Source organism: Amphibalanus amphitrite, unplaced genomic scaffold (genome assembly GCF_019059575.1).
Source record: "Amphibalanus amphitrite isolate SeventyFive unplaced genomic scaffold, NRLGWU_Aamphi_draft 000698F_arrow, whole genome shotgun sequence".
In the NCBI taxonomy this organism is placed as follows: domain Eukaryota; kingdom Metazoa; phylum Arthropoda; class Thecostraca; order Balanomorpha; family Balanidae; genus Amphibalanus; species Amphibalanus amphitrite.
In genome coordinates this window covers 149523-221611 of record NW_024882192.1, presented here as the reverse complement: position 1 = coordinate 221611, position 72089 = coordinate 149523, and the positions used below count along the sequence as shown (strand labels likewise).

The following is a 72089-nucleotide window of genomic DNA, read 5'->3' as shown; positions in this document are numbered from 1 at the left end:
GAATCCAGATCTTGAGAACGGCTGAACCGATTGCGCTGAAATTTGGTACTCGGTTAGGGACCGGTTAGTAGGGTGCCGTGCAAAAGTCAGTTGGGACCCATTTTGCACGTGCGCACGTGCAGAGTGGCGCTTCTAGATCTCGAGAACGGCTAGGCTGATTGCGCTCAAATTTGGCATATCGCTAGGGACCGGTTAGTAGGGTGCAGTGCACAAGCTAGTTGGCGGTACCCTCTCGCAATTTCGCACGCGCAAGGCCCACCCTCCCGCTCGCTCCGTTGGTCGCCCAAAAGGCGTTATAGGGGAGATAAGTCATATTGCGCCGTGTTCTTAAATGCGCCACATGCCTTCCTCCTGCCAAAAATACTATTCGGACGAATACTCGAATGTGTGCATTTACTTCACCACCAATAACTCGCTCTGCTTACGGTCCATGGGGGAAGGTGAGGTGTCTCAGCTTTCTCGCAGACCATTTTTTGTGATTTTCTCTATTTTCTTACGCGAAACAGTCTATTTCGACCTTTGCTAGTGTCATGGTATATCTTAGCGATAGTGATTCAACTAACAATCATTGTTAATTGTTCGTTTTATGGCAGTTTTGAAAGCTTATCACCACTGTGGCTTCGCTGTCGCCGCCATATTTCAAGCTCATGAAAAATGTGTTCCATTCGTAATTGCGCCCACCCTATTTGCGCCCTATTCTTCAACCCAGAAAAACAGCATCTGGTGGTTGGGAGACATTTCATTGAACAATTTGATCATTAGAGCGCTCACCTTACCATTACCTTAGCCTTCACAGCATAAATGGTTAATGGGCTGACACGTTCAAATAGGCTTGGTGGCAAACCGTTGTTTTTAACTCGCGCCCTGATGGGCGGGCCATTTTGGCCCCCCTGTGATTTTTTTTTAAATAGCGAAAAAACAGCGCCGCCAAATTCCCAGTACCTTCCTGGGCATCAATTTGACACCTTCACACAAAATTTCAAGTCACAGGTCACCTTGGGTCAGGAGTTATTAAGGTCAAACTGAGGTCATGTTCGAGTAAAAATGAGCAAAAAACATGACATCTTGAAACGCTCACCAAATCTACAGTTTACAAGCAATTTTAAAGTTTTTTTGTGTGGTTGTGTAGAGAAAAGACGGCGCTACAAAACTGGTATCTCAGATTTTCAGCCCCAAAAATTCAAAAAATATTTTTTTTTTCGAAAAAAAAACTAAAACAATTCCAAAAAAATAAAAAAATCATTTTTTTCAAATTTCGAAAAAACCGGCATATACATATGTGATATTCCCTGCGCTCTTCGATATACATACCCAATTTTAGATCAATGCCTCCTTTTTTGGCCAAGTTATAGCGAAAAAAATCTGTTCAAAATTAATGATGTCAAATTTTTGAACTCAATTTTAGCAATTCTAGACCACGCCGCGCAAAACAAAGACCACCATTGAACTCCCCGTGACGAGCTGCATCGAATCGATACCAATTTTATGCAAAAATATCAACTTTGAAATTTGACCTTTGTGACAGGTAACCTTGACCTGACCTTGACCTGACCTTCACCAAAACATAATCTCATCTGACCCCAAGGGCTGCCTGTCCCACATAATCGCATTTGGCATGTAAAATGGACCATAAAACATGCATCACATGATATTTTTATATTGTGACCCTCAGTGACCTGACCTCTGTGACCTGACCTGGTATCAGTGACCTAAAATAGCAAAATGTGTTTAACGAACATTTCCCCCATCGATGATTTTCAACGAAATGCATTTTACTCGATTTTTCAACGCATTTCTTGAAATGCCTGTAAACGGTAAAAACTCGACCTTTGACCTGACCTGTGACGTCATCGGTTGGACCGAGGTTAGTGAAATTGGGTCACAAGGTAGTTTTTCGTTGGGGCTATCCAACACCGTTTGCCGCTTGTCGCTATGGTGCGTGGTTCTCGAGATCTTAGGGGGGGGGGCAAAATGGCCCCCATCAGACTGCATTGCTCGGCAGACCCCATCAGGCGCGGGTTAAAGGAAATAGTCCACTTTTAACATGGGGTTTTGAACTGAAATAGCAGTATTGTAGCTTGCGATGAGACTAGCACAAATCATAAGCTTTTACGGCCCAACGATCACCCTAAGCAAAAATATTCAATTTCCCGTTCCAAAAAGTGTCTTACGCAGGAATGTGGTGTCTTAGAAAGGAATGCAGTCACATCATCGTCAGCCAATCAGCATGCTGCTTACAGCCAATGCAGCATGCTTAGGTTTGAACTACGCAATGTGATTGGTCAACGCGTAATAAGCTTCCGCGTCAAAACATCATTCTACATAGAATATAGTTCTTCCTATATTAACCCGCGCCGTGCTGGGGGGGGGGGCGTTTTTACGCCCCCCCTCAGGTTTTTCGCGAATATCTCAAAAACGGCGGCGCGCAGCGCCGCCGTTTTTGGTACACGTGTTCCTACATCATTTCCGCACATGTTGTGAAAATTTCAGACCTAGGCCGTTCAAGGTCAGGTCACCAGGTCACGTCAAGTGACCTTACCTCAGAAAAAGTTCAAAGGCTCGCTATAGCTACACCGACTGAACGATCACTTTGAAACTTTCAGCGATTGATATGAGTAACAGTATGTATAAAATGTATATCTCGGATTTTTGATATCTGTGACCTAAGGTCAGGTCAATTTTGCGACCTCTCCATTATAAGTCAATGGGAGAAAATTGAAATGCGCCTCTTTTGGACGAATATCGTTCAAAACGCTCTCAAACATCGGTTCTTAGGTAAACATGACACACTGAATAGGAAAAATGCACCTGTGACCCCTCTGTGTGCCCCTGAGGTCATCTCAGGTCATGAACGGTCGCCAGCAGTTTTTTGGCTATAACTTTTGATAGAGACGTGCTAGAGCGGTGAAAACACGTCAGATGTGTTCAGCTCGACGATACGGATCGACTGATATGCAACATGACCCTTTTCGGTCAGGTCATGACCTTGACCTGAGGTCAAATTTTCAAAATGACCTTTCAAGGTCAACAAATAGTTCATTCGACGCGTCTCGACGAGAGGAACACGATGCTGGCAAAAGTAATGTCATGGCGCTTATGAGTCAAAAGTTATTGACGAAAAAACGTTTTTCGTAAAAACGGCTATTTTTGGAGTTTTTGCCCTCTAGAGGCTAAACCGTTGACCTGAGGTCAAATCTGAGAACATTACTCAGAAAGGTCTGTAAAAGGGCTATCGAATGCGCTTTTCCGCGGCGCTGTAGCTCTATCGGTTCCCGAGATAGCCGTTGGCAGTTTCCAAAATGTTGAAATAGTCAACATTTTACCTTTGGTGACCTCTGGTGACCTGACCTTTGACCTGACCCAAAAAATGACCGAAGTGTTTTCGTCCTTATTTTTGACGCTCTTTCGATTGCCGCTTACCGCGTGTCGCTACGTGGCCCAGGAGCCGAGTTAGACGGGGGGGCGTGAAAACGCCCCCCCCCCCCCCAGCACTCGGCGGAAAGTTCAGGCCACCAGCACGGCGCGGGTTAAAATATAGAAAATAATTGTTCTTATAGAAAGGTTTTATTTTATTTTCTGATCATTTTGAGGATAAAAAATCATAAATCCATAGCAAAATACTAATTTCAGAAAAGTGAACTATTTCCTTTAATGGCGCTTTTACATAAGAGGCATGGGCGCCTTTTGATGGGGGAGTCCCTTTTTGAGTGGGGAGCGCCCTTTGCATGTGTGTCGGAAAACTTTTCTCTTGTTGATTTTTCTGGGTGTGATACAAATTGGGAGTTGTTATTTGATGCCAAAATAACTGAGGTATACAATTTGATATCATCAAGCATGACAGCTGGTCAACTTTAGCCGCAATAGGCCGATATCATTAACCCTCGCCGGCCGAGGGGGGGTGGCGGGTGCCACCCCCCATAGGTTTTTTTCGCGATAGCTCCGAACACGCTGGTGATAGAGAGCTGAAACTTGGCTATACCTGACCTTTGATTCAAGCCGGATCTTTTGACACCAACCGCATTTTTTGTCAGGTCAGGTCACTGACCTATGACGTTAACGTATGACCTGGCGTGGGTTTATTGAAGGTGTCCCGCCGCTACTGGTGCATCTGCCTGCATTAGAGGGGCGCATTGAATGCGAAAGAGGGGCTCCTGTGAGGCCTATATTAGGGGCGCCTCCTCTGATGGCTTTAGGGGCGCCTACACATGCAAAAGAGAGTTCCATGTGAGGCCTGTAGATAGGGTTGCCTCCGAGGCCTATAGTAGTATAGTACATTAACAAAGGGGCACCAATGAACAAAAGAGGGGCGCCAATGAATGCCATTATAGTGACGCCTCCATACGAAAGAGGGGCGCCGACATGCAGCCTCTGAGGTCCATAGAAAGAAAAGCGCCTGTGGAGCCCATAGGGCGCCTCATTTGGAAAGAGGGGCGCCTTTGATGTCCAAAGGGGCGTCTCTATGCAAAAAATGGATGCCTGCATGCGTAAGAGGGGCGCAGTGCATTCGAAAGAGAGGCACCTGTGAGGCCAGTAGGGGCGCCGCTGATGCCCATTAGGGCGTCTGCATGCAAGAGGGACGCCTATGAAGCTAATAGGGGCGCCTCCATGCGAAAAGGGGCGCCTTGGCAGCGAGAGAGTCGTTTGTTATAGTTGATGTTGTTGAGAGTCGTGAGAGAGTCGTTTGTGAAACGTTTCTCACATGGGAGGTGTGCCGTCTGCGGGAAATATATAAAGGTACTGAAAAGAGGACGGAGAGGAAAAAATTCGATGCCCGTAAAAAATGGTGCGGACCTTCCGCAGTGTTCGCTTAGGTGCAGGGGCGTAGCCAGAGCCTTTCGATGGGAGGGGCACAGTGGGTCCGATGGGCCCCCCTCGCAGATGGCCCCCCCTTGCAAACGGGCCCCTTCGCAGGTGGGCTTCTCTTTAATGGTCTTAGAACTTGAGGAAAAGTGGAAAATTGGTAAGTACAAATTTGATGTTTTTGCCTGAGGAGTGTGCATAACCGGCCGTTTATTTATTGGTCTTTTATTATATGTATACCTACCCGAGTGTGTCGTCTTTGTACCTATGCATGTAACTTATTCGTTTTAAAAGTGCGACTTCGTCTTTTAATGGGTCCTCCCGTCGGCGATATGAATAAATAAATAAATAAATAAATAAAACGCACAGTACTTTACAAGTGAGCGAAGCGAGCGAGCGAGGTAAGTAGAGCACTTCATGGGCCGGATAAATCCGTTATCCACGGATAAATCCGCGGACCGGATAGGATTGGATTCTAAATTTGTTAAAAAAGAACGGATATGGGCGGGCCGGATTTGGGAATTGAAGGTTGTACCCGGATCAAAACGGATCAAAATTTTAACATTCAACATTGAAGTTAAAAATTAACCTAATGTGTTAACCCTCGCCCGTATAGGGGTTCGGCTGGAATCGGCTGGAATCGCGATTCGGCGTATGTCGGCTCGCTTTAGCCGCGCGTTTGCAGTCTTTTCGTGGTTTCAAGCGTTCAAACATGTGATGTGATGTTGCTCCCATGCATTAGGGTGGGTGTCAAGGTCACCTGAAGGTCAGGTCAGGTCATTGACCTTTGATGACCTCGGTTCACTTTTTCGAGTTTTACATGTTTCTAGGCCAGTTTTTGGAGCTGAATTCGAATTTAACAACCATATGAACATTTACGAAGTAGTTTTGGTGCCTTCGTAACATGTTACGAAGCTGTCAGAGGCGGTTGCCACCTACTACGAATACCCTTACTGGTTGACCTGACCTGACCTGACCCGACCTGGCCTAAATACATGAATACATCATCTGTGATCAAAACTAACATGATATTCGTGATCAGCACCCCGAAAAACCCCATAGCAGCCACACTTTACGACGTTCTAACAGGTCCCGATTTTCCCGCCTTTGGGGTCATTGACCTGACCTGCAAGGTCAACCAATGACCTAGGACCTTAAAATGGGGTGTCATCGGCTTCCTCTCGTCACGGGCATCACGCTCGTTTTTTCCGCGAAGCTCTAGCTCGATCAGGGGCGAAACGGCAAGGGGGGGGGGTCCAACGGACCCCCCCCCCCTTATACGTTCGCGGCTGGAAAAACACCAATACGGGCGAGGGTTAAGCGGCAGCAGAGGTTTGATTAAAGTAATAGGCATCATTTTATGACACTCACTTGTCACAAGACTTGTATGGCTGTCTGGTCCCTTAGATTGAATTTGTTAGTCCAGTTTTGGGTGAAACCAGTTATTGGTGAAACGGATTATTACGGATACTTTTTGGAAGTTTGGCTGCAATACGGGCCATGGGTGGGCCGGATTCTGATATTCAAAGAAAGGCGGATAATGGGCGGATCTGGATATGACTTGCCGGATATGGGCCGGGCCGGATCCTAAAAAGCCTATCCGTGAAGTGCTCTAGAGGTAAGGTCCCTTAGAGGCCAGCAAAGGCCCTCAGAAGTCAGCGTAGGGGCTTTATGGAGATCTCAGTGTGGCTACTTAGGGGCTCATAAGATGCCCTTACGAGTCTTCAGTGTTCGGCCCTTCTGAGTCGAAATATAGCCAGAAATATGACCAGTAAACCCTCAACGGCCATTCGGCGCCACAAGGCCCCTCGGGCCCGTGTGTGGGCCCTTCTAGGCCGGTTTGGGCCCTCAGAGGCACCGGTGAGGGCCCTCACAGTCGCCCTTATGGGGCCCTCAGAGATATTGGTGTGGGACCATCTGAGACAGGTCAGGTGTGGGGCCTCTAGAGCTGGTCCCTAATAGGCCAGTAAGGGACTTCAGGCCCGCAATGGCCCTGAGGCCGGTAGAGACCGCCGAGGGCCCCTCAGAGGCCGCGAAGGTGCCCTCAGAAGCCGGCGTGGGCTCCCGGGAGATATTAGTGTCAAGTGTGGCTACTTAGGAGCCCGTGAGGTGCTCTTACGAGCCATGGGGGGCCCGTCTGAGTCGAAATATGGTCAGTGTGGAGTCTAGCGGCCAACTGGCGCCACAGGGTCCCTCGGGCCCGTGTGGGGGACCTTCGAGACCGTTGTGGGCCCTTAGAGGCGCTGGTGAGGGCCGGCCTCACAGTCGCTGTTATGGGGCACTCAGAGACATTGGTGTGGGGCTATTGAAGGTGGGTGTGGGGCCCATAGAGCTGACCCCTCATGGACCGGTAAGGACGGCCGGCAAGGGGCCCTCATGCCGGTAGGGGGTCCTCATAGGCCGGTAAGGGCCCTCAGAAGCCGCCAAGGGGCCCTCAGAGGCCGCTAAGGGGCCCCAGAGGCCGCCAAGGTGCCCTCAGAGGCCGCCAAGGTGCCCTCAGAGGCCGCCAAGGGGCCCTTAAAGGCCGGCAAGGGGCCCGATGGGGATCCTCGTTTGGCTACTAGCCTACTAAGGGGCCTATGAGGTGCTCTTATGAGCTCTGTGGGGCCCTTCTGGGTCTAAATTTGGCCGGTATGGACACTCAACGGCCAATTGGCGCCGCAGGCGCCCTTGACCCGATGGGGAGGGGGCACGTGCCCCCTGTGCCCCCTGGCTACGCCACGGCTTATGTGGTTACGCCCCTGCATCGGATCCACCCTATCCAAGCCGGGAAACGTTCCCATCAACCCCAAGATTACTTTAACCCATCCCCTGCGAACGTTCCCGGCGTCTACCAGGGAACTTGAAGGGTTACCTTCACTCACCCAAAAATATCGCATCTTTATTAATTTGGCGCACATGTGCGTCATAACAAGCTACAAATATGGAAAATGTCTTCACCAGCCATTTGAAGATCAAAGTGAGTAAAGTGACGTACGGAAATAATTTAAAAAATTTTATTCCCTCAAAGTTTTCCAATAAGTTTAATGCGGAAGTACACGTAATATCCAAATTAATGCCTGAACTGAATGCTGAAAACGATTTCTTTGCGACCCTAATGGAAAACGTCCTCAAAATTTGAAACTTTGAGTTGCCTTCAAAGTATGTCAGGGAACGGATTCGTTTTTGATTGGCTGTATGTGGTTACGTCACAGATAGTAAAATGTGTCGAAAGGAGAATTTGATAACAAATAAAGCAGATTGGTCAGTGGTGGGCGTATATTCGAATGCAGTATGAGTAGAGCATGGGTCCCGAAAAATTCTTCAGAAACTAGAGAAATTCTCGCGGGGCAGGACGTCTGTCAAACTAGCAGCGAGCTGCGAGCAGCGAGTCCAGCAGCGAGAAACGGGCCATCCCGATTTAGCTGAAAATTTGCTCACAGAGCTTTCTCAGCACGCTGATTCCGAAAATCATGGTCTCTAGGGTGGGAATCTTTACCGTTCTCGAGATAGAACCCTCTAAAGTTTTCGACACCCATGACCGGGCCATCCCGATTTGGCTGAAAATTGGCTCACAGAGCCTTCTCAGCACGCTGACTCCGAAAATCATGGTCTCTAGAGTGGGAATCTTTACCGTTCTCGAGATAGAACCCTCTATAGTTCTTACCACCCATGACCGGGCCATCCCGATTCGGCTGAAAATTTGCTCACAGTGCCTTCTTAGCACGCTGATTCCGAAAATCATGGTCTCTAGGGTGGGAATCTTTACCGTTCTCGAGATAGAACCCTCTAAAGCTCTTACCACCCATGACCGGGCCATCCCGATTTGGCTAAAAATTGGCTCACAGAGCCTTCTCAGCACGCTGATTCCGAAAATCATGGTCTGTAAGGTGGGAATCTTTACCGTTCTCGAGATAGAACCCTCTAAAGTTTTCGGCACCAAAGACCGGGCCATCCCGATGTGACTGAAAATTGGCTCACAGAGCCTTCTCAGCACGCTGATTCCGAAAATCATGGTCTGTAAGGTGGGAATCTTTACCGTTCTCGAGATAGAACCCTCTAAAGTTTTCGGCACCAAAGACCGGGCCATCCCGATGTGACTGAAAATTGGCTCACAGAGCCTTCTCAGCAAGCTGATTCCGAAAATCATGGTCCCTAGGGTGAGAATCTTTACCGTTCTCGAGATAGAACCTCTAAATTTCTTACCACCCATGACCGGGTCATCCCGATTTGACTGAAAATTTGCTCACAGATCCTTCTCAGTTCTCAGCACGCTGATTCCGAAAATCATGGTCTCTAGGGTAGGAATCTTAACCGTTCTCAAAATAGAAACCTCTAAAATTTTCGACACCCATGACCGGGCCATCCCGATTTGGCTGAAAATTGGCTCACAGAGCCTTCTCAGCATGCTGATTCCGAAAATCATGGTCTTTAGGGTGGGAATTTTTACTGTTCTCGAGATAGAACCCTCTAAAATTCTTACTTCCCATGACCGGGCCATCCCGATTTGGCTGACAATTTGCTCACAGAGCCTTCTCAGCACGCTGATTCCGAAAATCATGGTCTCTAGGGTGGGAATCTTTACCGTTCTCGAGATAGAACCCTCTAAAGCTCTTACCACCCATGACTGGGCCATCCTTATTTGGCTAAAAATTGGCTCACAGAGCCTTCTCAGCACGCTGATTCCGAAAATCATGGTCTCTAAGGTTGGAATCTTAACCGTTCTCGACATAGAACCCTCTAAAGTTCTTACCACCCATGACCGGGCCATCCCGATTTGGTTGAAAATTTGCTCACAGAGCCTTCTCAGCACGCTGATTCCGAAAATCATGGTCTCTAGGGTGGGAATCTTTACCGTTCTCGAGATAGAACCCTATAAAGCTCTTACCACCCATGACCGGGCCATCCCGATTTGACTGGGATGGCCCGGTCGATTTGACAGACCATGATTTTCGGAATCAGCCGCAGCGTGCTGAGAAGGCTCTGTGAGAAAATTTTCAACCAAATCAGGATGGCCTGGTCAATGGTCATGGGTGTCGAAAACTTTAGAGGGTTCTATCTCGAGAAGGGTAAAGATTCCCACCCTAGAGACTATTATTTTCTAATCAGCGTGCTTAGAAGGCTCTGTGAGCAAATTTTCAGCCAAATCAGGATGGCCCGGTCTTTGGTGTCGAAACTTTAGAGCGTTCTATCTCGAGAACGGTGAAGATTCCCACCCTAGAGACCATGATTTTCGGAATCAGCGTGCTGAGAAGGCTCTGTGAGCAAATTTTCAGCCACATCGGGATGGCCCGGTCATGGGTGGTAAGAATTTTAGAGGGTTCTATCTCGAGAACGGTAAAGATTCCCACCCTAGAGACCATGATTTTCGGAATCAGCGTGCTGAGAACTGAGAAGGATCTGTGAGCAAATTTTCAGCCAAATCGGGATGGCCCGGTCATGGGTGGTAAGAAATTTAGAGGGTTCTATCTCGAGAACGGTAAAGTTCTCACCCTAGAGACCATGATTTTCGGAATCAGCTTGCTGAGAAGGCTTTGTGAGCCAATGTTCAGTCAAATCGGGATGGCCCGGTCTTTGGTGCCGAAAACTTTAGAGGGTTCTAACTCGAGAACGGTAAAGATTCCCACCCTAGAGACCATGATTTTCGGAATCAGCGTGCTGAGAAGGCTCTGTGAGCCAATTTTTAGCCAAATCGGGATGGCCCGGTCATGGGTGGTTAGAGCTTTAGAGGGTTCTATCTCGAGAACGGTAAAGATTTTCACTCTAGAGACCATGATTTTCGGAATCAGCGTGCTGAGAAGGCTCTGCGAGCCAATTTTCAGCCAAATCGGGATGGCCCGGTAATGGGTGTCGAAAACTTTAGAGGGTTCTATCTCGAGAACGGTAAAAATTCCTACCCTAGAGACCATGATTTTCGGAATCAGCGTGCTGAGAAGGCTCTGTGAGCAAATTTTAAGCTAAATCGGGATGGCCCGTTTCTCGCTGCTGGACTCGCTGCTCGCTGCTCGCTGCTAGTTTGACAGTCGTCTTGCCCCGCGATAATTTCTCTAGTTTCTGAAGAATTTTTCGGGACCCATGCTCTACTCATACCAGGGGGGTTCGCTCCCGTGCCTTCAGCATTACGAAAAACGGCAACAGCCCGTGAGCAGCATCAGCGCTCACGCACATGTTCAAGGAAAACAACGTGTGATTAGCTGCTGACGACGGCCCTCTCCACCAATCAGCGCTCGGTAACTCGAGCGCTGATTGGCTGGTAGCAAACGCGTCATATGTGGGTCTCTTTTTTTGCTATCAGTGAACGCGTTATTTAATACACAGTGGCCTATGGAGAATGGCACGCGGAATTGAAGGTCAATGTTTTATTGCTTCGTACATGCGAATGGGGGTATTTGAGTGGCATTTGACACCATTTTCGAAATCTACAGTGAATTTCTGATCGACTCATGTATATATTTTTATGAATTTGACAGTATTAGTGCTACATAGTCGGTGTTTTATGTTGGTGTTGTTTCTCTCGACCTTTGTCTTGGACTTTAAATATCTTTTCTAGAAAGTGCTTGCCATAACCAGGTCTAAACTGTATCTGTATAAAGGGAATATGTGTTGAATATGAGGGGAAAGTAGTAATGACCATTCTGCCTATCAAACTGCCAGAAGGTGTGCTTGTAAGGTGATTGAAACTGCAGTACGGGTTGCAGATGTGGGTTTGACATTAGCATTGTTGTTGTAACCCCACTTGCTCTAATAAAATGGCAACATGGGGTTATGTACACACTATTGCACAGCCTGGTATTAAGCTGGTTGATATGTGGAGGATAATGAAAGCATAAAAGAATAGGAGCGTTGCGTCTTGTGACTTATGTCAAGTCATTTTAAATCAAATGATTGTGATTGTAACTTTTACTTCAATTATTATTGCAAGTTTTTGACCTTTTTAATCATCAATTTTTATGTGTACCAATTTCATATGCCTGTGTAATGTCTGTGCAGCTTTGTGCAGTGTGCATGTCTTGAAACAAACCAATTTATTTTGTACCTTTTTGTACTTCAACAAATGTATGTCAAAGGACAAAAGTGTCATGTCTATTATCATTGACACTACTACAGCTAACTTTGCCTGTATTCCTATCTTTCAGAGGCATTCAATTCAATCTGCTTTCCAGTGCAGTACCAAGGAGGCTGCAACTGAAACTCGCACAAAGGCAATCAAGTGTCACTTCATCAGCCTACAGTAACAGCCCATCTGTAATCAAGATATGGATGAAGGAGCATAGAAGAACAACCAGTTCAAACATGAAAAGATTGTATTTTGTTTTGGACTATTTCTTAGCATAAAAGAACAGTACACTTGCTGCTTTTTATGTTTGCCCTGTGTGCAGTTTTGAATAATTTTAACCATGAGATGCTTTTGTCAACTATTCTCTTTACATAAGCTTCCTTTGTCATGCATGTGTAATTTTGAGTTTACATGCATAATGTAGGCACATTTCCATTGGCTTCATAGAAGTTAAAACTACTGCAAGCTTTGGTTATGGACATTGGTGCTATATATGATGCTTCAAATGTGTCCAGTAGTTGATGAAGGGAGAAGAGGAGTAGGACAGCTGATAGCTATTACCAAAAGTATGTGCTTGTCTGCACTTCGGGCTGTTTTACTTCCTTGAGTTAAAAAACCCTCATCTTTTGTTTCTTTCCTGTGTGCCCATTGTTTCCATGGTGCTATACATAAACGTCAAGTTTGAAGCTGGTATCCAAGTGAGCAAAATGTGTATTATTTCAGTCCGTCTTGAATCATTCGTCTTGAATTATATCCCTAACTGACATCCTGTTATTGGTCCTGCAATGTCTGTGCCTGTGTCCGCCCTTACCTCCGGCTCCAGCCTCCAACCAGCCCTGCTGAGCTCTGTCGCCGGCGCGGTGTTTCGCAACGTGCTGTTTCTCCACTCCAGCCGACAGCTGCTAGGAATCGTCCTGTGCCATGCGCCATGCGACACAGCAATTGTAAGCTGTAGGTCACATTCGGACTGATTGGCTCCGCGTATGTGCATCCGGCCGGGAGCTAGTCGATATCAGGGACGTGGGTCGGACTGTTGTGGCGGCGTGCACTGTGCTGGTTGAAGTTGTATTTCTGTTAGTGAAAAGCATTAATACATAACCGTGGCCGCAGCCCAATGTTATTGTGGATTTCAGAGGGAGTGGCCAGTCAGGAGGGCCCCATGTGGGTATGGATCCAGTGTCCAGTGGGATTGGCTAAGATTTCCGGCGATTGATAAACGCTTCTATGATAGTAAACCTATTGAGTTATGAGGGGAGGTCACGTGACGGACCTGACCTTACTAAACTCTTGTGAAAACACGACACATACGAACGGTAAGAAACCGACAACTCTTCTTTCTGCCAAGTGTCATCTTTCTGTGAAGGATTTCTTGGCACTGAGTGTTCAGAAATTGCGTTGTTTTTGGACTGTGCAGAGGCTCACGAGCGACAACATAGGCCAACAACCTGACCTTCCTTAAATATGCGACTTGTACCACAAGATCCAGCTTGATCAAAAGATAGGACATGTCAAATTTCATCTCTTTATCTCAAAAGAAATTTGAGCTATCGTAAAAACCGCCAGTGTGGCACCATATCGCCTCCGCGCGCGGTCGGAAGGTAAAAGTTCGCCGGCTCTAACTAAACAAATAGTCGTCGTATCGCAAATTCATTGACGGCGTTCGAAGCGTCGTTCAATTTACTTTCGAAACATATCCTAACATTACCATTTAACTGCCTAGCGCAATCACCAACAAGCAAAAGTTCCGCGCATCCCTCCTCATACAGTGTTAGCGGCGGCCGGCCGCCGGCCGCTGACCCACATTCGCGTCATCAGGGAATGCCGCAACTAATTTATTGTTTCCAACTTTTTTCCCGGAGCGTTCTACCTGGTTTATATAGCCTTGACTCATACTGCATTCGAATATACGCCAGTGGTGGCGTGTTGTTATATTTGGTTATAGGATTTTAGAGGCGGGGAAGAGCAGAGGGATATTGATATAAATCCAAATCTTCATAAATCCTATAAATAATTGGAGGGAGCAAGGCCGTATATAAGGAGGGAGTGGAAGTGAGTTCAGAGTTGTGTGTATGCTGTGCAGTGATGTATGTGGAGTGGTTTTGTAGAAATTCATGTATGGCCCCGGTTTAAACCTTGGAAGGTTAGTGTGAGTATTGTCATTCATTGATGGTGTGGTGAATAAAAGTTAAAGTGAAATGGCATTTTGATTTTGAATGAATGCTCATTTCCATTTTCATTAAGCGCATCCAAGCCATTAATTGTTATTGGTGTCGTACCTAGTTCAATAAAATATCATTGAACTAAGCTTTTTAACATTGATCTAAGCTTTTTATGCTTGAAATATGGTGGTAACGAGCTTTTACCTTACCTTACCTTACACTATGGGGAATGTTGAAAGGCAACTCGCCTGTAGGTCCCGCTCTCAACTTGCCTTGTCTGGTTCCATCCACTACCACCAGTCGGCAAGGAAAAGGCTCGATGGAAGGACGGGAGGAACCCTGCTTCATATGGCGCACCAGTTGTCATTATCAGAATACATCGTGATAACATACACACACACAACTGGATTGTTGCACCACCATTTAGACAATTGAGACATTTAGACAATTTTCCATTGAGCTCGTGACTGGTGGTCGTCTCTGGTCTTGAGAAGGAATCTTTTGAAAATTATTTTTGAAATGTCAATTATGACTACCAATACCTAAAAGGATAATATTTCTTATGAATTATCATAGTTCATAAGAAGTTAATTCATAATTTAATTATGATAAGTTTTTGGACCAACTTTTGAAAGATTGCACTGCAAAAGTAATGTGTCCTCATTCATCTCAATGGAATTGAGCATCAAGTTTCCAGATCAATCATTACAAAGTGACTATATGTTAAGCTCTTACCAGGAGCAATAAGTAGGTATAAGGACCACCAATCACACAACTAACAATGCTTTGTTTTTCAGGAAGAAGACTCAATGCACAATTGAGAAGAGGAGCCATCTAAGGCTGTGGCCAATAACTACCTGAACGGGATGTGGGGGTATCTACACAGGCTGGTCCCATCAGCAGCTGCTACATAGATCATCAGTGACAAGGTTTCATTCAAAGTGGTGCAGTTGGCTGTCTGTTATCTGTGTGGAGTAGAGAGAGACACTTCACAGTGCAGTGAGACACCCCTGGTCTCGTCCGGCTCGGTGGGCAGTGCTTGTGGCACTGGGTGCGCCTGTGTGGCACTGGCGGTGTGCCTGTGAGAGGGTGGCAGTGGTATCTCAATGTGAGGTGGGCAGTGCCAGCAGCTGACATGGTGATGAGCGGCTTCAGCCAGCTGGAGCTGGAGAAACGGCTGGCTCAGCTGAAGGACACAGCCGACAGCATCCAGACACTCTCCGCGTGGTGTCTGAAGCACAAGCACCAACACCGGCGCATCGTCAACAGCTGGCTCAAGATCCTCAAGCGAGGTGAGTCTGTTACTGGTGACAGGCTGTCAGTCCAAGGTGCAGCCAGCGAGCTCATGGTGCGGCCCGCGGCCTGCATGCGTCATCATGGGCATATCGATGAATACCAGCTTGGTTTGACATTTATAATCTGACTTATTATATGCATGTCCATTGTCGAAGCATACCTGAAGTTACAAGTTTGATGAATAGATCAACAATGTTGGTGCCACGATCCAGAGATGATGCTGTGGCTCTAATAAGACTCCACTGGTCTGATTGGAAATTGCTTGGGTCAATCGGGAAATGCTTTGATTTGTTAACCCGCGCCGTGCTGGTGGCCTGTGTTTTCCATGTCGTGCTGGGGAAGGGGAGGCCCCCCCCCCGTCTTACTCGGCTCCTGGGCCATGTAGTGACGCGTGATAAGCGGCATGTTAACCCGCGCGGGGCTGGGGTCTCCAGCCGAACGCGCGGGCTGGGGGGGGGGGGGGGGGGGGGGGTAAATTTTACCCCCCCCCCTGTTATCTCCCGAACTAATGGTCCGATTTGGAAAATTCAAACGCCAATCGAAAGCTCTCATCACGAACTACCAAAAAACGTGTACTTAATTTAAAGTTTGAGGTCAAGGTCAAGGTCAGGTCAAGGGTACAAATTGCAAGTTTCTACAGTATCGGCCTTGCACCGTAGTTGCCGAAGAATGGAGTCATGGACTGAGACTGATCGCCCAAAACGTGTTCTTAGGCTACCAAGACAATATTTGTTGCATACAATATCATTCAGAGGTCAAGGTCAAGGTCAGGTCAGGTCAGGTCACCAAAAACAAAATATAGAAAAGGGCATGTGCGACACATGTTTTATGGGTCATTTTACTCATAGAATTCAATAGGCACACTCAATAAGTGATATGGACCACCTCTGGATAAATTTCAGGTCGAGGTCAGGTCAAGGTCAGGTCAAGTGAGGTCAAATTTTGAAGTTGGTTGTTAAGGCCTAAAAAGGTGTCTATCTGATGCAGTTTTTCACGGCGAATCGAATGGTGCTATTTTTGTTTCCGTACGAGGTCTAGAACTTCCAAAAAAGTCATTTTCAAAAAAATTGTGTGTCGTGACGTCATAAAATTTTGAATAACTCCCACATTTTTGAACCGATTCTTCTAAAATTTGGTATGTAGGTGCACATAGACCACTTCTCTGACATATATTCCGGTTTTTTTCGATAGACTCAAAATTTTGGATTTTATAATGATTTTCCCAAAAAAGTCAGTTTTTTGAAAAAAAATTTAGGCCAAAATCCAAAATTTTCAAAAAACCGAGATAGCCATTTGATAGACAAAGTAAAATTACGTATAATCTTTTTTGTTACGTCTTGATTCCTTTAAAAATGAAGATGTTAGCGGCGTTTGAACTTTTGCCGTTTTTGAGGCGAAAATGGCGAACATGACGTCACTAAAACGTCAATTTCTCAAAAATTTTCCGACGGATTTCGCTCAAATTTTCAGGGAACGTGTCAAATTGATGTAAGAAAAGGTACTGAAAGTTTGGCGGCGCTGCGCGCCGCCGTTTTTGAGATATCGCAAAAATTCGCGAGGGGGGGGGGGGGTAAAATTTACCCCCCCCAGCCCCGCGCGGGTTAAAGGGCATCAATAATAACGAAGACAGTTCTTCGGTCATTTTTTGTCAGGTCAAAGGCCAGCAGATCACCAGAAGTCATCAAAGATCAAATTTTCAGCCACACTTCGCGAAAGTCTTTTTTTGGTCGAAAATGACGGTACCTGACGTCGTTCTGACGTGATTTGTGGCCAACCTATCATAGCCTTTGGAATTTTTTTTTTTTGGTCACAATGTGTAAAATTGATGCCCGGAGGGGTCCTGAAAGTTTGGTGGCGATATCTCCAGCCGCTTAGGAGATATCGACGGAAAAGGACAAGGGGGCGTTTCGGCCCCCCTACGGGGCGCGGGTCAGCCCTCGCCGGCCGAGGGGGGGGGGCGGGTGCTTATATGTTTTTTTCGCGATAGCTCCGAACACGCTAGCGATAGAGAGCTGAAACTTGGCATACCTGACCTTTGATTCAAGCCGGATCTTTTGGCACCAACCGCATTTTTGGGTCAGGTCAGGTCACTGACCTATGACGTCATAAGTGAACCTCTGCACGGTCATCAGATGTGGCAACTTCGCAACGCCCTCACTGCGAGAGGAGATGTCACAGGGAAATGAAACTTGCAGGATCTAGTATCCATTATGAGTCTCACAACTTGAATATCTCGGATTTTCCCTAAAGGTCATATGAGGTCAGGTCATTTTCGTGACCTCGCCATTATAAGTCAATGGGGAAAAATGAAAACTGCTATTCTGGCGCCGGGAACGATCTCCAACTATCTCAAGCACACAGAATCGTGATTTGATGCACTCCTTGCAAAGTTAGATGCGTCACTTTTGCAATGTTGACCTTGCGTGACACTGACGTCATTTATGACGTCATCAAGGTCATATTAGTTTTTCGTCAATAACTCTTGATCAAATTGAGCTAGCGAGTCGGGAAAGCCACCAAGGGACTCAGGAAGACCTGCCGAATCGAATGATATGCGACATGACCTCTTTCAACCAACTTCGTGACCTGGGGGTGCTGACCTGACCTTGACCTGAGGTCAACACCCTAAGTTGACCTGACCCGAACAAAAAGTATATCATTCGATGCGCCTGAGCGAGGCGAACACGATGCTGCCAAAATCGTGGCTCTGCGGCCGTTTTTTGCGAAGTTATTCACCAAAAACTGAACCGTACCTTGGGGCACTTGACCTGACCTCAGAGGTTATCGGTTGACCTAGGACCGTAAAATCGGGTACCAATCTCTGCGTCTCGTAACGGCGCACACGCTCGTTTTTTCCCGCGACGCGCTAGCTCCACCAGGGGCGAAACAGCGAGGGGGGAGTCGTACCCGCTCCCCCCCTCGGCCGGCGCGTATGTAGAAAACCAATAGGTCCGGCGAGGGTTGATTAAGCAAGTCCTTTAGTCTAGGAAGGGGCGATAAACAAAAAAGATGGTGTCCTTATTTGTAACAAAAGTGCCATACCATGCAATTTTTTAATAGAGAGGGACAATGTACTTTCCATAGGTGCTGCAGAACTGCTTCTCTCTTGCTAAAAATTGCGTTTTTACGTACGGAAATGTGTTTAAAAAATGTCGTACCTGTTTTATAGAAGCTACAGTAAAAATAGCATGACGCCTCAATTTTTCCTTGAGAAATAAGAAAGGTAATGTTCTCCCTTAAACTTGTTCAGTTGTGATGTTCCTTTCGTTTCAGGCATAATAAACAGCGTCACAAAAAAGCTTATCATTGTGTATTGCGTTTTAAATGTTCTTTTCGCAGTATGACGTCCGTTTTGTCGTGAGCAGAACAATTGTTTGACCTCAACAGGGATCAGAACTCAGAACCGTCTAGATCTCAGCATAGTGCCCACTGTCCATACATCCGCGCAGACGCGATCGGGAGTGGGGGGGGGGGGGGGGGATATTCGCCTCCGGGACATTTTCTTAAATAGCGGAAAACCGCATTTCCCCATCAATTTCACGCATTGTGTACAAATAATGACTATCACTTCTTAGGTCACTTTGAATGGCCCAACCTCAAATAACTTTTTGCAACTTTGTCAGCCGTGTCAGAGACGCAGTAGCTGACCGAACCCTTTTGTACAAAGTGTAGACTGTAATTGGATTGGACTCAAAATATCCGCCCTCCCCTTGCAAGTGATGTTATGGAAATATTTCAGTAAGGCCCAGGTTATCTGACATGGAGCATCCATTGCTCCAGGTGTTGATCGTTAAACGACGTGTAAACATTGTTCCTGATTTTCCTAGATTCAAGCATGCGGTTTTAACGGCTTCAAATTTCAGTGTTAACATCGGCAGTGCTTTCGGACGTAATGTAGCGCTAATGTGCTGGTACGTGTTTCGAGACGGCACTCTTTCAACACAGCGTCGGAGCGACTCCCTTTATTCAAGGTTAGGGTTAGCGATTAAAGAGATCTCACGATAGGCGAGCTGCATGTTCGCGAAGCTAGCAAAGATTCAATATAGTTCACACCACAGTTGAGGATTGGTTGGGATTTGGGGATAGAGGCAAAAACTCTCAGATAAGGAGGACATAGCGAAAATGCGCCGTTCATCACCATAAAACACCGTCTATTTGCTCGAACAGTGAACGAAGAAAAGTCTCCCACGCCACCTGGTGTTAGCCGCCGCCCGCAATTGCGCTCAGCCATTGGAGACTGCAATGCCTCAGCCTGATACCTTCGATACGGACAAACTTCCAAGTGTCTGCGCGACATGAAGATGTCATGCAACTAGGCTAAAACATTTTCTGATAGTGTTTTCTCACCAATACGCTCGATGAGAAAACATTACCAGGAAAATTTTAGCTCCGTTTTATGAAAATGTAATCCGCGGGGTTCTGCATTATAATAGGAAAACTCTTTATGTTTTTGACTCACCCTATTGAATAATGAACATGCTATTGGTTATGTTATGTGAGATGCATCGCCAAGCCCGAGTCCTCGCATGTTTTTCGATCTGCTCATCTCACATTTCCGTCCTCAAATTGGTCAAGAATGACCTAACATACAGGGTGTCCCAAAAAATAATTTCACACCTTTCCAGCTGCAATTGCATGAAAATAACAAACACGAGAGGTGCGCTTTTCTTACATATGTAGCCCACCTTCTCCCTAATGCGGGCAAGCTACGGTTCGGGACATCAGACATCAACATGTCCAGCTTCTGTGGACTGATCTTGGACCAAACAGATCGAACGTTCCTGGTCAGCGTGCCTTCAGATTATCCTGGTGCCATTTTATTCACCTCTTACCGGACGATCGCCTAAGATTTTCTATCGGCGACAGGTCGGGACTATTTCCCGGTCATTTGTCCTTCTCCCAGAATGCTGGGAAGTTAGATCTGCACCAGTCCTGCGTCGTTCTAGCTCGATGAGCCGGGGCGCCGACCTGCTGAAAGATGGCCCTGGACATGTTCAGCAGAAGCTATCAGCTGGAGACGTGGCTTGGTGGGCTTCAGCTTTAGAGACAACCTCCGGTACCGATCGGTTATCGACTTGGAGATTGGATGACTGTTGGCAATCAGTCTCCTTGCCAGTTTCCTTGTGGATAAGTCTTTAGCTCCGCACTTCGCGATGACGATCTGGGCTACCCGGCTGGCGGAAGTCTTCCTGCCGCGACCTAGCTTGTTCTCAGACGTCTATCCGCCTCTGTCGTGTGACAACCAGCGCCAAATCGTACAGCAACTCATGCCCAGTGCCTCGGCGACCTGGCCGTGGGTCATGCCGCCGGCAACCATGCTGACTGTCCTGCTGCGGGACGATTTGCTCTGCAGGTTTGCCATCCTGGACACCTGGTCCGTGCGCGCTGGGTACTGCCCCGGAAATGACCTCCGTAAACCCCTTGACCGGTCAGGGTCACAAAAATTCGAAGGTCACGTGACTAGAATTTAGCTACTATGGTCTGGGAGCCAGTACCGGCGAAATTATTTTGATAATGCGCCGTAGAAGGCAAAATAAAGGTTGTGGGAGGGTATGACATTAATTTTGGGAGACCCTGTACATAAGACATCATTCGTCTGTGTAAATATGGAACATGATCGCTCTCCAGACTAGTCGCTGCCAAATCCCCCCCCCCCCATTGAGATTCGATTTTGTATTACCCAGCCATTCACCTCCCCTAATCACTGCATTTTTACAGAACATGCCGCTACTAAGTCCTCTTAACACTTCCAATACGTGTAAGTCAAGCGGGCTCGTATGGAGCAGGTGGCGGTGCTCTCAACGACGAGCGACCAAGCTCAGGTGCAAGCTGCTTGACCTCCGGCCGATTACTGGGACTGGCTTGATAAGGCTTTGTTGTGCACCATACAGGGTGCGCAAGAAGTTGCCACTCTCACAGCAAGCGCTCCTACGCGTGCTGCGGCTGCTTTCCGGGCAGCCAATAGCCCCACGCATTATCTTCAATGATCCTGCTACGCAACCAGATGTCAAACGAAGCAGACCATTAGCGGCCAGTCATGGGTAGGCAGGCTAAACGTAACCTTGTCATTGGATGCTCGCGCGTGGCGGCCGAATCGGGCATGACTGTTGAGCAGGTTGCGGTGAACTTTGGAGCCCCCTGCGAAGAATAACGCAGTATCAAAGCCAGCTACGAATAGGGGAGGTCCTGGAGGATACCCCCAGGTCAGGCAAGTCACGTCCTGTCAGAACTCTGAAAACGTGACTGCCGTGTCTCAGGTCATCCAGGACAACCAACGGATCGGGCGAGAAAAAGTGTTCAATCGTCTTCATTAACGCCGGTGAGAAGATGAATAGGACGATGTATGAGCGTCTTCTTGCCAGTGACGTCATCCCATGGATCCTGAAGACGTATCCGGAAGTCAAATTCGTTATCCAGCAGGACATAGCACCCGCAAACAGCACAATTTCCATCCAGCACAAGCAAACGGAGTAGCTCGGGGGAGAAACCATTGCTGTTTTATGGAGATATTTTCCCCTCTAGTCACCCGACCTGAAATCCCTCAACTAAAGCATCTAGAGCGTATTGCAGGAGAAGGTCTAGGGAGTGGTCCCATCCCAATCTGGAGGCCCTGAAGACGCATATCGTGAAGACGTGGGAGACGAAGGACCCCGCCAACGTCATCAAGAGATGCAAGTCTTTCTGCCTCCGTGTGGAGAAGGTCATCGCCTCGATCGCCTCTGAGGGAGTGATCGAAAATATCCGGTTTGATGCTGCAAAACAGTATTTGGTGTTAGTGTTGAAAATATTCACTTCGATTGCATTCGTTTGTCGAAACACAGAAATGTGCCAGAACTTTTTGCACACCTTGTATAGGACCATAAACCAACGTCTGGCGACGTTAACGACTTCCACGAAGTTATCCACGTACTTACCTAGGACGGGAGTCTACTTACGAGAGCCGAGAGGCTATTGAGAAGTTCTGGGTTTGACACAGATCCATTGAGTGTTGGCCAATTAGTGTTCCGGAGGCTCAAATATGCGGTTGTTTATAGTTTGTGTCTTTGGTGGCTTATGAGTTTCATTATTTGTAGTGCTCAGAGATACAATATGAGGGTTCTGAGAGAGAGAGAGAGAGAGAGAGAGAGAGAGAGAGAGAGAGAGAGAGAGAGAGAGAGAGAGAGAGAGAGAGAGAGAGAGAGAGAGAGAGAGAGAGAGAGAGAGAGAGAGAGAGAGAGAGAGAGAGAGAGAGAGAGAGAGAGAGAGAGAGAGAGAGAGAGAGAGAGAGAGAGAGAGAGAGAGAGAGAGAGAGAGAGAGAGAGAGAGAGAGAGAGAGAGAGAGAGAGAGGAGAGAGAGAGAGAGAGAGAGAGAGAGAGAGAGAGAGAGAGAGAGAGAGAGAGAGAGAGAGAGAGAGAGAGAGAGAGAGAGAGAGAGAGAGAGAGAGAGAGAGAGAGAGAGAGAGAGAGAGAGAGAGAGAGAGAGAGAGAGAGAGAGAGAGAGAGAGAGAGAGAGAGAGAGAGAGAGAGAGAGAGAGAGAGAGAGAGAGAGAGAGAGAGAGAGAGAGAGAGAGAGAGAGAGAGAGAGAGAGAGAGAGAGAGAGAGAGAGAGAGAGAGAGAGAGAGAGAGAGAGAGAGAGAGAGAGAGAGAGAGAGAGAGAGAGAGAGAGAGAGAGAGAGAGAGAGAGAGAGAGAGAGAGAGAGGAGAGAGAGAGAGAGAGAGAGAGAGAGAGAGAGAGAGAGAGAGAGAGAGAGAGAGAGAGAGAGAGAGAGAGAGGAGAGAGAGAGAGAGAGAGAGAGAGAGAGAGAGAGAGAGAGAGAGAGAGAGAGAGAGAGAGAGAGAGAGAGAGAGAGAGAGAGAGAGAGAGAGAGAGAGAGAGGAGAGAGAGAGAGAGAGAGAGAGAGAGAGAGAGAGAGAGAGAGAGAGAGAGAGAGAGAGAGAGAGAGAGAGAGAGAGAGAGAGAGAGAGAGAGAGAGAGAGAGAGAGAGAGAGAGAGAGAGAACTGTATTTGACAGACTCGAGGTCCAGTACCAGTCACATCACATCAAAATTGTACCACTGCACTATGGTTGGAAACGGCCTCACGGATGGCCGGGGGTCAACGCGAAAAAATGTTTTGCCCATAACTTGTTAATGCGTAGACCGACTGCGATGAAACTTTGCATAGGTATACCAGTGTCTTTCGTGCATCATACAGTAACTCAGAAATGACGAGGTCACGTCACGTCACGCGTGTGTGACGTCATCATTGCAAGTATGTTATAAGTCGCCTATGTCTTTCGTTATGTTATCGATATCGCGAGGCATTTTGAACATGTTTTGAATACTGCTATTACTGAATGGATATTGTTGTTATGCTTTATGGCAAGACATATCAACGTAGTGACGCACAGTGTCTTACTATTGGTCATAAACGGTCAAAAATTTGGAGAAAGAGTATTTATGATTTTTTTTTAGATTGGGCAAAAAAGTAAGAAATAAAATGACGATCAAATGACAAAACATGCGTCAGATTAACCCGGCAGTTGCTGGGGTATTTCCCCATCCGCCGTTTGCCCGGGGGGGGGGGGGCGTTCAACGCCCCCAGCCGATAACTCGCGAACAAATGGGCGCAGCGAAGCGCACGAGGCGCGGCAAACGAAAGAAGAACGCGACGAGACGATTCACATGAATACTTTAAAGTTGAATTTCGAGGTCACAGGTCGGGTCAAGGTCAGGTCAAACACTTGAAATCGGGTTTTCAGTAGCATGGACTTTAGAACCTCGCAATCGGTGCCTCGCGTTTCGCGTTTCGATTATATCGTCATCAGTTGGTCCTAAATAAATTCAGTCATCAGTTGGTCCTAAACAATCTGTCACAACTGTCACAACCCTTCATATAAGTGCTAAAAGAGTGTCAGATCAATGTAGGGGTCAGTCAAACATAGGCCACTGGCCAGGGTCAAAGTCAGGTCAATCAGGTAAGCACATAACCCCGAAAATTAAAACTGGTACCTATTCGCAGCCCATGCATGACACATGTTTTATGGGTACTTTTGGGCGTAGAACACGATGGGGACATTCATTTTATCATACGAGTACGTAGCTGGTTGAAAAAAGATCAATTTCAGAAATGCATGCATCATGGTCGTGAAGTAGTCACGAGAAATTGCCAACATTCAGTTCAAGATTTTGGGAAATGTAGAACGATGATCAAAAACCATAGATAGCCATTTGATTTGCCATGGTATTGGCAGTGTAATGGCGTTTACAGCATGTCTGTATGTCTGCTCTGTCGGTGGATATCCATATCCATACTCCAGGATATCCATACACGTTTGCACGATATCCATACTCCAGGTGCAGCGGCGAGCAGTTACTTCTTACGAGGGGTGCGGAGTCGAAGTCAGAGTCGGAGTCAGAGTCGGAGTCGGAGCCAGAGTCGCCCAGAGTCGTGGCAACGAGCCAGGAGTCGGAGTCGGAGTCGGGGTCGGTCAGGAGCCCGCAGTGGAAGTCGGAGTCGGTCCGAATCGGAACAGCTCCATCACGACTCCGAAACACTGGCAGGGGTCCGGAGTCGGAGACAGAGTCGGCCGGAGTCATGGCAACGAGTCAGGAGTCGGAGTCGTAGTCGGAGTCGGATTTGGCTCCACCACGACTCCGCAACCCTGCTTCTTACCATCATTTATAAGGATAAGCGATTGCAAGACTGACGAGCCGACCTGGTGCTAACGAAGCGACGGGTAGGTACGCCTCGGGAGATGAAGCTTCACGGACGATTTTGCGCACAAGTGCGCAGTCTGCTTTTACGTTCCCCTTACGCAGAATTGAACAGAGACTTATTCTGCCAAAAAGCTCAATGGAGGTCGATGGAGAACTTTTTGTATGTCCAATGAAACATAAACGTAATTTTGCAAATATTGCTGTGGTGACACTGCAAACAGAATGCAATGCCGTTCCTGATTTTGAACACGCATGGGAAAAAGAGTCACTCCACTCGATAGCCAACATAACAAGGATTATTTTGATATATAATAATCCAGTTTTACAACGTCATGGAGGTACTCCACATGCTATCACCAGCGCGGTTGTTTAAACCTTTGACGGCGCACCAAAAAAGCCACTCTCAGAAACTCCCGATTCCACGTACAATAATGGAGACTAAATGCGCAACTAAATAATTTTTTCTGCCCAATTCAAAACATTTCATCAATTTCCAACAGAATGACACCCCAAATATACATATATTCCGAGATTGCCCACGGCCATCCGTGAGGCCGTTTCCAACCATAGTGCACTGTACAGGGCAGAGCACCACGCTCTCCGAATCGATGAATAACATGCCAGATCACTTTCATATAGGGAGGATACGATTCGGTTGTCCGTCTGGCTCAGGCGAGTCATGAATCCATAGACGGCCTTTCGATACATCGCCATAAAGTTATCGATTCTTTCATTCACAAACATGTCGGACGCACTACAGAAACGATGATAACCAAAGAACATTCTAGCTGCATTGTTGAAACAAACAGTAAATTTCCTTGACACAGAAGAGCGATAAGAATGCCACAGATGCACACCATGTACATTAGAACAATACGTAGAGTATAAGTACCGTTTCACATTATATGAGCACATTGCAAATTTCCTGATCAGGGAGTTTGCCCGACAACAAAGAAGACGATACTGATATTGGATTTCCAGATCATCAGTTTTCTTGGGGCTGCTGGTGATATGGAAGCCAAGATATTTGTACTGATCAACATAAGCTAGAACATTTCCACACAGCACAATATCAGGCAGGATCATATTTCGAAACAGTGGAGGCAGAATCGACATACACACTGATTTCTTGGTATTGAACACAATATCATGATTCCCTGCATAGTCAGCACAAATGTCAACCATTTTTTGCAGACCCTGTGGCGTAGGGGATGGGAGCACCATGTCATCCGCATAATATAGGTGGTTTATACTCCCCAGATAATGACATCCTACACCACTCAAGTCCAATTTTTCTGACAGCTGGTCGGTATAAGCATTAAACAGGTACGGAGAGAGTATCCCGCCTTGCCTTACGCCATTCGTCACAGAGAACTCCTCAGAGAGGGTTTTACCCCAAAGCACATGATACCTCTGTGAGTCTCGCCACCGAACGAGGAGCCTTACAACGCTATTATCCATTCCCCTACTCAACAGCTTATCAAATAGAGTCCAATGGTTCACGCGATCAAACGCCTTTCTAGCGTCCAGAAAACAGACAAAGACTGCACTCCTATTGCGCAAATAGTGGTCCACAATTTCTTTTAACGTTTTAACGTTTTTTGTAACGTTTTGTAACGTTTGTAACGTTTTAACGTTCTGTGACAATGACTATAGTGTAGTATTTGGCAGACAAATGGGAACGCCGACTGCTGCGATGCCGTAGATGAGTGATGTTTTGTGCTGGCTGCGCATGTTCATTCGCGCCCCGCTGCGGTGGCGGCGGCAGGGGCGCGCGCAGGCGCGGCCAGCAGCCGTGCGGGGGTTGGACCACAACACAACACCTTAGACCAGTTTTAAACGAAAAATAAAATATGTGGGTGTCAATTTTTTTTTTTGGGGGGGGGGGGGTCGATCTATCGTGGAATAGCAACATGAAAAACGCGAAAAAGTGAGCCAAGGTCATCAAAAACCAATGACCTGACTTGACCTTCAGGTGATCTTGACACCCACCATAATGCGTGGGACAAACATCATATCGCATGTTTGAACGCTTGGAACCACGAAAAGACTGCAAACGCGCTGCTAATGCGAGCCGACATACGCCGAATCACGATTCCGGCCATCAATAGTCTTGAGAAAGAGGTCATAGCTCAAAGGTCATTTGGGTCGGGGTCATGAAATTTTTAGGGTGGGTGTTAAATTGATCAACTCGAGGGTACTGTAAGTTTCATTGCGATCGGTAGCTTTTTACGCATAACGCAAGTTATTCGCTAAAAAACTACGGGAGTCCGTTCGACCCACCTCCCCCCTACACCGGCGAGGGTTAAAGTGATACATAGCACTTTAACCTACCACGTCCTGTCAGAACTCTGAAAACGCAATGGTAGCAATGGTACCATATGGTACCATTGCTACCATATGGTAGCAACGCACTCGTGTACTGTACAGTGTACAGTGCATTGAAACACGATTTCCTGGTGATACAAAGCTTCAAGGGTGGCGTGAAAGTTTAAAATAAATCATAAAATGGACATGCTCCGTTTTGTCGTCTTTATGCAATATTTCAAGCATCGCAAAGGCTTATGACATGGTTAACCCGCGCCCCAGTGGCGGTCTCAGCCAACTTCGCCCTGGTGGGGGGGGGGGGGAGGGGGGGAGGCATATGTTACCACCCACCTCTAACTCAAAAACTAAGAGGGCTAGAAAGACGCGGTAAAAAACAGTCGATAGCTCTCAATGCGTACGTTTGAAAGTATTTCAGTCATTTTTCATCTTAGAGCAATATTGGGGTCACCAGAGGTCATCAAAGGTCAAAATTTGCCAATTGTCATTATATTTTTTTAGAAAACATGCCGTTATCTCAGGAACTATGGTAGCTAGAAAAACGAATGAAAAAGCAATCGATAGCTTTTGAACCCTTCTTTTGATAACGTCATTATCAAAATTGACCTCAGGTCAACGGTTTAGCCTCCAGAGGGCAAAAACTCCAAAAATAGCTGTTTTTACGAGTTTTTTTTTCGACAATTACTTTTGACTACAAAAAGCCACGACATTTCTATTGCCAGAATCGTTTTCCTCTTGCCGAGACGCGTCGAATGAACTATAATTTGACCTTGAAAGGTCAACTTAAAAATTTGACCTCAGGTCAAGGTCATGACCTGACCGGAAAAGGTCATGTTGCATATCAATCGATGCGTCTCAACAAGACAAACACAATGAGACCATCCCCCAGCATTCTATCTCTTTCCAGTCGCGAGTTATTGGCAAAAATCTGTTTGTAGCCTCAAATGACCTCGGATGACCGTTCTAGAGGCTATCAGCAAAAATGACACCTTGGTCATCACGGATGGTCCAAATCATTGTGATTCTGAGATATTTGGACTGTTCCTATGCGTACACACGGATCTAGAGGCATTTTCATTTTTCTCCATTGACTTGTAATGGAAAGGTCACGCCACTGACCTGACCTTAGGTCACGGATATAAAAAATCCGAGCTATACAAATTGTAGGCGCCCATAACAGCTTGCAATCCACCAAGTTTAAAATCTTTCTGACAAACACTGCAGGCTGAACATAATTGCAAACTTTTTTAGGCTTGGTCAGTTAACTTGACCTGGTGACCTGACCTGACATGACCTGGGGTCAAAAATTTCACACATTGTCCAAAATTGATGTACCAAAAGCTACCCCAAGCGGCGCGGCACTACGCGCCGCGGTTTTTTTATTCACACGCAAAAAACGCGACAGGGTGGTAACATATGCCCCCCCCTCCACTGGGGCGAAGGTTAAGGTTATACGATCACGTTCTTAAATAAAATTGCTACAAATTGGTGTGTTATTTGTAGGCGTAGGTCGCCTAGATCCAACTTTATCAGGGCTGAAAGATAGTGAGAGGCTAGACCCACTGAAACGTCCATTGTGCTGTGGTCTCAGTTTTTTTTTTTTGCGGGCCACGGTGCTCTGTTAGGACTTAGGCTATGTGTTTATAGTTAGGACTTAGGCCATGTGTTTATAATAGATGCATGCTGTCTTTTTGATTAGGTAACTATATATTATAAAAAAGACTGGCTTAGGAGGCCTGTTTTTCGTACGCTTGGCTAAAATGGGAGGGGAGGGGGGGGGGCAGCAGGCTAAAGCTATTTATTTTTCATTATCCCTTGCCAGGCTGGGGGAAGGTGTTTAACACGCCTATGAAGTTTTCCGCTAATATCTAGAATACGCCGGTGCTCCGTTCAAGTTGCCTGACAAGTTTTGAGTCAAACGTTATTGCAGAAAGACACTTTCCGTTAAAACGTTTTTTTTTTTCTTTGGAGGCTGAAACCTTTACCGTATGTCAAAGCCGAGGTTTTTACATACTCAGGGCCGTGGGGGGCGGCTTTCGCCCCCCCCCCCCCAAGATCTTTGAAAGTTATCGACCGATTTTCAGAACTCAAACGGCGTTCGATAACCCCACCGGGAACTACATTTTGCCCAATTTCATTGACCTCGGTCCAACTGATGATGTGACAGGTCGGTTCAAAGGTCGCATTTTTCACCGTTTACAGGCAATCTAAGAAATTTGTTGTACAATCGAGTGGAAGGCATGCTATTGAAAATCATCGTGAGAGACTTGTTTGTTTAACACATATTTTGCCATTTGAGATCACTGATACCAGGTCAGGTCACAGAGGTCAGGTCACTGAGGGTCACAATATGAACTAGTGTCGTGTGATGCATGTTTTATGGTCCATTTTACATGGCAAATACGATAGTGTGGGTTAGGCGACCATTAAGGCCAGTTAAGGTTACGTTCTGGTGAAGATAAGATCAAGATCAGGTCAAATAATGTCCAATTTTAAAGTTGACCTTCTGCATAAAATGGGTATTGATTCGATGCAGCTTGTCACGTGAGGTCTAATGCTGGTCTTTTTTTGCGCTACGTGGTATAGAATGGCTAAAAGACCTGTTTGAAAAATTTGACGTCATCAATTTTGAAGTTTTTTTTTTCGCCATAGCTTGGTCAGAAAAGAGGTATTGATCTCAAATTTGGTGTGTTGATGGAAGACGACAGGGGCTAGGGGAAGCGGGGGTAACACCGCCCCCCTAAGCTTTTCGCCAAAATGAGAGAATATGTGTGAAGTCTCTTGGTAGTTATTGTCTTGGTTACAATATTTAAACATTTTCTCACGAGTTTTAGGTACTTATTTTGCATGCTCCTACATAAAAGGTTTTCATGTATCACGACTTTTAAAAATACCTTGCATATTTGCCGCCTACAAATTGTGTGGGTAACCCCGCCACCGGTATTGATGTTAACCCAACCCATTCCTACGAAAGCTTTTAATTGTTCAGAGATCGCGTGCGATGAGTTTCCTGTCGGTAAGTGGTAATTTTCGCAAATAATCGGTAATGGACACCTAAATAGGTATAGGTTCATCAGCTGTTTGCCAGTTTTATACAGCTGGCAAGTGCTTGGTCGGGATGCATGAAAAATATAAAGTAAAAAATCAAATAAGCTGCTTATTCCCGGCTTAGGAACATCTACGAACATAAATAAAGCGTGTCTTTGGAGTTTCGTCACTATCACGCTACGAACAGGAAACACCGCAACCTCAATCGGGGTAACACCGCCACGGGGTGGCGGTGTTCCCCAATAAGTGATCACAAGCAAAAATCGCCAGCGGCAAGAATGTACTACACGGTTCAAGCAAACCTTTCTTACAGGACAAAGCCGATCAGTTATTTTTCGATGTAGGGGAGAGTGGGGCAAAGCGGCCACCCGCGGCAAAGCGGCCACCCATCGTTTTTGTCCTTCATAGCTGGCGTCAGTTCCAATTTATGGTTTCCAATTACACTTCTCTTCACGGTCGTTCGAATGAGCCAGACCAGGGTTTCAGGCCCATCACCATTGTTCTTTGAAACACGGAAAAGCATTTCTTGCCAGGTTACCAACTATGTTTACAATTTTTAAATGTCATGTTATTCCATAACCGTTTGGAATTTTTTATAAGCGTTCTTGTCCATGCATTGCATGGTTATCGTACATGTATTCTACCAATTTTAATGTTTTTTATCCCACTATTAGCTAAGCTGGAATATTTTTGTCTCGAATGGTATGCGCGGGGCAAAGTGGCCGGGGCAAAGTGGCCACCCCCCAATTGGCCATATGTTGTTTCTATCTGGATAAAAAACATGATCTATATTCAAATGCGTCGTCAAGCATTCATCTTGGCCACTTTTCAGTTGCATGAGTTACCAAATAATGCAATTAAATGTTTTTTTTTCATGAAAATCCTTTCTTTGTTTACCTACAGGTGGGATGCTGACAAAGCAAACATCCATCCTCGCTTAAACCTTGTCACCATCAAATACCCTAGTCGTACAAGAGGCAACTATTTTGTTTCTCATATCGGGACTTGAGAAGATGCCGGTAGCCGCTTTGCCCCAGGGTATGGGGCAAAGTGGCTAATATGCATAGGTTTAAAGTTTTGTCCATATCTTCCATATGTGAACGCCTTTGGAAATAAAACGCAGTTGAAATAAAAGGCAACTTAATAGGGATCACATTGGTATAGAAAGAATCTTTTCAAGTTTAAAAATCAAGCGTTGGCATCGCGAGAAGCGTTAGGGTGGCCGCTTTGCCCCACTCTCCCCTAATCAAGTAAATCAAAATGAGTCTCTACTTAAAGACATTCAAAAGTGCTCCCAACTCATCGAATTTTTATAAGCGAATGTGCATTTTTCTTTAAATGCCCACACTGAGCTTCGATTACACTGAAACACCGGAACACAAATCAGAAGACGCTTACCTTCGTGCGGTTAATAGGAAATAACGGATTTTTACACTTCACATTTCATACTTTCGCCGCCAGATGGGGTGGCGGTGTTTCCCACAGTGGCGGTGTTCCCCCCGCTTCCCCTATAACATATATTCCGTTTTTCGAAATTCTATTTTTTTTTCTGCATGATACGTCAAAAAAAAAACTTTTATTATGTTTAGGGGTAAAAATAAAAAATCCAATATAACATTTTTATAAGCCCTGGTAATTCTACATATTTCATGTCAAGAACATTTTTCTGTATCTTCAAAGCTGTAGGCCGGATGCTCTTCCCGCGAAACCTTTTTTGGTCGAAAATGGCAGAACATGACGTGTTTTTGAAGTCATTTGTGGCCAACCTATCGTAGCCTTTTGAAAAAAATCACAATGTGTAAAATTGATGCTGAGAGGGGTCCTGAAAGTTTGGTTACGTTTGCTGATTGCTGCAGCTCACGAGATATCTACTGAAAAGGACAGGTGAGGGGGCGTTTCGGCCCTCCCCTACGGGGCGCGGGTTAAAGGGACCCTCCCACCTTCAAAAAAGTTTATGAATTGGCATGAAAGTGATGTCGCTCGGTTCAGAAAGGGCGAAAACGAATATCTACCAAATTTCACCAAAAAATATTCACCGGTTTTCAAGATATTATACTTTTACTTTTGTTTACTTTTTGGGATCTCCGCTGTTCCTAGCGAATTTATTTGGAAGCAATAGTTTGGCAGCTGAAAGTGCGGCACTTGTTGCGCGCAAAGCAGCATATACCACCGCGTGCTACAAAACGTTTTAGTCAAACATTTAAAAATCATCAGATATCTGCGCTGACGTCACACATTCAGAGGGGTATTCCTATGCATTAGCCCCTCTGAATCAAAATGCTGCAATTTTGAAATTCAATATTTCCGATTTAAGGCATTTCTCTATGTTGTGAGTGCCGAAACCGGTAATTGTGAGCCAGGGACCCCATTTTGGCTATCTCAACTCAAATCTTATGTTAAGGTGGGAGGGTCCCTTTAATATTTGTGCCGGGCCAAAGCTGTCAAATTGACATTTGAAAAGGGCGTTTGATGCACCATAGTGTGTGTGCGTTGGGCACTCATGTCTAGGTCATGAGCTATCGTCTGCAGTAGCAGGTCAGTAGACAGTCACGTCAGTAGCCTTTGTTTTATGAACTAACGCAGGCCGGATGTCTCACCAAGTCACTGGGCGCCGGGTGCCGATAGCTGACCGTCGTGTGCCTCCTCCGCAGCCAAAGTGCAGCAGCGGCTGCCGCTGTTCTACCTGGCCAACGATGTCATCCAGTACAGCAAGCGGAAGAACCTGGAGTTCGTGCCGTCCTTCCAGACGGTGCTGGAGGGCGCCATGCCGCTGGTCAGGTGAGTCAGACGCTACGGTCCGACCCGCCTCCGACCCGGCTCTGACGGGACGGGTCACATCGACATAAAAATATCCATATTTCAAAACCCACACTCGCAGCGCAGACTTCCAACTTTTATAATTTACCTAGCTCCAAGCCCCGTGTCCGATCCCAGATGGGTAATTGCAGGGCAGACTCGTCATAATTGTGTTTTACGCTATTAGAAGCTAGTCACCTGATTCAAATTAAAGGGAAACTATACCTTTTTCATTTTTTTTTTAAGATTGCGCAATTCGAATTTTAGAAGTCGTTCTGTGCAGGTTTCAGACTTACCGGATTCTTCAAACACGATCTTTCGATAAATGATTCCAGAGTCGCTTGTGAGTCTAAAATAGTACGTGCGAAAAGCCTTCATCACTATTTTCATGATGGCCAACGGCGAAATTGTCACCTTGAATGGCGCACTTCATACATCTATCACGCAATTTCCGAAGGCAAGCTGCAACGTTATTTTTTCAATATAAGCCTCACGCCCGTTCCACATTTAAAGAAAAAGGCAAAAATGATGCCAACACACAACCAAATACCTTCGTACCATACCCGAACGTTGAATCTCGTCAACCCGGCTTCGTTTACCTTCTTTTGCGGCGTATCGATTCGCCGGGTCCAAAGCCGGGAATTCCGGCGCCAACGTTGAGTGAATGGTACTAATGTTTACTAATCTCCAAAGCTTGTCCAAAGCCACAGCATCGGCGAATCGATTTCTGAATCGCACACTCCCTGTAACATACATATTGTAAGCGTAAATAGTTGTTGAAAGTTATGTATAGGGGCATCGCCAGCGCAGACCTTGTGGAATGAATCAAATAGCGGACAGGTAGCTCAGTCAACATAAGTTGGTTTTTCATTCAATCGTAAACACGCTAGTTTTTCATTTGGTAAACTAGTCATAGCTAGTTTTTCAATAGAAATCATTCAGTCATAATTGAACCAGCTGCATCACTTTTGGATAACGGTAAGTTAGGGTTGCAGCCTGAGGTTGAGCAGCTTCAGCTTCAGGGGTTTAGATGCTGAGTGCCCTGGTCCAGATGCCGTGGTGCCGGACCCGTTAAAATAACATCCATTCAGCGCTCAGGAGGGACAACATAACAGACCGTGCCAACCGTGCATCCATTTCGTGAAACTCTATACCTACGTCTTGCGTCACTTCCGTCGAGGTGGAGCCACCACTGAATAGACTTAAGCCACCGTCTCCGTACCTTTCGTATTTACGGAGTTCTAGCCGTACTGTATGAAAGCTGCAATGTCCAGTGTTCTGCCCTGGTGGGCTACTGTTGCGGCAGATACGATTGATAATGTAAACGTGTAACAATCAAATTTTCTTGAATTGAAAGAATACTCTTTTCTGATCAATATCCACCCATAGTATTTTCAAAAAGCCACCAAGGGCTCTTAGAAACAGTGCAATCATTGTACCGAGCGCATGTTTACCAATGAAACCCCGCCCGGTGCTCGGCACCCGACGGCCGCTGGGGCTCGGTGACCTGAACTCGGCGGCGCTACCCGGAGAACGCAGTTTCCTCTCCCATTTGGTGCGCATTGGCAGCGATTAACTTTTGTAAGCGGCAGTTACAAATGATGCTTACCTATACGCTGGTGTGAGTTTGATGTCGGGCATTTTTCAAAATGCCTGGGAAAATAATGTCAGGCAGTTTGCAAAATGCCTGGTGGGCCAGGGAGTTTGCAAACTGCCTAGGCATTTTGCGAAATGCCCGAGTTTTCACTTTGTCTGTAATCTATATAAGATCTCTTTTTTTTTGTATTCGGACCTCCCTCAAACGGGCAGTTTCGTCCCATTTACAGGAGAGCTCCTGCTCCTCCTGCTCCTGCTCCCCTTCCCCCAGGATACGGCTGAAGTGGGAGCCTACCCCACACCCGGTGAAGCAGCCGGGGACGTTATTCGGTCAACACCTAGTGATAGCTAACGCAATGAATTGAGAGACAATGGGTAGTAGACTGTCGTAGACTATATATTCCGTGCCTATGCTGAGCGGCATGCCAACGACAGAGCACGCCAAAGAACACACCTGCAAAATTCAAACTGAGACAGGTACAAACAAAGACCTTTCACAAACACGACATCACTAACACAGGAGGCCAGCAGAAGCAGCAGAAGTCGCAGAAGACGCTGCTCGCCACGTTGGAAAAGCTAGTGCGCCACTTTTGCCAACGTGAAAGGCTGCCACATCGGGAAATACTCGGGATGGATGTTACAATAAACAGCATATTCAATTCAAGAATCACAATATTAAAGCTCCTAGGGTGGAGACGTAGGACGACTTTTCAGTTTGTTTAAAACCTGTGCAAATCGCGTGCTACAAAAAATTTGAGTTTATTGCAACATCGTCCGATGTCACTATAAATGTTTTCTTTTTCTGCACCAATCTCACTAAATTCACCCATTTTAATTTATTGTAACAAAAAATGTTACAATAAATTTGAAACATTGGAAAAGTCGGTTTATTGTTACAAAATGATGCAATAAAAGGGACAACACAAACGATTTTAAAGTCGGTCACAAATTTTACGAACCACGCAACAAGAAATAACAACCGCAAATACTAGGTCGTTCAATAAGTAAGGTAAAATGTACCATAGCTCATTTATATGACGAATTCAAGCAAAATCAAATATACCATCTGAATCTTTGAAAAATTTTCTACACAACCTTTGAAACTGTTTTTATGAGTTTGGCTCACTGTCCGAACACGGTCGGCATGAAAATATTGATGCAGCAGAGTTCCGTTCTTGAAATCCCCGGTTTGTCAGGCGAGCCGAAATTCACCTCAAAACGAGTGAGCTGACCCTGCAATGAAGCTATTGCCATTAGCAATGCTTGCTGGCGAACAGTTGCTACGACGATTTTAACAAGAACACAGCAGTGTAAGAGACAAAGTTCTAGACTCTAGAGCAAGTAGACTTGTGTCCGCAGGCCTCTCTGGATTTGTCACAATCTGTAAAGTCGGGGAGCTGATTATGGAGACCCAAAGTATCTGCGTGACTGCTTTCATTTGCAGAGTGAAGTGTTGTGTCGAAACAGTTCTAGGCATCATCAGATATGCTTGATATGCATAAAGTCTTCACGAGATAAATACAGAAAGAGCTCACTGAACAACAGAAAGACGTTGAACGAGGCATCAATGTGGGATCGCCTTTGCTTGCTTTAGCAGTACAGGAAAGCAGCCGTGATCTGACGCCGTCCCACTTCGACTGTTTGGACCTGCTGTGTACTTTGAAATCTTAACTGATCAGGCAATCAAGAACATAATCAAGACATGGCTTTGGAATAGCAATAAGGAGTTTTCCGAGTAGGATTTCAACCCCGGGTGGAGTGCTGGGATAAACGCGTGCGCCTGAACGGTGGTTGGATGTAGGTTCGAGTTCCGAAGGCTGGAGAGGCTAGCCGAAGTGACCTGCTAATAAATGCTTATAGCCAGTTTGTAGACGAGATTTCAATGAACATATGTGGCTAGTTTTGTGTCATTGCACCAAAGGTTGACTGAAATACGAGTGATTTTACCTTACTTATTGAACGACCTAGTAGGTATAGAAAGTAAGTTTGACTGGCTAATATTCTTTTGCATATCAACAATTTTTTTTTTTTTTAGCGTAACTGGGGAAGCTCGTGCCCAACATTTTGATATTAGAATAACCGCCGCTGGTGATTTTTTTTTCGTTAGTTTAACTGGCCTAAGCACCATTTTACGGATACACTTTAATACACAATCGATTGTCGCATTTCAAGACGATGCTACGATTGTAGTTATAATATGGACAAATATCGTGTCGATAGTTCATGAACCTCCGCGAATCAAACTATGAAAACATTTACATTAAAGGCGCCTTTGATGTAAATGTTTTCATAGTATGATTCGTGGAGGTTCATGAACTCTCGACACAATGATGCTACGAATTGCAGTCACTTTATTTCCTTTTGGCGCCGTATTGAGTTGGAACCACCACAGCTAATGAGCGCCATTTCTCAGTCCTCTGCGACTAACACTGACCGTTGGCTCGCTGCCCCTCCCCACAGGGACGAGAAGCTGCGTCCGGCCATCACGCGCATCCTGAACATCTGGGACGAGCGCGGCGTATTCGAGCCGGCATTCACGTCCACGCTGCGCAACGTGGTCAGCAACGTCACCAAGGCGGACACCAAGGAGAACGCCCAGATCCTCTCCGACTTCAGGGTAAGAACGCCCAGATCCTCTCCGACTTCAGGGTAAGAACGCCCAGATCCTCCCCGATTTCAGGGTAAGCGCGCCCAAATCCTCCCCGACTTCAGGGTAAGAACGCCCAGATCCTCCACGACTTCAGGGTAAGAACGCCCAGATCCTCTCCGACTTCAGGGTAAGAACGCCCAGATCCTCTCCGACTTCAGGGTAAGAACGCCCAGATCCTCTCCGACTTCAGGGTAAGAACGCCCAGATCCTCTCCGACTTCAGGGTAAGAACGCCCAGATCCTCTCCGATTTCAGGGTAAGAACGCCCAGATCCTGTCCGACGTCAGGTTAAGAACGCCCAGATCCTCTCCGACTTCAGGGTAAGAACGCCCAGATCCTGTCCGACGTCAGGGTAAGAACGCTTAAATCTTGTCCAACTTCAGGCCGTAGATCATATCCGGCTTCAGGGTGATGACACCCATATCCTAGCATTCTTTTGAGTGAGAAATGAGCGCGTCGAGGCCCTCTCTGACTTCAGGGTGGGTACCTACGCCGGGCTGCGCACTCCTGTGACTGAGGGCCACGTCGTGACCGAGGGCGCCGCATACGCTATTGATTTTTCATAGCTCTGATTATAATATGCATCCATTTCCATATTCATCAGCTTTTATTCATGTACTCGTATGAATACATATAGTGCATAATTGTATGTCCAATACCGGCGTACCTGATGTAGATTTGGTTTCATTTACTGTCATGCGGATTACAGAGAATGTATACCATGATGGTTACATAAGATAGCTATCAGTTAACCCGCGCCCCGTTGGGGTCTGCCGAGCAACGCGCCCTGTTGGGTGTGTGTGTGTGTGGGGGGGCATTATGCCCCCCCCCCCTAAGATCACGAGAGCCACGCAACACAGCGACAAACAGCAAACGGTGTTGGATAGCCCAAACGGGGAACTACATTGTGACCCAATTTCATTGAGCTCGGTCAAACCGATAGCGTCACAGATCAAGTCAAAGGTCGAATTTTCACAGTTTACAGGCATTTCAAGAAATGTGCTGTAAAATCAAGTAAAATGCATGTCGTTGAAAATCATCGATGGCCGATGGGGAATTGTTCGTCAAACACATATTTTGCTATTTGAGGTCACTGATGCCAGGTCAGGTCACTGAGGATCACAATATGAAAATATCATGTGATGCATCTTTTATGGTCAATTTTACATGACAAATGCGATTATGTGGGTCAGGCAGCCTTTGGGGTCAGTTTAGATTATGTTCTGGTGAAGGCCAGGTCAAGGTCAGGTCAAATTAGGCCAAATTTCAAAGTTGATTTTTTGCATAAAATGGGTATCGATTCGATGCAGCTCGTCACGGGGAGTTCAATGCTGTTCTTTGATTTGCGCTACGTGGTCTAGAATTGCTAAAAATTGTGTTATAAAATTTGACGTCATCAATTGATCAGTTTTCGCTATAGCTTGGCCATGGATGATTATTATCTCATCCATGGCTTGGGCAAAAAGGAGGTGTTGATCTCAAATTTGGTATGTAGATAGAAGAGCGCAGGGACTATCACATATATTCCGGTTTTCGAAGTTCGAAAAACTTGTTTGTTAACGTTTTTCTTAAAAAAAATCAACTTATGTATTTTTATGGATCAGTACCAAAATTTTGAAAATCCGAGATAGCAGTTTTGTAGTGCCGTCTTTTCTCTGCATGACCATATAAAGAACTTTGAAATTGCTTTGTGAGCGTTTCAAGATTTCTTGTGTCTTGCTCATTTTTGCTCGACCATGACCTCAGTTTGACCTCAATAACTCCTGACCTAAGGTGACCTAAGACTTGAAATTTTGTGTGAAGGTGTCGATGCCCGGGAAGGTACTGAAAATTTGGCTTGCTATTCAGGAAAAACCACGGGGGGCAAATTGCCCCCCAGGGGGATTGTCCCCCGCCCCTAACGGGGCGAGGGTTAATTCAGAAAACCATATGACAAACTATATCAGTCGTTAGTCGGAACCTAGCTGCATGTCATCCGGCCACCTGTACAGTGTACACCTGTACGCATGTTTCCATGCGACCGATACAATGGATCTTGAAGTACTCTACCATTTTCAGAGTACTTCGAGAAATGCGATAATGCTCTATTTATTTCAACACTAGGATTACGACCCCTTCTGCTAAAATGATAGGTTGTATACTATGTAGTGGCCACGCTTGGCGCTGCCGCGGGTCGATGTGCGCCGTTGTGACTTGGTCTGGCGCCCCGCTGCCGACAGACGAGCGATCTCATCAACCACGTGCGGCAAGTGGAGACAAGCGAGAAGGAGACAGATCAGCTGCTCAAGGCCATCAACGATGGCGAGTTCCACGTCTCCGACACGGCTCTCGACGAGCTGCGCAACAACATCAAATGTGAGCGAACAGCCCCAGCGGGGCGGCCCCAGCGTCAGGTGTGAGAGTGAGACGAGGGCGCTCGTATCGCCGCTGCTGGACTTTGCGTCCCTGGTTCAGGCTGGGCTTTTTTTTTGTTACTAATCGTGCGGCCTGCAACTAAGGTGGCGTTATCGAGGGTAAGTCCTGCACGACCTTGGGGAAAAAACGTTACTCTCTTTGCCAGCCACGCGTTGTTTTTCAATTTCCCTTTCACGGCGACTCGGAGCGCCAGTAACCTCCCTCGGCCGGTGACGGCTCGGGGGAGCCGGAAGGCGGTCCTCTAGCGCCCCGCCCTGTCTCTCTGTGTCGGCAGCCCGCTCGCAGTCGAACCTGTTCGTCAGTGAGCTGGAGGAGGGTGTGCGCGCCGTGGAGCGGTACGTGTCAGCGCTGGACCGAGAGATCCAGCAGCGCGCCGAGCTCATCGAGCAGCTGGAGCGCAGCGAAATCTTCTACGAGACGCAGCGCACCGACGCCAAAGTGGTGGCCGTGGTACGTGCACACGCGCGCCTACCGGCGTGGCAAGGGTGAATGAGGAGGCGACGGGAGGATGAAACTGGCTGTACGACAGGATTTGATGAGTCTAGTTAATCGCCGACAGATAGCATGAATGTCAGAGCATACCATGATTGTCATGTCTTTGGTTGTAGATGACGGCCTACAGTTATCCCGCTGAGAAGTTTATTTGTATCGGCTTTGTTTTCTTATTGCCTGCCTGCTCATGTGTATGGTGAAAGCTGTAATAAAAGAAACTGTTGTAATATTTTTGTTTTCATTACGTTGTGCTCTCTTAGTGCTATGTCCGCCAGTTGACGGTTCGTTTCTGGCGGCAGGCGTACAAGAACTTCAGTAAGCGTGTTCGCGATGTGCGCCGTAAGCTGGAGGAGCTGGTGCCCGAGCTGCCGGATGTGTCGCCGGTGCCGTCGCCGGACATGAACGCGCCGTCTCCGACCAACTCGGACGACGGGCTGCAGCTGCCCGATGACGGTATGGGTGCCGGGGACCGACCAGGACCGACCCGGCTAGTGACGGGGCGGGTCTCATACGGTCCGGGGCGGGTCTCATACGGTCCGGGACGGGTCTTTAACGGTCTCATAAAGGTCCGGGGCGGGGTAGGTCTAACACGGGCCACTGGGGCTCCTGTGGGCATGGGGAGATTAAGACAGTCTGCTGCATGATTGTCTGCGCTCTTCTCTGGATTTTAATTGTCAGCTTCCTAAAGGCATTTTGTGGAATACTATTATTAACCCGCGCACCGACGGGGGTCTGCGGCAACTTAGTACCGACGGGGGGGGGCGGATGACCGCCCCCCCCCCCCTGAGATCTCGAGAACAAAGCAAGATAGCGACAAGCGGTAAACGGCATGGGATACGCACGGACAAGGGTTGACCTCAGGTCGCATGACCTCGAGGTCATCATGTATATCATTCGATGCGCCTTGACGAGCTGAACACAATGAGACCATCCGCGCGGCTGTATCTTGTTCCTGTACGGAGTTATTGGCAAAAAAAACTTAAATGACCTTTGATGACGTCACATGACCTTACAGCTGCCCAACAGCAAAACAGACCTCAAGGTAGTGAAGGTTGATCGTATATGAAGTCATGCATGGTTTATGGGGCCATTCCGACCCGTTTTAGTGGTAAAAACAGGGAGTTTATTTTTCCTCCATTGACTTGTAATGGGGAGGTCGAGAAATTGACCTGACCTTAGGTCATCGATATCAAAATTCCGAGATAAACAAATTGTAGCTACTAATGACCTTATAACATCCTGCGACTTTCAAAGGCCTCCGACATCTACTGTAGCTCTGGCACGGTGACAAAGTTGCAGAAAAGTGACGGGGCTGGGTCATTCAAAGTGACCTGGTGACCTGACCTTAAAAGTTAAGAGGTTCAAACGTGCACACCATGTGTAAAATTGATGGGAGAACAGTCGTACCAAATTTCGCCGCGGTTTTCCCGCTATCTACGAAAAACCTCAGGGGGGCGGGGTGGATATCCGCCCCCCCCCCCGTCGGTGCGCGGGTTAACATGTTCTTAGGCCTATCCCAGCTTAAACATTTTTTTTTTGCAAATTAATGAATAATTGAGACTGTTTCTTGTTACATAATAACGAACTGTGCACGTATAGTCGGGATATTTACCAGCATATTTATAGTCATGCATCAGCGATGCCTCGATGTATCAAATATCACCTGCCTTGAAACATTCCGTCGTGTGCTGTAAACTAGCTAGTTGCTCTATGTAGTTATAGTCTGTTCCATATCAAGCTTGCAGTCGGAGTTTCTTCGGCAGATCGCTCCTCCGCTCAAGAATTTGCGTCTTAAAATGCAAGAGCTGTATATACAGAAATCACGCACAGCCTTCAGCAGGGCACTTCGGCTGCAAACTCGAAACGGAACAGAGTTTATAGTTGCTATGGATTTCTGGAAGCATCTCGATGCTTTGTTCTGCCTTCTGTGTACCAATTTAACTGCATTCTAATGTTTCCTTAGAACGGATGAGCCTTGTTGGAACGTTAGTTTCAGTGGTTTTATTAGTGGCAACAATCCTTTTTTATAAGGGTCGCATTTCTAACCACGGCTCAATTCCTATCTGCTTGTGTTCCGCCTAACTAGTTAGTACCATGCTGATGTTATGGTGTTGGTATTGTTATATTAGTTTTTTTTCTTGCTTCGACTGCCCACCTTCTCACGCTACGTATGTGAAGCACACCCTTCCTCCGCTCTTGGTGGTAGAACGCCTGCAATTGGCAGTCACTAACTGGTCTGCGTGTGTGTGTGTGTGTGTGTGTGTGTTTGTTTTTGGTGTCGGGTGTGCCTGTCCGGTGTCTATGGTGTGTCGAATGTGTCTCTCCGGTGTCTTTGTTTGTGGGATGTGTTTGTCCGGTGTCTGACCTTGTCCCGTGCCTCTGTGTCTCTGTTTGTCCTGTCTTGTCTGTATGTGTCGGGTGTGTGTGTCTCTCCGTGCGTCTCTGTGTGTCTCTGTCTCTGTGTGTCGGGCGTGCCACACCAGACCCGGACCCACCGTCAGCAGCGGCGGCCGACTCCAGCGGGCCCGACCCGCGCTCCGAGATCGAGCGCCTGCTGGGCAGCTGGACGGGCGGCGGCTCCGGCGCCCTCTCCTCCACTGACCCGGTGAGTGGCCGACTGCGGCGACGGCGTCGGTGCACTCCGGTACCGCTCTCAGTGGGGTATCCATCTATCTATCTGTTTGGGTTTGGGTTTGGGTATCTATCATGTATCTGTTTGATCATTTTGTGTTTTATTTAATGGTGAGCTTAATTACGGAGCGAGCGAAGCGAGCGTAGTCTTTCCTTAGATTAACGGAAATTTCTGAGTATGAGCGGCCGGCCGGCCGGCCGGCCGGCCGGCCGTGGTCACGCTTTTGCGAGGCTTATATCTCAGCAACCACTTGACCGATTTACATGCGGTAATTTTTGTAGGGTAGCTTCATTCCTTCTACCAAGTATTGGACTATTCCCGATGCATGTGGGTGACCCCTTATGCACGTGCCACGTGCAAAACGAAGAGTTGTCACTTTTTGTAATTGTTGCAATATCTCGGTAACTACTTGGCCGATTGCGCTGAAAGTTGGCATGTAGGTAGGCACCCACTATGCAATGCATATCCATGTGCCAGAGTTGAGGTGCTGCTGCACGTGCGCACGTGCAGGGGTCGATTCCAGATCTCGAGAACGGCTGGACCGATGGCGCTCAAATTTGGTACATGGTTAGGGACCGGTTAGTAGGGTGCCGTGCAAAAGTCAGTTGGGACCCATTTTGCACGTGCGCACGTGCAGGGTGCCGCTTCCAGATCTCGAGAACGGTTGGGCCGATTGTGCTCAAATTTGGCACATCGCTAGAGACCGGTTAGTAGGGTGCCGTGCACAACTCAGTTGGAGGTACCCCCTCGCAATTTCGCACGTGCAAGGCTCACCCTCTCGCTCGCTCCGTTAGTCGCCCCAAAAGGCGCTATACTGGTCGTTAGTGAGTGGAGCTTTACTTGGTATCGTTACTGCGCTCTCTTCTGCCGAAACTCGCTTGCCAGTTGTCAATATTTAGCAAACTGACATTGTATTAGGGTAAAATGTGCATCATTGATTTCGTCATTTTCATGCCATCGCTGTTCGGTCTCCATACTGTTCAGTCGTCAGGCTGTGGCGCTGTCTGGCCGGTGCTATTCCATTACCTGGCTGCTAAAAGACGATCAGTAAAAGACAGGTTGTCATTTTCCTAGCCGCCGTGTTGATGTTTTATCTGCTGGACGGTGTGGGCAGCCGTCGGTAACCGGTTGCCGGCAGGCTCGGATGGAGTTGTATCCATGGGTACGCGAACAGCAGTGGGAGACAGCCCGACAGGCCCGTCAGTGCACTGGTCCGACATGCAGCGTCGTCAAATGGACAGTCGTTATGGTGACCAATTAACACCAGTATAGCGCCTTTTGGGGCGACTAACGGAGCGAGCGAGGGGGTGAGTCTTGCAAGTTGCACGTGCGAAATTTCGAGGGGGTACCTCCAACTGACTTGTGCACGGCACCCTACTGACCGGTTTCTAGCGATGTGCCAAATTTGAGCACAATCGGCCCAGCCGTTCTCGAGATCTGGGAGCGGCACCCTGCACGTGCGCACGTGCAAAATGGGTCCCAACTGACTTGTGCACGGCACCCTACTAACTGGTCCCTAACCGTGTACCAAATTTGAGCGCAATCGGTCGAGCCGTTCTCGAGATCTGGAAACGACCCCTGCACGTGCGCACGTGCAGCAGCACCCCAACTCTGGCACATGGATATGCAGTGCCTAGTGGGTGCCTACCTACATGCCAACTTTCAGCGCAATCGGCCAAGTAGTTACCGAGATATTGCAACAATTACAAAACTGACACCTCTTCGTTTTGCACGTGGCACGTGCATAAGGGGTCACCCACATGCATCGGGAATAGTCCAATACTTGGTAGAAGGAATGAAGCTACCCTACAAAAATTACCGCATGTAAATCGGTCAAGTGGTTGCTGAGATATAAGCCCCGCAAAAGCGTCCGCACGGCCGGCCGGCCGGCCGGCCGCTCATACTCAGAAATTTCCGTTAATCTAAGGAAAGACTACGCTCGCTTCGCTCGCTCCGTAATAATCGGTCTTATAGCATGGCTTCTGGCCGGAGCTGGCCGCATTAAGTCCAGGGCACGATTTCAGTGGAAGACTTCCAAAACAAATAACACACTAATGTATTTTCACTTCCATGATCAAAGGTAATAACAATTTTTCGAAATGCTGTATCCAGCTGCGCAGCATAACATTATCGTCACCCCACACACCGTCACCGCGTCACTTCGCCTCCCTCCTTCTGGCCTCTACCCTCCACCATGTCCCAGCTCAGCCGTCAGTGTGGCTGCCGAGTTCCAATCGCGTGGCAGCGCTGCTGGCGGTCCCGCCCCGCCACCGCGAGGGTGGGGGAGCGCGTATCGTGCTACTGCCGGCCAGCGCGGTTCGCCACTCGCCGTGCGCCAGGGCAGTGCACTTGGCACCATATCGCCAGTGAAAACTCCTTCGGCGGCGTGTCTCTCTCGGGCCCTGCAGCAGGGAATAGGCAGTGGCGTCTCGAACGCTGGCGACAGAGCACTCTCTCACTTTAGAGTCATCCATTAAGAACCAGCTGTCGGCGGGATAATTGAAGCTGTAGTGGTCGCTATCTTGACTGCCATGGTGCTGTACCACGCCATAGAGGTCGTAGACCAGCGTGTACGTGTTGGGGTGCGACCCAACTGACTCAGGTCGAGGTCCCGCAGGGGGAAGGTCACCTGAGCGTGGTTCTGGCGCGCGGTGCCGCCTGCGAAACTGAACCTCTTCAGGTGAAGGATGACAATAGGGGCATTCCACGTCAAATCAAACACCGAAATCCGTCATCCCCTTCGATTTTTCTGAAAATTTGTAGGCAGACTGGGCATGGTTCAAAACTGAGTTACGTGTAATATTTTCGAAATTTGATAATGTATCGCCGAGATATAGGTCATCGAATATAGCCAAAAATGCCACACATCATTTTTTTAAATGCTTATAACTCTGGTTCCTTTTCTGGTATCAAAATGATATTAACAGGGTCTTGTAGGCAATTGATAAGGCTTTGATTTTTAATTATAAAATTAAATTGAAGTGACCTTGAAATGCATTTGACCTTGAATTAAAACAGAAAAATTTAAATAGCAAAAAACACGCCACCGTCGATTTGAGTAATTTTTACATATTATGTCCGTCACAATGTTCCTAACCATCTGTGAAAAAATTGGAGTGGGCCATTCATAACTTTCGCGGCAAACGCCGTTTTCATGCATCAACATCACGCAACCGCGCGTGACCTTGAAAGACAGAGTCAAGACATGCTTGCTTGTGTACACTTTCTGAAATGAATGATTGCTGATTAGTGATATCCCAAACTCTGCGAGAATGGAAATGCATAGTCATCGTAGTCAAGCATGCACGTTCCATTGTAAAAGTGTCTCAGGCAAACGGTATTTTGCGGTGAATTTTGAGCCGTGTGGAAATGCATCATGAAATAAATTCAACGAAAACATTATCACGCAACGATATCTTCACGTCTTTTGATCTTCACTATACGAAAGAACATACATTTTTGAGTATGTATGGGGAATTTCTAGTTAATCCGATAATAAATATGGCAGTTAGAGTCCTGCTAAGAGTAACATGTCGCCGGCTGAGGCGGGATCGGCCGACGCGGGAAACGCAGCAGTCACAATTTTGTGTTTACACGTTCATATTTCAATTGTTTACCAACCTATTTTCAGAATTCTTTCACCATAAGATTGCCTGTACATTTCTTAGTCTTCTCACAAAATTTGACCCGAATCGAACGTAATCAGCGGTAAGGAGCGCGATGTAAAGACGGAACCGTTCCGTTCCGTCCCGGCACAGTCTACAATTCAGGCGGCGCGTAGCGGTCGGCGCCGGCTGCCGAGTCGCCGCGTCGCCGCGGCGACAGGATGTTCACTTTACACCGCTATAACTAGAACAGTTGTGAACCGATTTTCTTATTGCTTGCACGATGAGATGTGCAATTCAATTCTGGACAGGTAGCCATCAGTAATTTCGCATCAATATTATGAGATATTGGCGAAAAACAGGAGGGGTGGGGCGAAATTCACTCTTCCCCCTCCACTGCGCGTGCTAACATACGTTTGCATTTGTGCCATTTTCTTCAAAACTTATGAATGGCCCACTCTAATTTTTTCACAGGTTGTTAAGAATATGGTAGGCAATAAAATATATGAAAATGAGCCAAATCGAAAGTGGCGTGTTTTTTGCTATTTCAATTTTTGTGCTTAAGAACAGAGTTAAGCAAATTTCAAGGTCATATATTTAAGTCGATGCAATTCTAAACAAATGCTTAAGAAATTACCTAAACAGTAAGGTTTATTTCATTCAAATCAAACAAGTACAACCAAAGTTATGGTCGTTCAAAAATATAAAGATGCAACATTTTGTAAAAATTTGATGCCCTATATTTAGAAGACCTGTGGTCAAAATGTGCAAAAAACATCAATGTAATGTCCGGGGCGACACAGGAACTCGCTCACAAATTTATAATGAAATCGCTGATGGTAAGGTGCAAAACAGCCGATTTTTGTTCGATTTGACGTGGAATGCCCCAATAGGTGGAACTCACCAGAGGACTTCCAAATGTTTATGAATGTCAAAACTGCCGACGGTCAATACATGCAGTGAAGCACCTGCCATGCAGCGTCGGACATTTTGATGCATAACATGCATTTGTACATTGTTCTCTTTTTACCTCTAACTACGCGGTATCCCCTAGCATGATGCTGTTAATTGTAAAGATTGCCGCGAAAAGTTTAGCTTTAGCGGAAAAAATCATGTGCTGAACTGAGTGACTGTTCATTGGTGTAACTTGGGAAAGAAGCTGTGAAAAAGAAAACTAGCGATTTAGCTACTGTTTAATCGTAATAATCGGTGTATGTTGAAGACGGTTCAACCCAAGCGCTGATGGTTGCCGGTGTTTCTGAGCTTTTTTATCATGGTCATTTAATCAATTAATCATGACCATCATGGTGAAATCATGATGGTCATGATGAATGGTCTATATCATTGAACAAATGGTCATTCTTATGTTTACTGTGGCTTGCTGTGGCTGGTTGCTAGTTGAGGCTGAGAACGTGTTTCATGCAGACGCATCTTTCTTTGCTGCTGTGCTCGGTCTCAGACCCTCTTCGTCAGACGTCTATATCGGTTGTCCCGCCGGTCAATGAGGCTGAGCTGGCCGGCCCAGCGGTCTGTGCCGCCTCCCTCCTGACACCCCTACCCCGTCTGTCCGGTCAATGAGGCTGAGCTGGCCGGCCCAGCGGTCTGTGCCGCCTCCCTCCTGACACCCCCACCCCGTCTGTCCGGTCAATGAGGCTGAGCTGGCCGGCCCAGCGGTCTGTGCCGCCTCCCTCCTGACACCCCCACCCCGTCTGTTCGTGGCGGCAGCCGACCGTCGTGGCCGAGGACGGCGCCGAGTTCCCAGCGGCCAGCTCCGGCTCGTTTCTCGGAATGGGCTCCTCTTTCCCGGCGAATCTGGCGGCCGAGCTGCTGGGTCGCTCGGCCGACACGCCACCGCCTGTGCCGCCGCCGCCGCCGCCGCAGCTCTCCGAACAGTCAGCCATCGCCGTGGTGACGGGCGTGCAGCAGGGCGGCACCTTCTCCTCCCAGAACACCCCGCTGGCAGACGACAACGACTTCGTGAGTGGCGGCCGCCGGGGCAGTTGACGCGCCCTAAAGCTTTAATAAACAAACAGGGGCACCCCGATGATTGCTGGGGAGGAAGAGTCATTCTTAACTTTGCATTACTTAACTCGTTTCTGCATTTGTCTTTTAGTTACTTCAATTGCTTCTGGTATGCTAAAAAGTAAAGCCTTTGAGGGTTTTTGCATAAGCTATAATCTAACAGTACGTGTCCGTTAAGTTCCTCTGCGAGTGATGTCCACTGACGCGGCACCACGGCGCGCGCGCCCGTCATGTTGCAGGATGAGGACACGTACGAGTCGGGCGCCAGCGGCGGCGGCGGCGCTGCCAGCCAGCCGCTCTCGGACCTGATGCGGCTCATCGGCCGGCAGCTGCAGCCGCCGCCGGCGGCCGCCCCCGCCGCCGCCGCCGCCGCCCACATCCCGGGCCTGGACCTGACGCGCCCGCCGCCGGCGCTGCCGGACGTCAGCCAGCCGCCGCCGCCGGTGGGCGCCGAGCTGTGGCCGAGCCGGCCGCCGCCGGCTCTGCACGCCGACCACCCCTGGCAGGAGGACGCAGTGGACGCGCCCTGCTCGCCGCCGCCCTTTGAGAAAGGTAACAGCGCCTATAATTCGCAGATTGACCTGCCCCCCGCGTTTAAGGCGGTGGACGAGGCTCGTCTGCCGTTCTCGGCGGACACGGACCACCGGGTGCTGCCGACTGTGCCGCCGCCGGCGCCGGCGCCGGTGCCACCGCCCGCCGACCTGGACCTCCGCCAGCCGCCGCCGGTCCCCGTGCCGGCGCCCGTCACCGCGCCACCCACTGCCGCTGCCAGCACCAGCTCCGACCACGGCGCCTGGGACAAGAGCGTCGACGACTTCATCTCGCAGGTGACGGAGGACCGCGACTACCGGCGCCGCGCCGACGCCGACTACCGGCCGCCGCCGACCGACCTGCCCGCCGGCGACGACCACGACTCGCACGACATGGACATCTCGGACGGGGAGCGCGAGGGCGCCGCCGGCCGGCGCGCCTCTGGCAGCGGCACGCCGGGCCGCGCCGCCAGACGCCACTCGAGCGGCACACCGGGCCGCGGTGAGCGCGCCCGGCCGGCGGCGGACTCTCCGCCGCCGGCCTCCGTGTCGCCGCTGCCCAGCGGGGACGAGGGCAGCCGGCGCGAGCCCGAGCTGGTCGACCTGGAGGACGAGCTGCCGGAGGTGACTGCTGGCCTCACCGAGTCGCTGGAGGCCGTCGACGACCCGAGCGTCTCCAGCTGGTCGTCGAGCGCCGACTCGCCAGAGCCGGCCGGCGGCGGCGGCAGCGGGCACCGCTCCCGACACCGCAGCGGCGAGAAACGCAAAAAGCGCCACCGCCGGGACAGCGGCGGACGCCGGCGAAAGAAGGAGCGTCGCACGTCGCGCTCGCAGCGCCGCGAGCGACGCTCGTCAGGCGATCGGCGGCGCCGCTCCCGCAGCGACGACCGCTCCGAGCGCAGGAAGAGCCACAGCAAGAAACACTCGCGCGACAGAAGCCGGTCGCGCGACAAGAGCAGGGGACGTGATCAGGAGCGAGGGAAGGGCAAGTCGCGCGACCGCGACCGTCACCACTCTCGGGGCAAGGGCCGCTCTCGGGAGCGGGGCGGCCGGGACCGGTCCCGCAGCCGCTCCCGGTCCAGGGATCGGCGGCAGAGCGGCGGCGGCGGCTCCTTCGATTACTCTCAGGTGGGTGCCGGAGCGATGCACCGCGACAGGGCCGGCAGACGCTGGTAGAGTACTGGAGGCGGTAAGGCTGGCGACCGACGGGGAGCTGTACACACACAGACACACACGCATACAAATCCGGTGAGTAACTGGTGGCAGGGTTAAGTAGTCGCCGTGCGCAAACGACGTGCCAGTGTACATGTCCCGCTTTCGGCGCATCGAATTTTTCGGACTGTTCGGCGATGCACCGTTCGGCGATCAGAATTTTTTCGTTGCGTTCAGTTTTCGATGTTGCGTTTTTCGGCGTGGGTTCAGTAGTAGTTTGGTAGCGGGACGCGGCGAGTTGCCAGCGTCTGGTCTTACCTGCGGTCGCTGTGGCTGGTAGGTCGGTCGGTGGCCACACTGGGTAGCCTGCGAGCGCCCGCCGCCGCCGCCGCCGGCCATTCGCGCCGTTTGTCCGTGTGTCGTCTGTACCGCCGTCTGCGCGGGGTCAGTGGCCACCGCGGTCCCGTGCGGTGCGCGCGAGCTGCGGGCCCACCGGGGTCCCCGTGCGTCTGCCTGTGCCCTCGCGTGTGTCGCGTGTGTGTGTCAAATAACGTTCCCGGTCGACCTGGCGGTTTGCTCTGGAGGTGGTGTGCGTCGATGGGCTCTGTACGCCGCGCAACGAACGCTACAGACAAAGCTCCGTGACGGCGTCCCGACTGGCTTTTATTTACGGCAATATCAACAAAACGGCTCCGAAGTTTCTCTGACCGTGCGTGCTGGCCTCGCGCCAGACCCCAGGGAGGGGGAGGGGGGCTCCAATGCCAGGGGACAGGTGATAATAAGATGCCTGCCGACTGGGGGTTTCAGAATTCAGACGTCTCTGAAAGGACCAAACATGATTTCGTGTAACGAAGAAGAAAATTTGTCCGGAGAACTGCGTGCCAAAGAATTCGCGCAAAAGAAGACCACTTTCTGAAATGGCTGACAGCCGCATCTATTCAACACATCCATGTTGAGGTGTTTCCGTTTAGTCGGTGAAGTTTCATATCCCTCCGTGTTGGCTGAAGAAGACACTCCTGAAATTCATAATTTCAGAGGGACGCGGTCGCTTAGACGGTGGTGTTGCTGGGAAAACGCATTCCTACACTATGCGCCAGTTTCACGACGTCGTTCAACACAAGCTGAAAAAAAAATTACACTCCCCCGGCACTTCAGATTTCTCAGTCTGTGGACCTATAGTAGTTGCGTACGGTAGGCTATGTGCGCACTGCGCGGGGTGCGGAGTCATTCTAACCGAAACAATGACGAAGCCGCTGTTTTAGCACGTCACACGTGGCTTGGAGTCACCCAGATGCATCGTCAGTGGATGTCCATGAAGATAGCGACGCACTCCTACACGCATTCGCGACCCCCAGGATTCGCTCACATTCTCGAGACATTGTTATGGGTGCCTTCATCACAGGGAGAGAGAGAGAGAGAGAGAGAGAGAGAGAGAGAGAGAGAGAGAGACAGAGAGAGAGAGAGAGAGAGAGAGAGAGAGAGAGAGAGAGAGAGAGAGAGAGAGAGAGAGAGAGAGAGAGAGAGAGAGAGAGAGAGAGAGAGAGAGAGAGAGAGAGAGAGAGAGAGAGAGAGAGAGAGAGAGAGAGAGAGAGAGAGAGAGAGAGAGAGAGAGAGAGAGAGAGAGAGAGAGAGAGAGAGAGAGAGAGAGAGAGAGAGAGAGAGAGAGAGAGAGAGAGAGAGAGAGAGAGAGAGAGAGAGAGAGAGAGAGAGAGAGAGAGAGAGAGAGAGAGAGAGAGAGAGAGAGAGAGAGAGAGGAGAGAGAGAGAGAGAGAGAGAGAGAGAGAGAGAGAGAGAGAGAGAGAGAGAGAGAGAGAGAGAGAGAGAGAGAGAGAGAGAGAGAGAGAGAGAGAGAGAGAGAGAGAGAGAGAGAGAGAGAGAGAGAGAGAGAGAGAGAGAGAGGAGTACTTACAGACACGTAGGTAGTTCATGACAATTCTTCGACCGACTTCCTGACCTTCCCGGCGGCTTTGATCTAACCTCTGCCCGTGGACCTAATTAGACTTCCCGGAAAACGTCATCCGCCGCGCATTGACGTCCCAAAAGCGATCGAATGTAAAATAGTTGCTCTTCGACCGCCTTCACCGAAGCTATTTACCGACAAAAACATGCCCGATCTTTTGGTCTTTGACCTGACCTCCGAGGTCAGCGGTTGACCTAAAGACCTGAAATTTGGGTAGCAACTGAATGAATATGCTTTTTTGTACCGGATCATAAACACGTTTTTTGCACGAAGTTCTAGCTCATGTAGGGGCGCCTTGACCAAGGGGCTTGGTCCTCAGAGTGGCCCTAAGGGGGCGTACGCATTACGCATACCTACCCCATGCGCCGGCATAAGGGGGCATACCCCCTCCCTTCCCTTTAGCCGGGGCTGCACAGTGCGTGGACTGGGAGCATTTATAAAACCGATCGCAGGATCCATTTGAGCAGACTTCGCACCCGGGCTGTGGGGATGGCTGATGGCTGATGCAGTACCCAATCGCACAAGGCGAGGTGGTGGCGAGGCTGGAAATGGCAGGGCGAACAAATGCACTATGGCTCAGATCGCTTTCAAAATGCCCATCTAATCGAAATTCGAAATTCAATTAATAAGTTTGATTATGCGAATTATCTCATTTACCCTACCTAAAATTAGATTTACCTAATGGGCATTTTGAAAGCGATCTGAGCCATAGCGAAATGGAATGGGGGAGATTTTGATGGGCGAGAATCAGACAAACGGAAAGTTCTCCAGACAGGTCTCTGTGTCAGTAGATTAAAGTTGTGTCTCACAATGCGCCAGTGTAAAAAGGCACCTATAACATAAAACCCGTAACAAACTATAGACACAGGCATTGGTCACCCAGTACCTACACAGTTGTGGACGGCCGGCAGGCCACAGGATGATGCCTAAACAGACCTTCACACCTGCAAAAGCCTCTCGAGATATTGGAAAGAAAATACAGCAAACGCAGTAGGCGAAACACCTTCACTTAAAGGGACCCTCCCACCTTCAAAAAAGTCAATGAATTGGCATGAAAGTGATGTCGCTCGGTTCAGAAAGAGCGAAAACCAATATCTACCAAATTTCATCGAAAAATATTCACCGGTTTTCAAGATATTAGACTTTTACTTTTGTTTACTTTTTTGGGATCTCCGCTGTTTCTAGCGACTTTATTTTAGAAGTGCGGCGTTTGCGGCAGATGTTGCGCGCAAATAGCATATACCACCGCGTGCTACAAAACGTTTTAGTCAAACATTTAAAAATCGTTAGATATTTGAGCTGACGTCACACATTCAGAGGGGTATTCCTAAGCATTAGCCCCTCTGAATCAAAATGCTGCAATTTTGAAATTCAATATTTCCGATTTAAGGCATTTCTCGATGTTGTGAGTGCCGAAACCGGTAATTGTGAGCCAGGGACCCCATTTTGGCTATCTCAACTCAAATCTAATGTTAAGGTGGGAGGGTCCCTTTAAGGGGGGAGGGGCACTGCTGACTTTTGATTCCATTCTATCCATGCAACGCCCATGGGGCTAATGTTAACCCGCGCCCCGCTGGGGGGGGGGGCAGGTTATGCCCCCTTGTCTAACTTCCGAACGGATGGTCTTAGAAAGACGGGGAAAACGGCAATCGAAAGCTCTCAACAAGGCTGATCTTCAGAGCCGATTTTTTTTGCTTAAATAGGTCAGAGGTCAGGTCAAGGTCAGATCAAGGGTACAAAATGCAAGATTCTACAGTAGGATCGGCCTTGCACCGTAGTTGCCGAAGAATGGACTGAGACTGATTGCCCAACTAACGTGTTCCTAGGATACCAAGACAAGATTCGTTGCGTACAATGTCATGCAAAGGTCAAGGTCAGATTAGGTCACCAAATACGAACTATATAAAAGGGCATGTGCGACACATGTTTTATGGGTTTTGTTCATAGAATGCAATGGGCACACTCAGTTAGTGATATGGACCACATCTGGATGAGTTTCAGGTCGAGGCCAGGTAAAGGTCAGGTCAAGTGAGGTCAAAGTTCGAAGTTGATTGTTTAGACCTAAAAAGGTGTCTATCGCCACAAAAAATCTCACTGGTCCAAACGTTCCTGGCTTTTGGGTCATAGACCTAACCTGGGTGATATACTTACAAATTCCTAACCTAAGACCTTCAAATTGAGTAAAAGCGGCTTCCTTTCGAAACGGGCAATACGTTACTTTTCCTGCAAAACTCCATGTAGATCAACGTTCGAACGATTAGGGGGTCCAATCAGGGGGATACACCATTGGCCTAAGATAAAATCAGAGAAAACTGTTCAGAAAGAGGTTTAGAAGAGCTATCAAAGGCGTTTTCCGTCGTTATAGCTAGCTCTGTTCGTTCCAGATTTATGCGTTAATTGGTCAAAGTGATGAAAAAGGCGAAATTTGATCTTGGGTGACCTGTAGTGACCTGACCTTAAGTTTAACACCCAAGTATTTTCGTACTAATTTTTATTTTTATTTTTGTCTTTCCAATGCCGCCCTCCGCGTGTCGCTACGTGGCCCGGGAGCCGAGCTAAGCGGGTGACGTTGAAGCACTCCTCGGTCAGACGAAGGTGGTGACGAGCAACGTCTCGGCGAGGGCTTAGGGCTATCTGTTACTCTAAGTTAAACCCGCGCCCTGGTGGAGTCTGCTTATAACGCGACCTGGTGGGGGGGGGGGGCGGGGGGCTATTTTTTGCCCCCCCCCCCCTTCTCGTATCTCCGAAACTACTGGACGGATCCGCAAAATTCAAACGGCGCTCGAAAGCCCTATCAATTTTTTCGTGGGAAATCAATCTGTCGAGGGAAATCTAACTTTATTGACCTCGGGTCACCGATGACGTCACAGGTCAGGTCAAAGATAAAATGTTGTGCTTTTCACGGGTCTTCTAGGGAGTGCGCTATAACATCGAGTACAACGCATTTTATCGAAAATCAGCGATTAGGCATTAGGTGCATAGTACAGATGTTGCTATGAGAGGTCACTGGTAATACCAGGTCAGGTCACCAAGGGTCAGCATATGAACCTAATTTTACTAGGGCTGTTCGACGCATATTTTATGGCCAATTGTTTCATTTTCAACTCAATGGTGTTGGTTATAAACCATCAGGTACGGTTTAGGTCACTTCCAGGTTGAGGTCAGGTCAATGTCAGGTTAAGAAAGGTCAAATTTCAAAGTTGATTTTTTTGCATAATAGGTATGGGTACTGATTCGATGCAGCTCGTCACGGCGAGTCTAATGGTGGTCTTTGTTTTGCGCTACATGGTCTAGAATTGCTAAAAATTGAGTTTGAAAATTTGACGTCATCAATTTTGAACAGTTTTTCGCTATAACTTGGCCAAAAAAGAGGTATCGATCTTAAAATTGGTATGTGAATTGAAGTCAGTAAGGGCTATCACATACCTATACCTATTCTGTTTTTTTCGAAACTCGAAAAAAAACTTTTGATTTTTTGCTATCATATTCAAAAATAGTTTTATTTTATTTTTGGAGGTAAAAATTCAAAAATTTCAAAAGTTTGAGATGGTAAGTTTGAAGCCCTATTAATTCTACACCTTTTATGTCTGAACGTTTTTCCGTATTTTCAAAGCTATAGGCCTGACAGCTCTTCCCGCGAAACCTTTTTTCGGGTCGAAAACGGCCGAACATGACGTCACTCTGACATCATTTGCAGCCAATCTATCACAGCCTTTGGAAAACGTTTTGGTCACAATGTGTAAAATTGATGCCTCGGAGGGTACTGAAAGTTTGGTGACGATTGGCGCAGCGATTCTGGAGATATATCGAGAAGTCTGGAGTCTGGTTTATATTTCGCCGAACCTATCGGTTTTCTACATGCGACCCACCTGAAGAAATGACGACCTCACTGTTTCGTCCCTAATTAAGCTAAAATTCGCAGGAAAAAAGGTGCGTACGTCACTACGAGCCACAGCGACTGGTATATGATTTTAGCCCTCGCACGTATAGGAAGGGATCGAACGGATTTAGCCCCCGCTCGGTTTTTCACTTATAACTCGCGCAAAAAACGGCTTATCTCTACAAAACTTTCGGTATCCTCGAGTTGATCAATTTCAGGTCACCAGGTCACTTCAAGTGACCTAACCTTATAAAAAATCAATGCCTGCCATAGCTACACCGAGAAACCGATCACTTTGAAACTTTCAGTGATTGATGAGAGCATCACTATATACACACATTTCATCTCGGACTTTATACATCAGTGACCTAAGGTCATGTCAATTTTGCGACCTCCACATTGTAAGTCAATGGGAGAAAATTGAAAGGCGCCTCTTTTGGACGAACGTCACTAATCACTCTTAAGCACTAAATTAATTAACATTAAAATGGCACCCGTGACCCCAGTTTCCCAGCCAGCAATTCGCTTGGGCTAAACTATGGTAAACGTCGGGCAGCTTGGGCTTAGCTTGGGTTTGCCCACTTCGATCAAAGCCAATGCATTTTTTACTTGGGCTGAGCTTAGGCATGCCGCAGCTATGCCCGAGTGTGGCCAGCTGCAGCTCAGCCCGACATCCGCCCGCGCAATCAAAGCAGGCTCAACTTGGGCGGAGCGCGGGCTGATCAAGCTGGCTGTCTCCTTTGGCTAACTGGAGTAAAGCCGGAGTTTAGCCATACTTGATCGGCTGTTCACGCATGCGCATTTCTGCGCCAGTCACGTTTTGCTCGGGCTTACATCGGGCTACCGCCAATCGTCGCACAGCTAGGGCTTAACTACGGCTGTCCGGAGCTCGCAGAGCGGGCATACCTCCGGCGGAGCATGGGCTTTAGTCGGCGTTTTTGTGTCATACGCCGACTTTAGCCCAAACCCTAGCCGACCCTGAGGAAACCCTATTCCTGGCGGGGGGGGGGGGCCTCAGGAGCCCCCCCTGAGGTTTTTTGGTTATATCTCCCAAACGCGTTGAGCTAGGAAGCTCAAATTTTCTGACTTTTCCTAAAAGGCTTCTACGCAACATGTCTGAAAATTTTGAGTTGATCTGACCTCAGGTCAGGTCACCAGAGGCGGTTTGGTGACGCTACCTCAGAAAAGTTTGCAATCACGCCAGAGCTAGAGTTTTTGACCGATCAATTTCTTCTCTTCAGGGTTTAGTTAGGGTACCAGTATGTGCAATTTGTATATCTCGGAATTTTGATATCGGTGACCTAAGGTCAGGTCAATTTCGCGACCTCCCCATTATAAGTCAATGGGAGAAAAATCAACTCCCTGTTTTTACCACTAAAACGGATCGGAATGGCCCCATATACCATACATGACTTCATATACGATCAACCTTCACTACCTTGAGGTCTGTTTTGCTGTTGGGCAGCTGTGAGGTCATGTGACGTCATCAAAGGTCACCAAAGGTTTTTGGCCAATAACTCCGTACAGGAACAAGATACAGACGCGTGGATGGTCTCATTGTGTTCAGCTCGTCAAGACGCATCGAATGATATACATGATGACCTCGAGGTCACGTGACCTGAGGTCAACCTTTGACCTTGACCTTTCGAGGTCAACATATATATCATTCGATGCGGATTGACGAGAGGATCACGATGATGCCCTTAGTTTGTTCCTATCTTGACTAATTCGAAAGTTATTCGAGAAAAACTCTCTCCATATCTAGTGCCGCCATTTTGACTTTTTCGACCCCTGTGACGTCATCTTTGACCTGACCTGAAAATGACCTTAGTAAAAATTGTAGATCTTGGCCGTGCGTATCCGATGCCGTTTACCGCTTGTCGCTATCTTGCTTCGTTCTCGAGATCTCAGGGGGGGGGGCCGAATCGGCCCCCCCCCCCGCCAGTTTCTTGTCCCGGCGGAGCCCGCCAGGAATAGGGTTAAGCCCGACTAAACTCTCGGGCAAGCCGCACTTAAGCCTGCTTGGGCCCGGAGTAAAATTGCTGGCTGGGTTATGCCTTAAGGTCATTTCAGGTCACGCATGTCGCATGGTACTCAACGGTTTTTAACGAATAACTTTTGATAGAGGCATGCTAGAGCAATGAAAACGCCGTCAATGATACGGACCAATTGATATGTAGCATGACCCCTTCCGGTCAGGTCATGACCTCGACCTGAGGTCAGATTTTAAATTTGACCTTCCAAGGTCAACTTGTAGTTCATTCGATGGGTCTTGACGAGGGGAACACGATGCCAGCAAAAGTAAGCTCGAGTAAGGTTTGAGTCAAAAATTATTGCAGACAAACTGTTCCCGCAAAAATCGTCTATTCAGGCAGTTTGTGCCCGCTGCAGGCAAAACCGTTGACCTTAGGTTAAATCTGAGAGACGTATTCTGAAGGAGCGCTAATAGGGCTATCAAATGCGCTCTTCAGGAATGCTGTAGCTCTATTGGTTTCAGAGTTATGCGTCGGCTTCTTGAAAGTTGTCGACATTCGACCTGAAAATCGGCGAAATTTGGCATTCAACCTCTGGCGACCTGACCTTTGACCTGACCAAAAATGTGACCGAAGTAATTTTGTCATTATTTTTTACGCTCTTTCGAACGTCGCCTTCCCCGTATCGTTACGCGGCCCAGCAGCCGAGGTAAAAAAGGGGGTGTTCTAACACCCCCCCCCCAAAGGGCGTGGAAATCCAGGACCCCCAGCGGGGCACGGGTTAAGTGAAGGCTAGTAGGGCCACCAAAGTTTGCAGTTCGCACGCTTCTCATTATATCAATTTTTGCGCATCCTGACCAATAAAAAGGGTGGAGACCCTTGACAGAAAAGCCGAAAATAACCCTAAAGTGACGTCATGCTCGGTATTCCGATCATTAACCCGCGCCCCGCTGGGGGGTGGGGGTGGGGGCAAATACGTACATTATGTATGCCCCCATGTATGCCCCCAATTCTCCTTCAATATCTTCTAAGCACGGTAGGCCAGTAACGTCAAATTTCAGTAGGTACCTTATCATACATCAATTTGACATGTTTCCTGAAAATTTCAGCGATATCTGTCGGGATTTTTTTTTTTCGAAAATGTCTTAACCCGCACCCGACTGGGGTCCGTGTATAACACGCCCCACTGGGGGGGGGGGGGGGGCTATTCATAGCCCCGCCTCCTAACTCCGAAACTACTTGGCCGATCGTCAAAATTCAAACGGCATCTGATAGCCCCGGTAAAACTGTCGAGACCTCGAGGTCACCGATGACGTCACAGGTCAGGTCAAAGTAAACATTATCGATATTTGGCTTGTTCACTTTTTGGGCTCTGGCTGCCGTCGTACAAATCAGATCATGCTGATTTTTGGTTTACACACTCGTGAACAGATGCTTTAGATACCCTGAGGGTACGAAACTTGTAATGTGATTTTCAGGTCAGGGTCAGGTCATCATAGGTCACGGAAATCTTATGTCATAAGTCGGTCACGTGACACATGTTTTATGGTCCATTTAGGCCATAGATTTCGAATTCGGTGTCGCCTGTGTCATTTGAGGCCATTTTCATCTGAATATAGCTGAGGTCAGGTCACTTCCAGGTAAAAAAGGTCAAATTTCAAAGTTGAAATTTTTCAACCAAAAACATTTCTATCGGATGCAGTTTGAGCTCAGGAACACGATGGTGCTATTTATATTGGTGTACAATGTCAAATTCGTACAGAAAATTGATTAAAAAAATAAAATTGTGAAATTTCGGCTATAGTTCCACGACAAATCGACAAATAAAAAATTAAATTTGCACCCTCATATTTTATTTTTCGTTGAAAACTGGTGTAAAGGGTTGTGATGGGCGGGGAAGCCAGCTGTTGCAAGGATTTTTTTCTTCGAACAACGGTTTCCGAGATACCTATAGCCTCGGGAAATTCCTGGAGGTCACGCTGCAACCCTATGTTTGGCGGCTTATAACTCAGAAACTATTGGTTTTCTATGATAAAACTTTATATGATTCAACTCACAATCAACCAACAAACATTTTAGGTATCTCGGATTTTCAATTTTTGAAAATTTTGATCACGTGACCTTTTGAATTATTTTTCGAAGAGTGACCTTGATATTTTCCCCACTGAAAGTTGCAATTTTGTCTAATGACGATAAAAGCCTTATCAATTGTCATTCATATGCGATAATAAAAAAGTGGTTATCGCCCTGCGTTGACCTCAGGTCAGGTCATTTTTATGACCTGTCCATTATTACGAGCGGGAGCGTCAGCGAGATCTCGAGAACAAAGCAAGATAGCGGCAAGCGGTAAACGGTACAGGGTACAAACGGATAAGGTCTATAATTTTTACGGAGGTCATTTTCAGGTCAGGTCAAAGATGACGTCACAGGAGCAAAAATGAAGTCAAAATAGCGGCAATCGAAAGGTCCTCGAAAGGTCGAAAGGTCAAAAGTTGACCTTAGGTCACGTGACATAAGGTCAACTTCTGACCTTTCGACCTTTCGAGGTCAACATACATATGTTTCGATGCGGATTGAGGAGAGGATCACGATGGTGCTATTAGTTTGTTCCTAGCTGGGATACCTTGAAAGTTATTCGAGAAAAACTTCATTATATATATATATATATATATATATATATATATATATATATATATATATATATATATATATATATATATATATATATATATATATATATATATATATATATATATATATATATATATATATATATATATATATATATATAGTGCCGCTATTTTGACTACCTTTTTGCTCCTGTGACGTCATATTTGACCTGACTTGAAAATGACCTCAGTAAAATTATAGACCTTATCCGTGTGTACCCTGTACCGTTTACCGCTTGTCGCTATCTTGCTTTATTCTCGAGATCTCGCTGTCGCTCCCGCTCGTAATAATGGACAGGTCATAAAAATGACCTGACCTGAGGTCAACGCAGGGCGATAACCACTTTTTTATTATCGCATATGAATGACAATTGATAAGGCTTTAATCGTCATCAGACAAAATTGCAACTTTCAGTGGGAAAAATATCAAGATCACTCTTCGAAAAATTGGTCAAAAGGTCACGTGATCAAAATTTTCAAAAATTGAAAATCCGAGATAGCTAAAATGTTTGTTGGTTGATTGTGAGTTGAACCATATCAAGTTCTTATCGTAGAAAACCAATAGTTTCTGAGTTATAGGCCGCCAAACGTAGGTCTGCAGCGCGACCTCCAGGAATTGCCCGAGGCTATATCTCGGAAACCGTTGTTCGAAGAAAAAAATCCTTGCCACAGCTGGCTTCCCCGCCCATCACAACCCATTAGACCAATTTTAAGCAAAAAATAAAATATGAGGGTGCAGGGCACTTGTCGATTTGTCGTGGAATCATGGGTATAACTTCGCCATTTTTGAAGATACATATCTGGCTCAAACGTGCTAGAGTAAGTCATAAGCATATGCTCTATCATATATATGTTGCAGGCACTTTAGAAAATCAGTCATTTTGTAAAATGCCTAGGCATTTTGCAAAATGCCTGATTTTCCAGGCTTTTTGCAAAAAGCCTAGGCATTTTACAAAATGACTCTCCAGTCATTTTGCAAAATGCCTAGGCATTTTACAAAATACCTAGCCATTTTACAAAATGACTGAGCAGCTTGTTGTAGATAAGAGTACATAATTATATACGTTTTGGTAGCGTGTAGGTGGACCGAGGAGTCCAGCATTATGACCAGAGGAGTCCAGCAGTGGGAAGTCCATACCTACCTCTATTTTGAGAAGTGCAGGCCCGCGACATTTCCAACCCCCACGTCAGCGACGCTGCTGGATTTAAAATGATCGATCTGGAGCGTCAACAAACGACTGGCCCTATGCCGGCCTGTATCTGTAAAACTATTAGAGGTCGCGAGGATTCGATCCCACACACTTAGTGGCGTTAGTGTCTTCTGAAACCAACGCTCAGACGCGTAACCACGAGTCTGAAGTTACTGGGGACCACATGGAGGGCCACGAATATTTTTTTTTCCGGATCAACCTTCGCCCGAGAGGGGGGGGGGGAGGGGGAGGCGTTTTTGGCCACACCTGTCAGTTATTTGTTGCGCGTGTAAGGAAAAACCGCGGCGCACACCGCTGCGAAACTTGGTATGGCTTATGATACCTCAATTTCGCACCATGTTTGAAAATTTTGACCCCAAGTCACCTAAGGTCAGGTCACCAGGTCAGTAAAGTAACCATGCCTCTCAAAAACTTTGTGACTCTGTCATTCCTACAGTTTAAATCCCAGAAGTTTGAAACTCGAGCTTTTGCATGAGGAAATCAGTATGAACAATTCGTATATCTCAAAGTTTTCGCATCGGTGACCTAATGTCAGGTCAATTTTACGACCTCTCCATTATTATAAGTCATTGGGAGAAAATTGAACTGCTCTTCTTTTGGCCGAAAACACATTCAAACACCGTGACACAGGTAAACATGACACACTGAACCGGAAAATTGCACCTGAGACCCCTTCTATGCCCCTGAGCTCATCTCAGGTCATGAAACATCTCCAACACAACAGTTTTTTTGTTTTTGCCACCTTTAGATAGAAACATGCTAGGGCGCTGAAAACACCATGAACGTGTTCAGCTCAACAATAACCAATCAAATGATATGCAACATGACCTTTTCCGTGACCTGGACCAGATGTCAAATTTTCAAGCTGACCTTTTCAGGTCAACCTATAGTTCATTCGATGCGTCTCGACGAGGCAAACGCGATGTCGGTAAAATCAGCGTCATACAAGTTTGGAGTCCCAAAGTTATGATACAAAAACCTTTTCCGCAAAAACGCCAGCCTGGAAGCTAAACCGTTGACATTAGGTCAAATCTGAGAACATTACTTAGAAAGGCCTTTGAAAAGGCTATCGAATGCGCTTTCTCGCAGCACTGCAGCTCTATTGGTTTCTGACTTATGAGCCGATTTGTGAAAAGTTGTCAAAATTGGGAACAAAAGTTCGTGAAAATTTTACATTTGGTGACCTCCAGTGACCTCAGAGATGACCTTATCAAAAATGGCATAGGTAATCCTGAAAGATACCTACTGTAGCAAGCTATCTGTTGCTTTTTACCGCGTCTTTCTAGCTTGCTTACTTTCCGCGATAATATGGTGTGGCAACCCCCCTCCCCAACCATGGCGAAGTTGGCTGAGAGGCTCCCCTCCCCCCCCGGGCGCTGGCTAAACAAAACATCCATAGTTTTGTCTTCCGTTGAGTCGTTGACTACATATTACTCTTCACGTCGATTTAGAGATAATTTTTCGCTATTTAAGCAAATTGAGAAAGTCGTCGGTTTTACTGGGGACGGTCCCCAGTAACCCAAAAGCTACTGGGGACCGGTCCCCAGTGTCCCCAGTGGTGGTTACGCGCCTGCCAACGCTCTCGTCCTACGCCAAGCGACCTGATGATTCTCCCGATGTGGAGCTTGATATTTTTAACTGGGACCATGCAAGTAGGTACTCAAAGCTGTCAAACAAAGACACAATCAAACAAAGACTACACTCATTTGTTTACATGTAATTGTACATCAACCGGGCCTGCCTATTGACTAGGGCCGGTCTCCGGCTGGTTTTGTTACGTCTAGTTTCAGGCAGAACATGAGCGGCGTTGATGTACTTGGGAGTTTTTACAGCGTTAACTAAACAATGCTTTATGCTACAGCCGAGTCTGCAACTCAACCTGGTCGTTACTCAGCATTGTCGTCATCACAGAGCTTCAAATCGATCAGCTACAGGCTGAACACGTACCTATAGGGTATAGGAAGACGTCAAAAAACTGTTGGCCATAGTATCTGTAGTGGGATCTACGTTCCATGCTGGTCAGGCATTTTGCAAAATGCCTAGTCATTTTGCAAAATGGCTAGCCATTTTGAAAAAAGCCTGGTTGCGTTCAGTCATTTTTCAAACAGCCGTCTTTTTGTAAAATGCCTAGGCATTTTACAAAATGACTGATTTTCTAAAGTGCCTGCAACATATATTCCGTTTTTTTTTTCCAAAAGTCAAAAAGTTTTTGAGAAAAGATGAAAATACAAATTTTGAATTTTATTGTATACAATTTTCAAAATTTTGAAAATTAGAGATTGCAGTTTGATAGCGTAGTCCATTCTGAGTCCTCTCATGCAAAGAAATTTGATCTAGCTTAACCCGCGCACAGACGGGGGTCTGCGCCAACTTCGCACCGACGGGGGGGGGCGGATGACCGCCCCCCCTGAGATCTCGAGAACGAAGCAAGATAGCGAAAAGCGGTAAACGGCATCGGATACGCACGGCCAAGATCTACAATTTTTACAAAGGTCATTTTCAGGTCAGGTCAAAGATGACGTCACAGGGGTCGAAAAAGTGAAAATGGCGGCGCTAGATATGGAGAGTTTTTCTCGAATAACTTTCGAATTAGTCAAGATAGGAACAAACTAAGGGCATCATCGTGATCCTCTCGTCAATCCGCATCAAATGATATATATGTTGACCTCGGAAGGTCAAGGTCAAAGGTTGACCTCAGGTCACGTGACCTCGAGGTCATCATGTATATCATTCGATGCGTCTTGACGAGCTGAACACAATGAGACCATCTACGCGTCTGTATCTTGTTCCTGTACCGAGTTATTGGCCAAAAACCTTTGGTGACCTTTGATGACGTCACATGACCTCACAGCTGCCCAACAGCAAAACAGACCTCAAGGTAGTGAAGGTTGATCGTATATGAAGTCATGTATGGTTTATGGGGCCATTCCGACCCGTTTTAGTGGTAAAAATAGGGAGTTGATTTTTCCCCCATTGACTTATAATGGGGAGGTCGCGAAATTGACCTAACCTTAGGTCACCGATATCAAAATTCCGAGATATACAAATTGTAGCTACTAATGACTTAATAATATCCTGCGAATTTCAAAGGCCTCCGACATCTACTGTAGTTCTGGCACGGTGACAAAGTTGCAAAAATGTGACTTGAGGTTGGGTCATTCAAAGTGACCTGGTGACCTGACCTTAAAAGGTAGGAGGTTCAAACTTGCACACCATGTGTAAAATTGATGGGGTTATAGTCATACCAAATTTCGCGGCGCTACGCGCCGCGGTTTTCCCGCTATTCGCGAAAAACCTCAGGGGGGCGGATATCCGCCCCCCCCGTCGGTGCGCGGGTTAAAAACAGCTCTTGGGAGCGATTCCCGTGGTTCAATGTTTTGCGTCGAAATCGGCCGAACATGACGTCACTCTGACGTCATTTCCGGCCGACATATTATAGATACGAAGCTCAAAGTTTGGCACAAGGTGTCAAATTGATGCAGCCGAAGGTACTGAAAGTTTGGCGGCGATACGTCGAGCGGTTTAGAAGTTATTGCAGAAAAACGGGAGGGCGGCTATGAATAGCCCCCCCCCCCCCAGTGGGGCGCGGGTTAATGACGTCATATCACATTTTCGCTTCAACAACTGAAAAACTTCAAACTCGTCTAATTTCCTCAGTTTTTAAGAAATTGTGACGTTACAAAGAAAGCATGAACTTGATTCCATCTTGTCTTTAAAATTACTAATTGTTTTTATTTGGATTTTGACCCACTGTTTGTTTGGCACCCACTAAACTGTTTGGGGAAAATCATTATAAAATCCCAAAATTTGCAATTATTGAAGAACGTCATGCATGTTAGATAAATAGTATCTGTGCACCTTAATTCTAATTTTAAAGAAAATCTGTTCAAAAATTAAGGAGTTAGTTTACCCGCGCCGGGCTGGTGCTCCGCGACTTCCGCGCCGGGCCGGGGGGGGGGGGGTGTCTGAACACCTCCCGTCTAATTCGGCTCCTGGGCAATGTAGCGACAGGCGGTAAGCGGCATTCGAAAGAGCGTCAAAAATATAGCAGGAAACACTTAAGTCGATTTTTGGATCAGGTCAAAGGTCAGGCCGCCAGAGGTCATCAAAGGTCAAATGTAGTCCATTTAAACAATTTTGGAAACTGCCAGCGGCTAACTCGGGAACCAATAGAGCTACAGCGCCGCGGAAAAGCGCATTCGAAAGCCCTTTTAAAGACCTTTCTGAGAATTGGTCTCAGATTTGACCTCAGGTCAACGGTTTAGCCTCCAGAGGGCAAAAACAGTAAAAATAATCGTTTTCACGAAAATGGTTTTTCGTCAATAACTTTTGACTCTGGAGAGCCACGACATTACTTTTGGCAGCATCGTGTTCCTCTCGTCAAGACGCGTCGAATGAAGTATTTGTTGACCTTGAAAGGTCATTTTGAAAATTTGACCTCAGGTCAAGGCCATGACCTGACCGAAAAGGGTCATGTTGCATATCAGTCGATCCGTATCGTCGACCTGAACACATCTGACGTGTTGTCACCGCTCTAGCGCGTCTCTATCAAAAGTTATAGCAAAAGAAACTGCTGGTGACCGTTAACATGACCTGAGATGACCTCAGGGGCACACACAGGGGTCGGTCACAGGTGCATTTTTCCCATTCAGTGTGTCATGTTTACCTATGAATCGATGTTTCAGAGGGTCTTGAACATCATTCGTCCAAAAGAGACGCATTTCAATTTTCTCCCATTGACTTATAGGTAATGGAGAGGTCGCAAAATTGACCTGACCTTAGGTCACCTACATCAAAATTCCGAGATATAGATTTTGTACATATTGTTTCTCTTATCAATCGCTGAAAGTTTCAAGACGATCGTTCAGTCGGTGTAGCTATGACGAGGATTGAAACTTTTTTCTGAGGTGAGGCCACTTGACCTGAGCTGGTGACTTGACCTTGAGAGCCCTGGGTCTGAAATTTTCACAACATGTGCGGAAAAGATGCATTAACGAATGTGCCAAAAACGGCGGCGCTCGCGCCGCCGTTTTTGAGATACTGCGAAAAACCGCAGGGAGGGGGGTGTTCAAGCACCCCCGGCCCGGCGCGGTTAAATTCTTATTACGCTACAACGGAAGAAATTTTCAAAAGAAATTGGAATTTCTAGACCTCGTACGGGAACAAAAACGGAACCAATCGATTCGTCGTGAAAATTGCAGCAGATTGACACCTTTTTAGGTCTTAACCCGCGCCCCGTAGGGCTACCGGCGGACCCTACCACCCGTAGGGGGGGGGGGGGGCGTTTCGGCCCCCCTAAGATCTCGGAAATTTACCAGCCGATTTTCAAAATTCAAACGGCGTTCGATAGCCCCACCCGGGAACTACCTTGTGACCAAATTTCATTGACCTAGGTCAAACCGATGACGTCACAGGTCAGGTCAAAGGTCGGATTTTCACCGTTCACAGGCATTTCAAGAAATGTGTTGTGAAATTGAGTAAATTGGTACTATATTGAAAACCATCGATGGTACATTGTTCGTCAAACGCATACTTTGCTATCTGAGGTCACTGATACCAGGTCAGGTCACAGCGAGGTCAGGTCACCGGGGGTCACAATATGAATGTGTCGTGTGATACATGTTTTATGGTCCATTTTACATGACAAATGCGATTATGTGGGTTAGGCAGCCTTTGGGGCCAGCCTAGGTCACGTTTTGGTGAAGGTCAGGTCAAGGTCAGGTCAAATTTCAAAGTTGATATGTTTGCATAAAATGGGTATCGATTCGATGCAGCTCGTCGGGGAGTCTAATGGTGGTCTTTGTTTTGCTCTAAGAGGTCTAGAATTGCCAAAAATTGAGTTTAAAAATTTGACGTCATCATTTTTGAACAGTTTTTTTTTTTTCGCTCTAACTTGGCCGAAAAACGAGGTATCGATCTGAAATTTGGTATTTAGATAAAAGACGGTAGGTGCTATCACATATATTCCGGTTTTTTCGAAACTCAAAATTTTTTTTGATTTTTTGGCTAATATATAAAAACGCTTTTTTATTTTGGGGGGTCAAAACTCAAAAATTTCAAAAATCCGAGATAGCAGTTATGTAGCCCTGTCAATTCTACCTTTTATGTCTTGATCATTTTTCTGTATCTTCCATAGGCGTAGGAACGTTTTCGAAAGTGGGGGGGCCAGGGTCCCAGAGATCCAAAACCTAACCTACCCCCAAAATCCGATTTCTCCTCGGATTTCGGCCACTTTGTTTTCGCAAACATGCTCAGAGGTAAAAAAATAGAGACAAAAAAAAAAGAAAAAAATTGGTTGAAATTTCAGGGAGTCTCCACTCTCCCATCCATAAACTCAAACTGATGGACGCGTTCCCCTGTCCTCCGCAGCCGTTGGCACCCATGCAAATTCCAGAGGCATCCAGCAACTTTTTCATTACGAGCAAGCGTGAAACGTGCAAAGCGAGTCTTTTCAATATACCTATAAAAATCAGCATGAACGGCCCAGCTAGGCTCAGCCAGGCCTATAACGTTTTAAGAGGTTTTATATCAGCGACCACTGCAACTGGGCTGATTGACTTTCACTTATCAGAGGCCAGTGTGGGACTTTTAGACGGTCTGGGCCTTCAGAGGCCAGTTTAACCCTCCACGGCCCGGTCCTATAGGTTTTCTACATACGCGCTGGCCGAGGGGACGGGGGGCGGGTACGACCCCCCTCGCCGTTTCGCCCCAGGTGGAGCTAGCGCGTCGCGGTAAAACGAGCGTGTGCGCCGTTACGAGACGCAGAGATCGATACCCGATTTTATAGTCCTAGGTCAACCAGTGACCTCTGACACCGTTCCGTGCTTCTATCCTCAGGATACTGAAATCCTTCTCCTCCACACCGCAACCCCCTCCGGGCTGGACAGGCAACTTTATCTCATGCGGGCTGCTCCCTTGGAGCGGCACCGCTGCTCCCGAGGGAGCGCATCCCGTAGCCGGGTGCAGTGAGTGCCTTGGGGCTGGGTGGCCTGTCCTCTGGACGGGCTCAGCCCCGGCGACTCACTAGGGTGCCTGCCCAGACCAATGTCTCCCCCTATGTATATCCTATCATCCTTCCGACTCTGAAATGGTCTCATTGGACTGAAAGGGCCTAACCCAACAAAACAAACAAAGACCGGTGACCTCTGAGGTCAGGTCAAGTGCCTCAAGGCACGGTTCCGTTTTTGGTGAATAACTTCGCAAAAAATGGCCGCAGAGCCGCGATTTTGCCAGCATCGTGTTCGCCTCTCTCAGGCGCGTCGAATGATATACTTTTTGTTTGGGTGAGGTAAACTTAGGGTGTTGACCTCGGGTCACGGTCAGGTCGGCGTCCCCAGGTCACGAAATTGGTCGAAGGAGGTCATGTCGCATATCATTCGATTCGGCAGGTCTTCTTGAGTCCATAGGTGGCTTTCCCGACTCGCTAGCTCAATTTGATCGGTACCTAGTTATTGGGCGCATTAAACATATCAGATATGTCTCTTCTGCGCTGAATTTGAAAATTTACGCGCTAAATCGCTAAACTGCTGCATGTTTTAGACGGTGTTAATTCTACCTGCAAAGCACAGATTATCCGTGACAGAAACGGCACCGTGGCCCATCTTTTTGTGTTTAGTGAGCGAATCTCAGACATTGGAGTGCTCTCAAAAGTGGGGGGGCCACACACATTACTGGCCCCCCCCCACTCCAAAATGGTGGGGTGGCCGTGGCCCCCCTGGCCCCCCCGGTTCCTACGCCTATGGTATCTTCAAAGCTGTAGGTCTGACAGGTCTTCGCGCGAAGGTCTTTTTTCGGTCGAAAATGACAGAACATGACTGACGTCATTTGTGGCCAACCTATCATAGCCTCCGGAAAATTTTTGGTCACAAGGTGTAAAATTAATGCCTGGAGGGGTCCTGAAAGTTTGGTGGCGATATCTCCAGCCATTTAGGAGATATCGACGGAAAAGGACAGGGGGGCCGTTTCGACCCCCCCTACGGGGCGCGGGTTAACAAGCAACCTTAAAATTTGAACTCACTTCACCTGACCTTGGCCAAATCTCGACCTGGCATTAATCCAAATGTGGTCCATATAACTAATTGAGTGTGCCCATTAAATTCTATGAAAAAATTACCTACAAAACATGTATCAGACATGCCCTATTCTATATTTTACTTTCGGTGACCTGACCTGACCTAACCTTCACCTTTGAATGACATTTTATACAACAAATCTTGTCTTGGTAGGCTAAGAACAAGTTATGGATAATCAATCTCAGTCCATTCATCGTCAAATGCGCTCCAAAGTCTATAATGTAGATGCTTACATTTTGTAATCTTGACCTGACCTTGACATGATCTCTGAATTACTTAAGCAAAAATTATTTGACCCCAAACTCCAAAGGTCCGCCTTGTTGAGATCTTTCGAGTGCCACTTTCCCCGTCTTTCTCCGACCTTGTTTCGGAAGTTATACCGAGGGTAAGCAGAATATGCCCCCCCCCCCCTAGCAGGGCGCGTACATGGCTGAATAGCCCAGCGGGGCGCAGGGCGCGAGGGCTTATGTCAATATTAGAGGGTTGGTTGTGGTATAAATGTATAACTGCCATAGAACCGAGTGGTTGTTTTTACGCCCCCGTTTTAACTCGGCTCTTGGGCCACGTAGCATCATACGGTAAGCGGCATTCGAAAGGGCGTCAAAAACAAGCCAGCGCCGTGCCGGCGGGAGAGGCGTTTTTACGCCCCCACGGTCCACACCCTCAGGTTTTTCGCAAATATCTATTAAACAAAACGGTGCACAGCGCCGCCGTTTTAAGCACACCATATCATGCATCATTTCTGCACATGTGAAAATTTCAGATCCGGGTCGTCCAAGGTCAGGTCACCATGTCACGTCACACAACTTTACCTAAGACAAAGTTCCAATGCTTGCCATAGCTACACAGACTGAACGATCACTTTCAAACCCTCAGCGATTGATAAGAGTAACAGTATGCATAAAGTGCTTGTCTCGGAAGTTTGATATCTGTGACATAACTTCAAGTCAATTTAGCGACCTCTGCATTACCTGTAACTCCGAGTGGGATAAAATTGAAATGCGCCTCTTTTGGACAAACGTCGTCAAAACACCCTCAAACATCGGACTACAGGTAAAAATGATACACTGAGCCGGAAAATGGCACCCGTAAAGGTAAACCCGCTTTGAGCCCCTGAGGTCATCTAAGGTCATCGAAAGGTTCCCAGCAGTTTCTTTTTCACAATAACTTCTGATGGAGACATAATAACCAGCGATGAAAACACCTTAAATGTGTTCACTTCGTCGATGCGGATCGACTTTATGCATTATGACCTTTTCCCGTCAGGTTATGGTCTTCTTGACCTGAGGTCAATTTTTCAAAATGACAAGGTCAACTTGCGGTTCATTCGACGCGTCTCTACGAGAAGAAAACGATACTGGCAAATTAACCCGCGCCCCGCTGGGCTATTCAGCCATACGCGCCCTGCTGGGGGGGGGGGGGGGCAGATTCTGCCCCCTGTCTAACTTCCGAACCGATGGTCGTAGAAAGACAGGGAAAACGGCAATCCAAAGCTTTCAACAAGGCGGATCTTAAGAGCCATTTTTTGCTTAAGTAGGCCAGAGGTCAGGTCAAGGGTACAAAATGCAAGTTTCTACATTATCGGCCTTGCACCGTAGTTGCCGAAGAATGGACTGAGACTGATTGCCTAAAACGTGTTCTTAGGCTAACAAGACAATATTCGTTGCATACAATATCATTCAAAGGTCAAGGTCAAGGTCAGGTCAGGTCACGTCACCAAAAACAAAATATAGAAAAGGGCATGTGCGACACATGTTTTATGGGTCATTTTATTCATAGAATTCAATAGGCACACTCAATAAGTGATATGGACCACCTCTGGATGAATTTCAGGTCGAGGTCAGGTCAAGGTCAGGTCAAGTGAGGTCAAATTTTGAAGTTGGTTGTTAAGGCCTAAATAGGTGTCTATCTGGTGTAGTTTTTCACGGCAAATCGAATGGTGCTATTTTTGTTTCCGTACGTGGTCTAGAAATTAAAAAAAAAATCCAAAAATTTTGTGCGTCGTGACGTCATTAAATTTTGAATAACTCCCACATTTTCAACCGATTCTTCAAAATTGGTATGTAGGTGCACATATACCACTTCTCTGACA

At 47.3% G+C, this 72089-nt stretch overlaps 1 protein-coding gene across 7 annotated transcripts; it reads left to right on the top strand.

Moving 5' to 3' along the window:
- The first annotated feature begins 13720 nt into the window (after window positions 1-13720).
- Window positions 13721-50929, top strand: LOC122364794 (death-inducer obliterator 1-like). Of its 7 annotated transcripts, none has more exons than XM_043335533.1 (10): window positions 13721-13885; window positions 14793-15287; window positions 32995-33121; window positions 37196-37352; window positions 39604-39739; window positions 40074-40249; window positions 40591-40744; window positions 42775-42896; window positions 48254-48505; window positions 48790-50929. In XM_043335533.1, exons 2-10 carry the CDS (start codon window positions 15131-15133, stop codon window positions 50254-50256), a joined length of 2748 nt encoding a protein of 915 aa, XP_043191468.1. In that variant the 5' UTR covers window positions 13721-13885; window positions 14793-15130; the 3' UTR covers window positions 50257-50929. The 7 variants fall into 7 exon arrangements, with proteins under 7 accessions (XP_043191468.1, XP_043191473.1, XP_043191472.1 ...); XM_043335538.1 differs by having other exon boundaries at window positions 13750-13885; window positions 42796-42896; XM_043335537.1 differs by having other exon boundaries at window positions 13750-13885; window positions 42793-42896.
- Window positions 50930-72089: the final 21160 nt, after the last annotated feature.

Excerpts from the sequence above, each read along its gene's own strand:
- LOC122364794 (XM_043335533.1), top strand. The coding sequence starts at position 15,131 with ATGGTGATGAGCGGCTTCAGCCAGCTGGAGCTGGAGAAACGGCTGGCT. Across the intron at positions 39,740-40,073 it reads GCTGCGCAACAACATCAAAT|CCCGCTCGCAGTCGAACCTG; the intron begins GTGAGCGAACAG and ends CTGTGTCGGCAG. Across the intron at positions 40,745-42,774 it reads GCTGCAGCTGCCCGATGACG|ACCCGGACCCACCGTCAGCA; the intron begins GTATGGGTGCCG and ends GTGCCACACCAG.